At 36.9% G+C, this 72089-nt stretch overlaps 4 protein-coding genes across 7 annotated transcripts; 3 read left to right on the top strand and 1 right to left on the bottom strand.

Annotated features, from left to right (window-relative positions):
• The first annotated feature begins 12540 nt into the window (after positions 1–12540).
• LOC136230632 (pantothenate kinase 2) lies at positions 12541–24465 on the top strand. Of its 3 annotated transcripts, none has more exons than XM_066019763.1 (23): positions 12541–12676; positions 13168–13462; positions 13735–13947; positions 14098–14156; positions 15035–15151; positions 15606–15725; positions 15811–15905; positions 15986–16079; positions 16237–16368; positions 17062–17174; positions 17334–17526; positions 18951–19159; positions 19524–19568; positions 19707–19755; positions 20199–20281; positions 20861–20977; positions 21438–21501; positions 21798–21944; positions 22039–22197; positions 22342–22425; positions 22950–23141; positions 23411–23482; positions 23808–24465. In XM_066019763.1, the coding sequence occupies exons 2-23, from the start codon at positions 13192–13194 to the stop codon at positions 23895–23897; spliced, it is 2718 nt and encodes a 905-aa protein (XP_065875835.1). In that variant the 5' UTR covers positions 12541–12676; positions 13168–13191; the 3' UTR covers positions 23898–24465. The 3 variants fall into 3 exon arrangements, with proteins under 3 accessions (XP_065875835.1, XP_065875843.1, XP_065875851.1); XM_066019771.1 differs by having other exon boundaries at positions 12659–12676; positions 13172–13462; XM_066019779.1 differs by lacking the exon at positions 12541–12676 and having other exon boundaries at positions 12685–13462; positions 22950–23099.
• A 62-nt stretch (positions 24466–24527) lies between these two features.
• Positions 24528–26167, top strand: LOC136230650 (putative pentatricopeptide repeat-containing protein At1g03510). Its single transcript, XM_066019790.1, has one exon. It carries the CDS (start codon positions 24560–24562, stop codon positions 25832–25834), a length of 1275 nt encoding a protein of 424 aa, XP_065875862.1. The 5' UTR covers positions 24528–24559; the 3' UTR covers positions 25835–26167.
• A 30880-nt stretch (positions 26168–57047) lies between these two features.
• Positions 57048–63235, top strand: LOC136230686 (uncharacterized). 2 transcript variants are annotated; one of them, XM_066019853.1, is made up of 4 exons: positions 57048–57183; positions 57282–57327; positions 57509–59998; positions 60981–63235. In XM_066019853.1, exons 3-4 carry the CDS (start codon positions 57563–57565, stop codon positions 63015–63017), a joined length of 4473 nt encoding a protein of 1490 aa, XP_065875925.1. In that variant the 5' UTR covers positions 57048–57183; positions 57282–57327; positions 57509–57562; the 3' UTR covers positions 63018–63235. The 2 variants fall into 2 exon arrangements, with proteins under 2 accessions (XP_065875925.1, XP_065875919.1); XM_066019847.1 differs by having other exon boundaries at positions 57512–59998.
• A 4573-nt stretch (positions 63236–67808) lies between these two features.
• LOC136234958 (dof zinc finger protein DOF5.6) lies at positions 67809–69459 on the bottom strand. Its single transcript, XM_066024485.1, has 2 exons — positions 69235–69459; positions 67809–69123 (listed from the first exon to the last, which is right to left on the bottom strand). The coding sequence occupies exons 1-2, from the start codon at positions 69289–69291 to the stop codon at positions 68158–68160; spliced, it is 1023 nt and encodes a 340-aa protein (XP_065880557.1). The 5' UTR covers positions 69292–69459; the 3' UTR covers positions 67809–68157.
• Between the last annotated feature and the right edge of the window lie 2630 nt (positions 69460–72089).

Here is a 72089-nt window from a genome sequence, read left to right on the forward strand (position 1 = left end):
CACCCTTCTTGAAAATATGCTGTAGCTACGGTAGCTTCCTTATTTGATGTTTTGACAAATTTATGTATGTAGAAAATGTTGAACTGTTACTTTGTTCTCCAGATATATTAGAAGCGAAAAGTGAAAAGAGTTGTTAGTAAATTCATAAAAGATTTTCTCTTATAAGAAGGGAAGGGAAGGGAGAAGTACAAAGTGGTTTGACTGATTTAGTTGGATCGGATCTATATATGTGGATTTGGACCAACCCATCGAGCTGGTTGCTTGAAGGCTTATATGTTTGGGCTTAGTGACCTTGGCCATATTCTTTATCATATGATTAAGTCTTTAAACTTTTAAAATTTTAAAAATCATGATCTTTAATTTTTACATATTGAGTCATTACCTAGCGATTTAATAACAAAACCATTAGTAAAGAGTTCACTCTGTATAAAAATTAAAGTTCAAGAACCTAATTTAGAAAAATATATAAGTATGTGCAATCTTTAAAACTATAAAATTTTAATGGCTTAATTATGTATTTAGACTTGTTATTATTTTAAGGAATTGGGTATTTATTCTAGAGAAATTTAGAGAGATTTACAAGAGGTTGAAGTCATTTTACTTTTTAAATGTTGTCCATTGAATAGAAACTTTGTTCTTATGTCAACTTTTCAAGCAATTTTGTATCAAAATTAGTAGGATTCAATCTTAGATTCAACCTCGTAGACTTGGCACTTGAAATAAAAAAGCAAAGTGAGAAACTCTGAAATAAAGAAAAAAGTGATTATCTCACAAAGAATATCCATGTTACTTTGGTCTTAAACTTATAGAGTCCACTCTTAACATGTTGTTGCATCTCTAGTAGTTGGTACTACTAATTGTTTGAAACTGAACCATATTCCATGTGGGCTACTGGAATGCTCATCTGTATTTTTGAAACCACCGTTGTCATATGGAAAGAAGCATTTATGGTCCGTTTGTTTTACCTGCTGTTTGTTGTTTCCTGTTACGGTTTGCTGTTTGCTGTTTGAAAAGGCTGTTGTTCCAAAAAGCTACTTTTCGGCTGTAAAAGGCAAACATGAGGTGTCTAACCAAACACCTTAAACTCTCATTTTCAAAGTGAAAAGGCAAACAGGAGGTCGAAAAGCAGCTACTAAACACCCCCTTAGTATAAGGGGCAAAGTGATAAAATAGGAGAATAAATCTTTTAAGGGAACATGGAACTTCTTATCTTAGTTAAAGTATTATTGTAGAGTATTATTTAAAGGGGAAATTTCAAATAAAACTCCTATGGTTTCACTAATTTGACAGATAAAAGACTGTAGTTTACTTTTTGTCAAAACGAGGATTGAGGTTTCGCACTTGGATTAATGTTATTAAAACCATCTTTAACGTCATGAAAATGAAAATTTTCAAAAATTAAAGTTGTTCAATGTCATATTTTTTATGGAACTACATTTTCGATTTTCGAAAATCATATTTTTTGGAACTTTCTCTCTCTAAACATTAACTTTCTCTCTCTTTACCAAACATCATCTAAATAATCTTAAAATAAAAAAGTTGAAGAATTAAAATTGCTTAGAATATTAGTAGTTCTTAAAATATGTCATTTTTGAAGTCGTCAGTGGTGATTTTAATAGTATCAATCGAAAAAGTCCTTATTTTGCTAAAGTTGAAAACTTCTATCCTCGTTTTGACAAAAAGTAAACCACAATCCTTTATCTGAAAATTAGTGAAACCACATGGGTTTTATTTGAAATTTATCCTTATGTAAAGGGTATTGCTATATACCGCACCCAAATTCCCTATCACCGTCCCCATTGGACAATTTTGCCCTTGCCATAAAAATTTTGTCAAAATTGAGAAAAAAAAAATTTTGAGAGAATATTTAAAATTTAGCCTAAACGGATGCGGCATACCGTCCGACCCATGGTCGGAACGGAACGGATGCGGCATCCGTTCCGCCATGGGCGGGTGGTAGGCCACATCCGTTCCCGCCATGGGTCGGGTGGTATGACGCATCCGTTTAGGCCAAATTTTGAAATACACAAAATCGTAAAAATTTTAGTGACGAAAAATACTAAATCATTCAATTTTTTGTGACGAAAAATTAAAAATTCTCCTATTTTTTGTGACGAAAAATGCAAAATCGTCATGAAAAATATGTATTATTTTCATGAGTTCTTTGATAAAAAAATATAAATCTTAATGTTTCCGACTCGTAATCATCCATTTTCGAGGTTCGGATTGTCACATATCAATTATTTTCATAATTTTAATTATTGTTGTTCGGGTTTATGATTTTGGAGAGAAAATGCAAAGAAAGTAGAGAGGATTTGAGAAAATTCCACTTTCTTGTTTCAAAAAGTGAGGAGGGCAGATATGTCACAAATGGGCGGTGGACCGGAATTTGGGTGCGGTATATAACAGCTCACTATTTAAATGGTACTCTATTTTAGGATTGGTTTATTCAGCTAACCGTAATATTTTAAAAATAAATTTTGTTAGAATTTGACAAATCGAGCACTAAATGATCTTTTTCTGGACTTTATTCATATCATGTTTTACATTCAAGCCAAATTAATATATATAGCTTAATTATGTTGAAAATAAATAAATAATATTTTAGATACCTTAACAAATACATATTATTTGGTTAAAAAAAAAAACAAATACATATTATTTAATTGGTCACATGTAGGGTGTAGGTATATACTGAAAAGTCTCTTAACAATTTATTATATTAATACTTGAAATCCCGTTCCTTAATTTACTAATATATATATATATATATATATTTTAGGAGAAAATTTATGGACTAATTCTTGTAAAACCCTTAATATAGATATAATAATAAAATAATCTTTTTTAAATAAATATATAATAATATAATTAACACTAAGACATAAAAAAATCAGGACGATGTTGGAGATCTCTGGGTCTCTCTCTCTTTACCTGGAATGATAAGGATTCGCCGACTCTTTGGCTTCTTTCTAGGGATTCTTCTTCTCTTTCTCTTCATTCTTCTCATGTCCAACATGTTACTGTTCAACACCAGTTGGATGGTAAGTCTTTTCTGCTTTCTTTTGTCTATGGTAGTAACCTGGCTTCGGAAAGAAGGGAGTTGTGGTCTTCTCTTTATGGTTGTGTCTTTCCACATAATAATTGGTTGGTGTTTGGGGATTTTAATGCTACTACGGGCTCTCATGAGAAACTTGGTTCTCCTCCCGCTGCTAGATCCTGCAGGGAATTCAGGAATTTTATTGATGATTGTGATCTTATTGATATTGATACTTTGGGTCAGAGGTTTACTTGGTCCAATGGTCGGCATGGGCGGCTCATGTTGAATATCGTCTGGATAGAGCTTTGGTGTCCGATGGCTTTTTAGATTCTTGGGACTCTATCTCTTGCACGGCTTTGGCAAGGTATAGTTCTGATCATTGCCCGATGCTCCTTCAATGCAGATTTGGGGAACCAAGGATTGCGAGGTTCAGATTCCATGCCATGTGGACCACTAATAATTCTTTAAAAGGGGTAATTGCTAATCACTGGACAACATCCCACATCTCTCTCCCTCATGCACAACTATTATATCATAAACTTCGCACTCTTAGGCCTATTCTCAGGGATTGGAATAAAAATGTGTTTGGCCGAATTGATTATAATATCCATCTGGCAGAAGTTCATCTTACCGATATTCAAAAGCAAATTTCAGAGCAAGGAGATTCTCCAGAGTTGAGTAGTGCTGCTTCTGCCGCCTGCTCCAACCTTGATTTACAACTTCTTTGGCAGGAGATGATGTACAGAGAGCAAAGCCGTGTTAAGTGGCTTAAAGAGGGGGATATGAACACTAGTTTTTTTCCAAAGGTCTGCTAAAGTTAGAAAGACTTGGGCCGACATTCATCATTTAAGAATCGGCGATGGGGGTCCCACTTTTGACACGGTAAGTTTAGCTGATCATGTTATTGAGTATTTCTCTAATCTATTTCGTAGTTCTAGGGAGCATATTGATCTTTCTCCAATTAATGAGGTAATTCCTAACTTAGTAACTTCCTTGGAGAATGAGGAATTAATTTCTAAACCTTCCATTGAAGCTATTAAAGATACGGTCTTTTCCATGGATCCTGACAGTGCCCTTGGTCCTGATGGTTTTGGGGGAACTTTTTACCGTTTCTTTTGGGATATTGTAGGGGAGGATGTTTGCAATATGGTTCAGGCTTTCTTTGATCATGGTTGCATCCTGCCTGGCTTAAACTCTAGTATTATGGCTCTAATTCCTAAAGTTGCTGAAGCTGACAGAATAGAGAATTTTCGTCCAATTGTAATGAGTAACTTTGGTTTCAAAATTATCTCAAAAATTCTTGCAGATCGACTTGCAGTGATTACATCAAGGATTGTCTCTCTCAACCAGTATGGTTTCCTTAAAGGTAGAAGCATTCACCAGTGCATTGCCTTAGCTTCTGAGGGAGTTAATATTCTTGACAGAAAACGTTTTGGTGGTCATATGGCCTTAAAAATTGATATTCGTAAGGCTTTTGATACTTTAGATTGGAACTTCCTCTTGGCTGTATTGGACTCTTTTGGATTTTCTCTCACTTTCAGAGATTGGATCCTAAACATTTTGGCATCTGCTCGTATTTTTGTGATGATTAACGGTTCTCCAAAGGGTTACTTTTCTTGTTCTAGAGGGGTTAGACAAGGGGACCCCCTCTCTTCTCTTCTGTTTGACATTGCTGAGGACTTTTTCTCTCGTTGGCTTGCTAAGATGGTGAGGGAGGGTACTTATTCTCCTATGTATTATTCTGGTGGAAATTATTTTCCCTCTCACCTTCTTTTTGCCGATGACATGCTCATTTTTGGAGTGGCATCCTTGAGCAATTTGCATGCTCTCAAGAATTTCTTCCTGATATATGGACAGATCTCCGGTCAGCAGGTTAGTTGGGACAAATCTGCTGTCTTTTTTGGTTCTCAGGTGAGTCCCTCGAGGAGGGTTCGTCTTGCTCACTATCTTGGCATCCGTCTGGAGTCTCTCCCCTTCAATTACTTAGGAGTCCCTCTATTTAAAGGAGCTCCAAGAGCTCGTTATCTCAGTAGCCTTGCAGACAAATTTCTCTCTCAATTTAGCAAGTGGAAAGGTAGCTCTCTCTTCTTTGCAGGGCGTTTAACTCTAATTAAATCTGCTATTACTGGTTCTCTGGTTCACTCATTCTTGATCTATAAGGGGTCAGTGGGTTTGTTGAATAAGCTCAATAGAAGTGTTAGGAATTTTCTTTGGACAGGTTGTGTTGACCAGAGGAAGTCAATCACGGTTCCCTGGCAAACTTGTTGCAAAAGTTTGGAGGATGGAGGTTTGGACATTAAGGACTTTAGGATCTTTAACCAGACTCTCTTGGGTAAGATGTGTTGGGAATTAATTCAAGGCACCAGTCTTGCTATTTCTCTGATGAAGTCTAGATTTCTGGCTGTCTCTGGTTTACCTAAAGCTTCTATTGCTCCGTCCTCGATTTGGTCTTCTTATAAGTTTGTTTATTCATCCATTTGGGTCCAGACCTTTTGGTGGATTGGCCAGTCTTCAAAGCTCAATTTCTGGACAGATAGGTGGATCATTCCATCGGTGGCGGACAAATTGGGTCTTGATCATCAGGATAAGCGTTCACGCTTTAATTCTGTTGATGATTTTTTGGTTAATTCGGAGTGGCTTGACTTAGGCACTCTTCCTTTGGTTGTTCAAGACAGTATTCGATTTATTCACAAGGGTAGAGATGATCTTGATTTCTGCGTTTGGCAGCCCTCTACGAAGGGTATTTTCTCTGCCAAAGAGTATTATTCGATTATCAGTCATAGTTCCTCTTCGGTGGACTGGTATAAATTTGTTTGGAATGCTCACACTCCCCCTTCTCGTTCCTTCACTTTCTGGAGAGTTTTGCATGGCCGGGTTCCGACTGACGACCTCCTGCAGCATCTTGGATTCTCATTTGCCTCTCGTTGTGTTCTATGTGGTAGGGATGCTGAGTCCATTAACCACCTATTCATTAGCTGTTCTTTTGCAGATTCTCTTTGGAGGGCCCTTGAGTTCCACTTTGACTGCTCTTTGCCTCGTTATTCACAATTCATCCACTTCTTCAGTTCTCTTCGTAGCATTCATTTTGGCTCACATGTGTCAATGATCTGGCGTGTTGCCGCTGTCACTTGCATTTGGTTAATCTGGCATTGCAGGAATGAAGCAATCTTTAAGGAAGTTTCTCCTTCTATTCAGCACTCAAAGATCACCCTCGAGAGTCCTTTGCCACTTCTAAAGGTTTTTGCTCTTCACGGAGAGATGATGTTATCTTATCCCGTCTTCTGGCTTCTCCTAGGCCGCCTCCGGCTCCCAACATTATTCCGGTCCATTGGCTTAAACCTCCTCCGGGATAGGTTAAAGTCAATGTGGACGGCTCTGCTTTTGGCACTCCAGGCGAGGCAGGAGCGGGAGGTATTTTTCGCAACTATCGTGGATTTTCCAAAGGCTGTTTTGCTTTTTCTACCCCTCATTCTTTTGCTTATATGGCTGAATTGAGAGCCGCTATTTTTGCAATTGAACTTGCTTGGGAGAAAAATTGGCATCAGCTTTGGGTTGAGTCAGACTCAATGTGCGTTGTTAATCTGCTTAGACATCGTTCCATGGATGTTCCTTGGAGTATTCGTCAATAATGGTTGCATTGTCTCAGCATTTACTCTAGGATGAACATTCTTTTTTCACACATCTTTAGGGAAGGAAATAGAGTTGTTGATGGACTGGCAAAGTTTGGAGTCTCTTCCTCAATGATCAATTGGTGGCCTTCAGCTCCTGCTTTTTGCCACAAGTTTATCAATGATGACATTTGTAGTATTTCTCACTTGCGTTTTTCTTGACTTTCCTAAACTTTTCTCCCCCCCCCCTTCTTTTTATTTGTTCTCCTTCCTCTTCTCTTGTTCAAACACTCATTTTTCGTTTATTAATATATTGCGGGTTTGTCAGTTCTTGAGCCACAGGTGCTCACCCCACCTAAGTTTTGTCTCGTCCCAATTTCTATAAAAAAAAATAATTAACACTAATATATCTTATATTATATTTTTAATCGGTAAAAAATGAGAGTGAGATCTCAACTCCATCGTTACTGTTTTATATTAGGGATAAGATGCAAAAATACCTCTAACGTTTACAGTCGGGAGCAATTTTATTCCTAACGTCTAAAATGATGTAATTTTATGTCACACCCGACCCTAGACGACCTCAATCGGCATCAGACGTGAAATAGAAAGATCATAATCAATACCTAGGAGTCTCCAATTTATCCAAATATCATAATATCATATTTATTTATTTATTTTGGCCTTTCTCTTCAATATATATTCTAAAATAATTCATATTCCTACTACATTAGTCATTCGAGGACCTCAATATATATTTGCCAACTCCATTATATTACAACTGAAATACCAAAGTTCTAACCATAATTCTAACAATAAGCAGCCAACTTCCAAACCTCGCCTAATCGGTGGGTAACCTTCTCTATATCATGTACTTTCTCACCTAAAAACATTAAAACATTTAAAAACGTGAGACAAAAATCTCAGTAAGAAACTATCAACTATAAAAACCAACTTTACTTAACATAGCTATATATATACATTTATAATGGGATTTAATCAAAACCTTATATCAAAATCAATCATAACCGAAAACATAATCCAAATGAACTTAAAACATTGTATCCATCCTCGAGTTTCTCCCCTTAAGTATCAATCCATAACCACATATATAGTCGAGACGTCTCTTAGCATTGCATATCCCATATTGTCTTACCCAACACTTCGCTGCCATACCCAATAGGTCTTCAGACTGTGTACACAGGTCATGTCCCTCACTGAACATGGTCTTCAAATATAAAACCACTGATCCGGATAACTCTTGATGGATATAAAATCATAAAATCATAACGTACTCAAATTTCCTTTCACAATCAAATTCCAAACTTTTTTCATAACCATAAATCATTTGGCTTCACTTAGCTCTTTTGTAAAAATAACCACAGTTATTTAAAATATCAATCCTTAATCAATAAAAATTCTAAAGTTAATCAATCAAATTAAGTCTTAAATCAACATAATCAAGTAAAATGTGAAATTCACATAAAAGCATAGTCAATAGCTTCATTTGAACCATAATTTCACAATAAAAAAACAAAATCGTGGAAAACCTCAATTTTACAAAATACCCGTATAAACCCTGAAATATCAATTTCTGAAAATTCTTTGATTATATATATATCTATATACATAAAACTCAAAAATATAGTTGATAGTTACTTACATTAGTCACTAATTGAAGAAAATACACTCGTTCAATTCTCGTCTAAATTCTGTCTAAGACGTTTCCTCTCCAAACACTTCCGAAATTCAAAAACTCTTCGGTTATGACTTAGAACTATACATAAGAATGCTATGGTTTAAATATCAAGTGATTTGGACGGTCGAATCTCCGTAAATCAAAGAAACGGTAAAAAAACGGTTCAGAGAAAACTGATAAATTTAAAAGGAAATAGAAAAAGAAAAAAGAAATAGGAAAGGAAAACAGATATGATTTGAGATATATATCTCAAATTTGGCAAATATCACACTTGATCCTTCATCTTTATATAAGGGTATTGCTAAATACCGCTCTTAATTTCCGTTTCACCGCACTGTTTTGACCATTTTACCCTTGCCACTTTTTTTTCCCCTAAAACCTTAAAAACTCTCTCTAGTTTTCTCTCCCGAGCACAAATCCCGGATTTGAAAAAAATGGATCAAAACATTCCCGAAGACAATGAGTTCGAACACGAGGTAATATTACGAGAATTAAAAACGTTATTAATCATTTTTTTATTTTTTTATTCGAATTTTGCCTGGGCGGGTGGCGATTACCACCCGTTCCTTAGGCCGATCGGATGAACTACCCGATCGGCCTAAGGAACGGGTGGTAATCGCCACCCGCTACACCCATGGAACGGGTGGTAATCGCCACCCGCTCCACCCATGGAACGGGTGGTACGCGCCACCCGTTCCACCTTTGGAACGGGCAGTACGCTCTGCCCGTTTCCACCTATGGTGGAACGGGTAGCCTGCCCGTTCAGGCAAAAGTGGGCAGAAATTGCCCCGAACTAATTTCGAACGGGAGAAATAGGCCCGAAGTATTTTTTTTTTAATTTTAATGTAAATTTTTCGTATATTCAGGTACCGATAGAAGATTGGAACCCCGATAACATTGATTATAGTTCGCGTTTTATAACGGATACCGTTTTCCCCTCCAGTCAGGATGCTATTGATTGGGCAAAAAAGATAGCTATTCAGAATGGGTTTGAGCTTGTAATATCTTCGCACAAAAATGGGGGTAAACAGAAGTTATTGCGCTGTTCACGGGGTGAACGATATAGAGGTGTTGTGAAAAATGATGAAGATCCTGCAATTAGAAAAAGTAAAACTAAAGCGTGCCGATGTAAATTTCAGATTAAAGCCTATCAACATGCAGACCTTTCGGGATGGGGGATAAAGGCTAAGGCTGGGTTAACTGGAATGCATAACCATACAATGCGTATGTATCCAGAGGGAAGTCGGCAAATGAGCGGACTCAGTATCGCATCTAAACAAATTGTGCGTGATATGTCTTCAGCTCAAGCAAAGCCTTGTGCTATTTTAGCAGCAGTTAAAGAAAAACACCCAGAGGACAACTCAGTAATTAAACACATATATAATTACAGGGATAAAATGAGGAGGGACGCGTTTGAAGGTAGAGACCTGGCTAGTCAATTCTACCATATTGCTGTGGAGAACAAATATGTCAATTACACACAGGCTGATTCAGGTGTGATAACGCATGTGTTCATGGCACATCCAGAGTCAGTTGATATGTTCAGGACTTACCACTGGTACATCGGCATTGATTCAACGTACAAAACAAACAAGTACAAAATGCCGATTAACACAAATACAAATAAACACATTTTTTAATTTCTCTTACCAGAAGAAGATGCTGCGGTAGAAGAAAATCGTCCGTCTCGACCCCTCGTCACAACGCCACGATCTATGGGGATAGTATCAGCACTAGGACGATGCATAGAAGCATCCCCGTCCATGTCTATACCAGCCGCCTCATCCCGTCCCTCAGCACGCTCCGCCTGTGCAGCATGTGCCATCCGGGCGTCCGCCATAAACCGCTACTGCTCCTCCCGGTCCCGCCGAGCAGATGCAGTAACAGGACGTGAAGACGTGCGTCTAGGGTCAGCTCCCTCCTTATCCTGTAATATTATTTATTTATAAGGTATATTCAATTTAACATAATTTTTTTTTCTATACGTTCGGGTTTGCCTACTCCCGGTCCGTGGAATTTTTTTTAAAAAAAATTCAAAATTTGCCCCTTTTTGGCCTGGGCGGGTGGTTTACACCACCTGCCCTAAGGGCCAAACGGGTGCGGCGCACCAGTCGGCCTTAGGGCCGACCAGTGCGCCGTAAATGTTTGGCCCTTAGGCCAAACGGGTGGCGCATGCGCCCCACCATAAGGTGGAGCGCATGCGTTGTACGCGTTCCACCTTAAGTGGAACGCGTACGTCGACCCTAAGGTGGATCGCATGCGCCGCGCGCTCCGCCTTACGGTGGAGCGCGTGCGCCGTGCGATCCACCTTAGGGTGGATCGCTCGACACGCTGCATCTCCACCTACGGTGGAACGCATAGTTCATGCGTTCCACCGTAGGTGGAGATGGATTCCGGCGCCCGCCTAGGCGAAATTCTGGGATTTTAATCCCGAATTTCGGCCCGATTACTCACGATTTTGATAATTTTTTTTATGGAAATACTTACCGTAATACCCATGTATCCTTTGCCGATGCCTCCTCTTCGTGCCATCTCGTTTTTGGTCGGTTTTTTTTAGAATGGAAAAGATGTTGAGAGGATTTGGAATTTCAAAACTTATGTTTGAAATAATGAGAAGGGCAAAAAGGTCAATACAGGGCGGTGAACCGGAATTTTAGTGCGGTATATAGTCGCCCACTTATATAATCTTCTAAAATTACTTTAAACTTTTAATTTATACATAAAACTATCGAATTAACTCCAAATTTTTCCTATAGCACCGAATTCATATCACACACCTAATAATTATAATATATATTAATACCAAAATATAAATTCTAGAAATTTAGACACGGACGTGACATTTTATCTCTAACTTTGGCAACTAAGAGCAAATTTACTCATAACATTGACAAATTGGATTAATTCGAGAAATAATTCATCAAAATATTTTCTCCGTCATTAATTTTGTCATCTATTACTTAACATGTGCGTCATTTTATTACTCATTACTAACAGATAACATACATATGGTTAGACGTGAAAAAAAAATTAAAAAAATATTTGTCTTTTTGAATGAGTTATATAAAAAAAAATTATATATTTCGTCGAATTTATAAATATCAATTTCCAATTCTATTATTAGATGATAAAAAAATATGAATTTTTTTTAGAAATGTAATTGATGCATAATAAGAAATAAAATATCTGTGTTTTATAATAATTTCTTGACTAAACTTGTCAATTTTAAGAATAAAATTGCACATTGTTGACAACATTAAAGTAAAATTGCACCATTTTAGACGTTATAGGTAAAATTACCTATGATTATAAACGTTAGAGGTATTTTTATACATTATCACTTTATATTACATGCAGATAGATTGAAATTAATTAACTTTTTAATCCTTACGGGATAAGGAACTTTAATTTATATAGAGGATAAATAAACATAAGACAACATATTATCACTCTTTCTGTTCCGCCGAACTCCCTCTCTCTATTGGTAAGACTTGTTCTTACGGGGTGTTTGTTAGAAGGGATATAGGAGGTGGGATAGGGATAAAAAACACGAGATAAGTTATCCCGTGTTTGTTTGGGAGATAGAAGAGTGAGACGGGTGAGGGATAAGCTTCTTATCCATCAAATCCTATACCCAGGAGGGGGTGGTATAAGGAGGTGGGATAAGCTCCTGTGATTTTAATAGGATGAAAAAGTCCGTCTTATCTCTTAAATTAATGTTATGTAGTTTAAATAAGGTTAAAATAGTAAAATGTATTATTTTATCCTCATACCTATCACACATACCAAACATTGAATAATAATTCTCGACTATCATATTTTTATCCTTATCCCAACCATTTATCCTTATCCTTATCCCAACATTTATCCATATCCATATCCCAATAGAATGCCAAACGATCCGTAGAGGTATTTTTACACCTTATCTTTTATATTATATATATATAGATTGAAATTAATTAACTTTCGAATCCTTACTGGATAAGAAACTTAATTTATATAGAAGATAAATTAAACATAAGACAATATATTATCACTCTCTCTGTTCCGCCGAACTCCATCTCTCTTGGCAAGACTTGTGCTTAGTTCGTCACTTATTTGTTATTCATTATTGTCTTCCTTCCAGCAAAAATAAAGAATTTACATTTTATTTTTTCTCCCACTGTTAATGGCAGAGCGAAAGAAGCTTTCGGTCTCGTGTGGTGCGGTTCTCACGTGCACTTACTGCTGAGATATCTTAATTTAAAATATAATATTTTAAGAGTGAAGAAAGACCAAAATCAGAATTGGACAAATCTAGGCAACAAAAGTCACTGCCCACTCTCACAGGTATCTGCTTTTCTTCCATCTCCCAAACTCATTCTTTTCCATTCCATCATCCCACATTCGTCTTCTTCTTTCTCTAAACACAATTACCTACTTTGGTTCTGCATATTTCGTCTTCCCACTCCGCCGAACCCAATTTCTTTTGTCCCTTTTTCTTAAATATCAATTAACACCACGCCTCCTTTTCAATTTCACTTTTGTGCACTGTTTAACTGGATTTTGACTTCCACCTTGAAATTTGAGGTTTGATTTGTTTGGTGTGATTATTGGATACGAGCAGTCTTTTTGGTTGGAATTAGATTTAGATGCAATCAAATTTCTCTACTTGTTCAGTGGGCCTAATTTGAATTTTTAATGATATTTTAATCGCAGTTTGTTGTTTCTTCTTCCCCACCCTTTGTGCCTAAATTATTGTAAATACATAAAAGTTCATGTCTTTTTTTCGAGCGTAGGACAAGTTACCTAACCAACCTTTGACCCTCTACTGTTGTTAGCCAGTTGGTGGTGATTTGTTATTGATGGCTGGTTTAAAAGAGGTCCCAATTCTTGGAAGTGACGATACAATAGAAACGCAGGAAGAGGCTCAGATTATAGATAAGGTGAGAGACGCGGGGGGTCAAAGTGATATTGATATGGCTCCTGCTGGTAGTTCCATTCACAGGTCCGGTTCCAGACCCCAGTTAGACCTTAGCAAGGCTGCAATTCAAGGCAATTTTGAGGACCGGGATCCCACAATTCTTCTGCCTAATCAATCTGATGATATATCGCATTTGGCTCTCGATATTGGAGGTATAACATACAATTCATGTTTTTTTTATCACTTATTTTGCTTAGTTATATCTTTTCTTGATGTGTAGATTCTGTATGGGACCCTTTTTTCTCCAATTGGTCAATAAAATTCGGATTGTGCTGTGCTTTGCTTTCCAATTCCATTCACGCTGTCTTCTAAATTGCTATCTCCTTCCATTCTGTTACTAAAAACACCAATGATAGAGTATAAGTTGTTGATGTCTTACTTGTTTTTATTTTGAAGTTGAGGTTTTCTTATGGCTCATTTGCAGGATCTCTAATCAAGTTAATATATTTTTCAAGACATGAAGACCGATCAATAGATGACAAGAGAAACAAGATAGTGAAGGAGAGATTTGGGATCTCTAATGGTAGTAGGATAAGTTATCCAGTTCTTGGTGGAAGGCTCCATTTTGTGAAATTTGAGACAAGCAAGATCAATGAATGTTTGGACTTTATTTCTTCCAAGCAGCTTCATCGTGGAGGTGAGTACTTGCATTCTGATTTCATCATCACTTAAATTCGTTGAGTCTTTGCATTGATTTTGTATGAGTTTGGCATCTTCTAGCTGCCTGCTATGTTTTATTATCTTATTCTCTTTGCGGAGCCTGATTGTTTTTATTTTCTTTGAATAGGAATTGATTCTCATGTTTGGCTCTCTAAGAATCCAGCCAACAGCAGTGCTGTAATTAAGGTAAACTTATTCATTATTAATAAATATAGGATCTTATTAGGAGTACTTGTTTGGTCCCACCTTCATGTTTGCTACAAATATCGCAATAGAAAGGAAAGTTATAGCTTTTGTACTTGGAAGTCCTGCCTCCTTTGAGTTTTGGACTTGGCCACCTTCATCTTTATAATACATATCACTACAGGAAAATTAAGCAAACTTTTCCTTGTGAACTTTGCAATTCTTGTATTGACACAATATGTATCAGAATTTGTTTCCAATTGATATGACGGTATCATGTCTTCTTCTTGTTATGTATTTAAATTCTGTATGATTGAAGGCTATGTAGACCTCAATTATTGGATCTTTATGAGAACCTTAGGAAATTTGGAAAACAAAATGAAGTTACAGTAGAAATAAAATAGAGGAACAAATTGCGTAAGAAGAAATTTCGTAACTGGCTGAGATACACAAACTGCTGGGAAAATAGTCAGTTGTCGCTTTTCCTCTGTGATTGGATGATAGGTAATTTGAAATCCTTTCTATTATCACAATTTCAATCACTCACACTCAATGTGGTTATCTTCATGTTTACTTTCCTTGAATTGGGATTTTCTAAAAGGCGCTTTTGGACTGAACTTTATAATGTTAGTCGTTCTTCATTTTTATTTTCCAAAAGCATTCATTGATGTAGCTATGTCAAAGTTGCTTTGCTTCAGGTTCCTCTTAGAATTATGTAATAATGAGTTATTCACTTCTTAGTTACACTTCTAGCAAATGCATTGGTTAGAAAATTGTGAATTTTATAAGTAAGCCTGAAATCTTCTTGCCATGCGATTCTTTTCCTCTTATATAACTAATAATTAGTTATAGTTCTATTAACAAGTTGATTTTCTGAAAAGGCCACAGGGGGTGGGGCGTACAAGTTTGCTGACCTCTTCAAAGAAAGGCTTGGGGTTTGTCTTGACAAAGAGGATGAGATGGACTGCCTCGTAGCAGGAGCAAATTTTTTGCTTAAGGTGAAAAAATTTCCCCATTTTTTCAATACTTATGAACCGAGTAATGATTCCATTTTGAACTTGGCTATTACTGCTAGCTATCATTTGGTATAATTATAATATATTCTTGTTGGGGATGGTTAAAGTTAAGTATGGCTCTCACTCTTATAGCCGTCCGCTTTGTTCATGGTAACTACGAAAATAGCATTGTGATTCTACTTTGCTTTTAACTGTCATAGTCTGGTAGCTTGATTGAACATATCAATCTTCAGAATTACTGCAACTGCAAACACTCATTATCTGTAATGGAATAATGCCACTGTTTTTGTTTTAAATTTGTTACCACAATCATATGTTTCTGTCTCTCTTCTTTGGCAAGCCGTGCAAACATGTGTTGGACATGCATACTTGATTGCGGATCTGTTCTTCTTAAACTTTGTGATACTAATTTCTCTCTTAACCAAATTCTGAGTAGGCTATTCGCCATGAAGCTTTTACACATATTGAAGGTCATAAAGAGTTTACACAGATTGACCTCAATGATCTGTTCCCTTATCTTCTTGTTAACATTGGATCTGGTGTTAGTGTGATCAAGGTAAATGAGTCTCAGCATTTGTTAGAATCTTGTTGAGAGCTCAGCATGGTAAAACTTCTGATGATTATGCTTTCATTTGTAATAGGTTGATGGGGATGGGAAGTTTGAGCGGGTTAGTGGGACAAATGTTGGTGGTGGTACTTACTGGGGCTTGGGAAGGCTGCTTACTAAGTGTAAGAGGTTATTATCAAATCTAAGCCATTCCTCTCTGTTCCCTATTCAGAAGTTTTTCTAAGGTATACTCATTCTTGTCCTTTAAGCTTCGATGAGTTGCTAGAGCTGAGCCAGAGGGGAGATAATAGGACCATTGACATGCTCGTTGGTGACATTTATGGTGGAACTGATTATAATAAGGTATGTAGTATGGTTTTAATATTCATCCTTGTTATTGGAGCAACATTCACTGGCAGTATAACTGCAAGTTTTATGGGTATTATGAATTAGCATACACACTATTAGCATTTTTTTCCTCTCAAAATCTGTGTTACAACTTAATTAAATCATATTGTAGATTGGCCTTTCGGCATCAACCATTGCATCTAGTTTTGGCAAGACCATCGCTGAAAAGAAGGAACTTGAAGATTACAGACCAGAAGATATTTCCCTCTCTCTCTTGCGAATGATATCTTATAATATTGGACAGGTGAGTTGTGTGAAAAATTCTGTTTTGTGTTGATTTTTTGTATATTGTAATTTCTTTTCGAAGAAAAGTATGGCTTGCTTCTGTGGATATGGCGTGATATAATTAGTTCTTTAGTATTTTGGTCTTCTATATTATTGTTTTATTTTCTTGGAACATGTTATTGATGATACAAATCTGTTAACATTTTTATATGGCGACAAACTTGACATTTGACAAATGGAGCAGTTTGGGATTGGTCATGCGGGGCAGGTTTAGTTGTTATATAACCTCCAATCTCTTAAAGCACAAAGCACTAGTTTGCTTAAGGTGGAAGTTTTCCCCCTTTTTTATAAGGGACTAAACTGTTGTATAAAACAAAAGTTAAAGGACTAAACAGTGTGTTAAGTAAAAATGTAGGCACTAATAAATTATTTACCCTGTATTAGCATGTCACAAGTAGTGATTTTATTTGCAACTCTCATGTGTGGAACATGGAAATGAAATGGAAAATAATATAATTGTCCGCATTGGACATGATCTGTCATTTATTTATTTTATAATTTATACTAAATTTTCAGATGCAAGGGATATTGTGGTATTATGGTTAATTGTTGACTGTTATTTTAATTTGTTTCCTTGGCATAGTTGCTTTCCATTATCATGTCAGGTGAACAGTGGTTATTGGTATGATATTGGTCGTCTTCCTCTCTGCAGATTGCATATTTGAATGCACTTAGGTTTGGGCTTAAGCGAATATTCTTTGGAGGTTTCTTTATAAGAGGCCATGCTTATACCATGGACACAATATCCTTTGCTGTTAATTTCTGGTGAGTATCAACTTATTTTGTAGTGTTAATCTTTTCCATGATTAAACATAACAATATTATGCTGTTCAGTGAAAGCTTTTTGGTTCCTAATTTTATTGTGTGAAGCATGATAAACCTTTATGCATCACTGTGATCATCTAAAAAGATATTTTTGCCTAGGTCAAAAGGGGAGATGCAAGCAATGTTTCTGCGGCATGAAGGCTTTTTGGGCGCTTTAGGTGCTTTTATGAGTTATGAAAAGCATGGTCTTGATGATCTGATGGTTCATCAATTAGTTGAAAGGTTTCCAATGGGTGCACCCTATACTGGTGGAAAGATTCATGGACCTCCACTTGGAGATTTGAATGAGAAGGCAAGTGCAGTTGATTTGGATAAATATGACCTGGTTTTGAACTCGCTTGAAATGATGGGCCTAGGGTATGGGTGCGCTTGAAAAAAAAATCCGCATTAAACCAAAAAGAAATGCAATGAAGCTAGGCTAATCAATTAGGTAGCTTACAGCTTTTCATTTCATAAAGCTGATAGTTAACAAGTTGAGCTGAAGTAGATATGATTATAGAAGCTGTATTTTACAATTATTAAACATTATATATGGCAATTCTTTGACACTTATTTTCCAACAATAAATACTTGTGAAGTTGAACTTTTGTCTAATGGGTAGAAATAGTCTAGAAATTAATAATTATAATTACTAATAAGACATGGAAAGGTAAGTTATGGTAAAAAATTCATTTCTTCAAGTCTTATTGTTGTAAAGTCTGAGACAATTTACAAGAAATGATGCTAGTTTTGACTTAAACCAATTCCCGGATAAAAAAAAAAAAGCATGTCTAAGAACTCTGAGTGGATTTCAAATAATACTAAAGTACAATGAACTAGGAGCAGATAAATTGATAAAGTGTTTTCTGAATGGACATAAGTGCTAGTACTAGTATATATTAATAGATATCTTAATGCCCATCAGACTGCACATCTCCTTTGTATTAGGAGGTTGAGAGTTTGAACCTTTTTAAGAATAAATACTTGAATTGGTCTTGGTGGGTGTGTATATGAAATTTGCAGGTTTTCTTAGTTAGCTCCTGAGAATTCTATAGAAATAAGTATGCCCCACTATCTATTGGTTATATTTTGTTGCTTCAGCATATATGAAGTTGTCTAAAGTAGATCCACTATGGTGATTCTCTGGAATATTGTGCTTTATTCTAGGTGTTTTACATCTTCAAGGAATATATGCTCTAATCAGACTAAAGCATGTAACTCATCAATTGTTAAGGAAAAAGATGAAAACATTTCCAAAGAAGAGATGTAGGTTATCCCATCATGAGTCATACAGAATAAAGGCTCTTTTATCCTCTCTTTATATATATATATATATATATACATATATATACATATTTGAATACTAGTAGGAGCTGAGTTAACACTCTTTCACCCTGAACCTGAGTTAGAACTTGATGCTCTTAGTTGGTGAGTGTTGCTCATTTTGTTTCTTTTATCTTTCTTCTTCCTTTTATGTTTTTCTTTTCCCTTCAATTTTCACTATTTAGAAAGTAAAAGTTATTGATCTGAGATGAAGGATTAAGTTTCTATTGCTTATTAGAATAATCATTAAGCAAAAAATGTAATGTTCCTTTCGCAACTTCATCATGGATGTGAGTTAATATTTGACCTCATTTTCGATTCAAATGCAATCAGATGTTAATGTTCTTTCAGGAATTTTTTTCGAGATTCCGAGTTCATAGTCTTCTGTTGTTTACTATTGACTTTTAAATGCAGATTTCATGGATGGAAAAGTTTGTGCTGAAGGGAACTGAGATTACAGCTCCTGTTCCTATGGCACCTCCTGGAACAACAGGGCTTGGTGGCTTTGAAGTTCCTTCATCCAAAGGGAGTACTCTGCGTTCAGATGCAAGTGCATTGAACATTGGTGTTCTCCATCTGGTTCCCACCTTGGAGGTGTTTCCTCTTTTGGCAGACCCAAAAATGTATGTAACTTCTTATGTGATTTTGTTTACTGATACATTTTCTTTTAACTGTATGAATCCCATTTACCATACTCCCAAATGTCTGATTCGATTTTCATCAGTACCATATGATTATTTCAAATCTGAATAGTGACACATTCATTTGTATCGCATTTACATTTAGCTGACTGCCTCTGTGGTAGCTTAAGAATTGGCAGAAAGTTGTCAATTGTATGCGCCACTTTTTTGGGATTGTTCATTCAATAACGTTGCTTTGATCTACAAAAGTTTGTTGAAAATCAATTTTTAGCGGATATTTATTTATCATACATCCTTCATGTCTCTAATTTTGCTAAAAGATTATGCTTGACTTGAATTTTAATAGGTATGAGCCAAACACCATTGACCTCTCAGATCACAATGAGCTGGAGTAAGTACATACTGGAAAATTCTTGTTTGTTTTGATAATCAACTGAACAGCAGTAGTTATTGTACTGGTTGGTTTGGTATTATTTTTTCCATATCTATAAATTGTAAGGTTTCTTTGCTCATTTGTATACTAATACAGGTATTGGTTCACTGTGCTGTCTGAGCATTTGCCAGATCTTGTTGATAAGGTATGGCATCAATGTTGTCATAAAAAAATTCATCTCTCAGTTTCTCTTTAGCATCCACATAGGTACAGTTCCACAGAGGCAAAAAAAGTTCAGAAATGCATAATATGTGTCTGCTACACAACAAATTATCTGAACCCATTTAAATTGATTATTTCTGTGAGAACCTAAAATTATCTCAACCATCTAATTGACTATTTTTATGATAACTTGAACAATTTGGACCAACTCCTAATCGGCTAGAATAATGTAGATCTTGGGAATATAATTCTGTGGATAACGCCACTGTTGGTATTTACCAAAGCTGTTAACTTGAATCTGGAAAACCCTAGTCGAGAGTTTACCCTTAGTTCTTTTTTTCTTGAGTGATAATAAAAAGTTATGCAGAGTTGGATTGCTGTTGGTCTCTTTTTACGATTTTAAGAACATAATGTGAAATGTGGTAGGCAGTGGCAAGTGAAGGTGGAACAGATGATGCCAAAAGAAGGGGCGATGCTTTTGCACGGGCATTTTCTGCTCACTTGGCAAGGTAGTCAAACCATCTGATATGTTTTTTTGAACACATTTATCATATTGTTTGTGCCTTTTAAGAATAAATAAGAATGACCTTTTGACATTTAAATCAGTGATGGAGTATTATACACCTGTTTTTGATATCAAAAGAAGTCTTATGACATGTAAGATAGACAATTTCAATTCTAATTAAGGGTAATATTTACCTCATCTAATGTTGCACATCTTATTCTTTCTTGATTCTTGGAATGTAATATAAATCATCAGTACAAGAAGTTTGGAAGTATCTTCTTTTTTTCCTTTTTCTTTTTTCTTTTATTTTATTTCACTGGTGTTTAGGTTTAGTATCTATATGTATACATGTTTGCTGTTACCTTGTTTAATCAAGCATGTTGCTATTTCTTATCCTGAATATCCTTCTACTTTTTTTTTTTTTTCGCTGGTGTTTAGGTTTTGTATCTAGATGTTATACATGTTTGATGTTACCTTGTTTAATCAAGAATGTTGCTATTTCTTACCCTGAATATCCCCTTGGACACAGTGAATTGTTTGTGCATTTCGGTTTTCTTTTTACAATTATTATACGTTTTAATAGGTTGATGGAGGAACCTGCTGCATATGGCAAGTTAGGTCTGGCCAATCTTTTGGAACTAAGGGAAGAGTGCCTGAGAGAGTTCAATTTTGTTGATGCCTATAGAAGCATAAAACAAAGGTGATAAACAGTTTTCCCTAACATCCTCTTGCATTAATATGATATCGTTTTTGTTTGGTTTCTTTCATGATTTAAGTTATACCAATTGCGCATTTTTTCTCACAGTGCTCTGTGTATTGCAAGTCTCTGAGCGCAAAATTTATTTCTTGGAAATAATTGTAAATTCGAGATGCATATAGGATGCTTATTTGAGTTTTAATTGCTAGATAAATTCCTTAGAATACAATTTAAGCCATGACAAGTCAAAGTAGACATATGATAGAAAAGTTACAGCTTCCTTATTGAGGTGGGTTTATTATTATTATTATTAAGAAAAAAAATACTTGAGGCTATTTAGATGTGCATATTGTAGTCAGCATATGATCACAAGCTTCATGGAATTTCTTAACTTATTTTTTGGTCCGTTGCTTATTTTGTTTTCTCGCTTAGATGCTTATTCTTGGTATTTGAATATTAAAAGGGAAAATGAGGCATCACTTGCTGTATTACCTGACTTGCTGGTGGAGCTTGATAGCATGACAGAGGTAATGCATAATCATGTTCTTACGTTTTGTCTTTCCTCTTTCTTCTATTTACTGGGTGTACAATTTCAGTAGCATGAATAATGTCTTGTACTCTCCTTTCAATTTTTTTTGTCTTGTATTCTTCAACTGCCTATTTCGATGAATATTGCATTTAAAAATGAATAAATAAAAGGAAGAAGTAATTTACTAATGAACTTTAGTACAACTTTGAAACAGCTTTTCTACCAAAAAAATTCTGTTTTACCTGGAAAACCCTTTTAATGACCTGAAATATCTTTTTTGCTTTTGCTTTACAGGAGACAAGATTACTCACCTTAATTGAGGGTGTTCTAGCTGCAAACATATTTGACTGGGGCTCTCGTGCTTGTGTGGATCTCTATCACAAAGGAACAATTATTGAAATATATAGAATGAGTCGCAATAAGATGCAACGGCCTTGGCGAGTATGTGGAGTGTGGAGAAAAACAAGACACATTTTATTTTGGAGTCGTAGCTTGAACTAGACTGATATAATTATTTATCCAACTTGTGATTCAGGTGGATGATTTTGACGTTTTTAAAGAGAGAATGCTGGGTTCTGGAGATAAAAGGCCTCGCCCACATAAGAGAGCTTTACTCTTTGTGGACAACTCAGGGGCTGATGTTGTTCTAGGGATGCTTCCCCTTGCGCGAGAACTCCTGCGACGTGGAACTGAGGTTGGTTTTGCCTCCCTATAATGCTAATGAAATGCTTTTACTTGACATTTAGTTTTGCTAGTTTGTCTATTCATTTACTTCAGTCATAAATTTGCTTAGTGAACCAATATTTCCTTTTGAATTAGTACATTGCAATTTTTGCAGGTTGTTTTGGTAGCTAACTCCCTTCCAGCACTAAATGATGTTACGGCTATGGAGTTACCTGCTATCATTGCTGAGGCTGCAAAGGTTTGTGGTTTCAATCATGAATTGACCATCTTAATCTTTAATATATGCTTGGTTTATCTTCTGTTTGGTTGGTTAATAAAACTCAATAGTATGGAATATATTGGGAGAACATAGAAGACAAAAATTATTATATTCATCCACATTAGTAACAGGTTTCAAAAACTTAATGGCTTTAGTCCTAGGGCGGCCCGGTGCACTACGCGTCCCCGCTTAAGCCAGGGTATGGGGAGGGGTCCCACCACAAGGGTGTACTAGGGGCAAGCCTTCCCCTTCCATTTTTTTTTGCAAGAGGCCGCTCCTAAGACTAGAAGCCGTGACCTCTCAGTCACACGACAACAACGTTTACCGTTGCGCCAAGGCTCGCCCTAGTTTAAAATAAATTGTTCCTGATGACCATATTAAATTTAATTTAATAATATTATATAATTTTTTAATGTAATGTAAAGTAATATTGAATACTAAATATTAATATATAAAATAAATATAAAGTCAAAAATAAAGAAATTGATTCTTCTGGTCCACAGCATTGTGACATTCTTCGTAGAGCTGCTGAAGTAGGAGGTCTAATTGTGGATGCGATGATCAACACCTTGGATAATTCAAAAGAGAATTCCTCTGTTCCCTTGATGGTTGTTGAAAACGGGTGTGGCAGCCCTTGCATAGATTTGAGACAGGTCAGCTCTGAGCTTGCTGCTGCTGCAAAAGATGCTGATTTGGTACTATGCTGATACTATTTGCTTCTAATTCCTTATTAATGCATTGGTACACGTACATTTTTATGTATGATTTATTATTATTATTTTAATATCGACTTTCCATGTAGTCTGGTTTTCTACTCTGTTTGAGATTGAACTGTTAAATTGTTTATTATTATTTTAATATCGACTTTCCATGCAGTCTGGTTTTCTACTCTGTTCGAGATTGAACTGTTAAATTGTGAGCGTATGTCCATATGAGAGAGACTAATCACATTATGTCTTTCCAGATTATCTTGGAAGGAATGGGCAGATCTCTCCATACTAACTACAACGCACGATTCAAGTGTGATGCTTTGAAGGTAGTGTGCTTTTTAGTATCTTTCATTTGTTTTACCTTCTTAACCGTTCCCCAGTTGAAAGGTCTCTCTCGGGATATGAAAGAAGAATTGTAGTATCTGATATTTTTCCTAGACAGTTTGTTGTTTCATTCATTAAGACTCATTATTGTAAGGTTTGTTCTGATGGCATTCTAGATCTGAAAAGTAAATTGTTGCCACGCATCTTGGTTCAGTTTTACCCTCAAAATAATGGATATCTGGGCTCGCACTTTTTATATTTCAAGTATTCAAATGGTTATTACGAGTCTATGGACATTGAATATAACAAATGTGCTTAATTTTGCAGCTGGCAATGGTGAAGAATCAGAGGTTGGCAGAAAAGTTAATTAAAGGAAAGATATATGACTGTGTTTGCAGATATGAACCTGCTAGCTAAGAGTTTCTTTCAAGTCATGGGATGATCATCATTCATCGTTCTCATTTGTCCTAAAAGGAATCCGACATGACTCTTAAGATTGATCAACCAAGTCATAAAAGGAATGAAGAACAAATACATGGAATAAAGAACATTTGGTTCAGTAGTCTTGGGTTTCAAAGTGTTCTTCACTTCCTTGGCTGTGGATGATGTTTTCTGTAGTAGCTTCTTTCTTCTGATGAGGATGAGTCTCTCGTTAGAATTTCGGTCAGTTTCCTTGCTAAAGATTGAACCTCTGCAGAATCTTCCTCCATGAATTGATAGTGAAGTGTTGTAAAATGGCCAACTCCGTCGCAAAACACCAGAATGACATAAAGCTGTATACTATTTGCTATTGTAAAATAAAATAAAATGCTTATTTAGTGTCTTATGGTGAAATGCATATGCATTTCCTACCACAAGCTTGCTGCACTACTATTTAGAGTTTGTAAAAAGGAAGAACTAGACCAAATTTTAAAATTTGTATCTTATTGTGAATTTCACTCTAATTATCCAAACAAGATATTTAATAGATCTGTTCGGTTGTTTATATCTACTGTTTGTTTGTTGTTGCTGGTAACGGAGAAATTGTATCGAAATAGCTATAAATAGATGTTTCTGAGTCATCTTATGGAGTAGTAGGTATGAGCTATTCATCAAACAATCAACGGTTGTTTGCTTTGACCAAGAAACTAACGTCTCATGTAAACCAAGGCCTTCACCATGAAGCTCTTTCTCTCTTCCATCGTATGCATACAATTCTCTCTCTTTCTCTCGACGCCCATGTCTTCTCTCTCGTCCTCAAGTCATGTTCCTCCGTCCATTGCCCTCAACTCGGCACCGCCCTACATTCCCACGTCTTCAAATTAGGTTTCCTTTCCAACCCATTTGTGGCTTGCTCTCTCGTTGATATGTATGGTAAATGTGTTGACATTTTTTCTGCACGCAAGCTGTTCGACGAAATTCCTAGCAGAAATGTGGTTGTTTGGAATGCAATGATTTCTCTTTATACGCATTCCAGTCGTGTAGATGATGCTTTAGACCTGTTTAATTCAATGAATTCCTTGCCTAATTCGTCCACTTTTAATGCAATAATAGCAGGTTTTTCAGGAACAAAGTATGGCTCGTCAAAGGCCATTGCTTTTTATTGGAGAATGAGGGAGTTCAATTTGAAACCAAATTTGATCACACTTCTTGCTTTATTGCCTGCTTGTGTAGATATATCTGCTTTGAATTTGATTAAAGAAATTCATGGATACTCAATTAGGAATGACATTGATCCACATCCCCAATTGAGGAGTGGCCTAACAGAGGCTTATGGTCAATGTGGATGCCTAGATAATGCAAGTACTGTGTTTTATGCAACCAAGGAAAAGGATGTGGTGGCATGGAGCAGTTTGATATCAGCTTATGCCCTTAATGGGGAAGCAAGAGCTGCTCTCGGGATATTTCGGCAGATGGAAATGGCTAAAGTATGGCCTAATGACATTACTTTTCTGGCTGTCTTAAAAGCTTGTAGCCACGCGGGATTGTCTGATGAGGCGTTTGATTACTTCACGAAAATGAGAGAAATGTATGATCTGAAACCAAGCAGTAACCATTATTCTTGTTTGGTTGATGTTTTGAGCAGAGCCGGAAGGTTGCAGGAGGCGTATAAGGTTATACAGCAGATGCCTGTGAAGGTGAATGCAGGAGCGTGGGGTGCTCTTCTCGGGGGTTGTAGAACTTATGGAGAAGTTGAATTGGCAGAGGTTGCAGGGAGGGCTTTAGTAGAGATTGAACCTGATAATCCTGCTAATTATGTGTTATTGGCTAGAACATATGCAGGTGTAGGGAGACATGAAGAAGCTCATAGAATTAGAAGAGAAATGAAAGAGAGGGGAGTAATGGTAGCTCCTCGTAGTAGTTGGATAGCATAAACTATAAGGACTGATTGCAAGTATCCGTTTCTGTTTTCATGTCCGTGCAACATAGATTACAACGGATACTTCGCATTAGCAGCGTACTACTGGAAACAGGTGGACAATCAATCAGAGATTAGCAGGTATTTTCAAGTGAAAATTTATGCACCTGTCTGTTGATATGAGCTATGAACAATGCAGAATTGTGGGCTTCCCAAGTTAATTGAATATTATGTTTTTTCACAGAGCAGCATGAGTTGAAGGTTACGCACAAAATTGGCATAGTATAGTAACCTTTGTTTTGGATAAGATTCGAATTTGTCTATATCGTTTTTTTATGAATATTGGAAATTTAACCTTTAAGTATGGTAAAAATTAACTCCTAACGTTTTCAAGCAAGATCAATTTTAACGAGTTGGTTATTTGATTGCCACATTAGTCTTTTCAAACATACAATTATAAACAATGTGTCAAAATGTTAACAACTAAGTCTGGTACATAGACCTGACAATTATCGTGTTCGAGTCGTGTCATTTTCAGGTTCGTGTTAAAAAGAGTAAATCCAAATTCAACCCAAAAACTTTCATGTCACAGTCTCATGTTAGGGGGGTCATATAATGGCCCTGTTTGGAAATTAGTTGTTAGCTATTAGCTGATTACATTAGCTGTTAGCTGATTACATTAGTTGATTTGACTAGCTGTTTGTGTAGACATGTTTGCTAAAAATTAGCTGATTGATAATAGCAGTTTATGCAAAAAGACGAATAAGGGTATTAATTTTGGCGCAGGAGAAGAGAGAGTCTATCTATTAGGATTAAAGAAGTCCATTAATTTTAATATTGCAAAACGCTAATTGAAAAAGCTCCTTTTATGAGCTTTTTCTAAATTAGCGTTTTCATCCCAAAACTCTCTCTCAAAACTCTCTCCACCAAACACTCCAATCAGCGGTTTCGGTGGTCAAACCTCTAAAGTTGGTCAAAACCGCTCTTTACCAAACAAGATCAATGTCTTTATAGCAATCTAGGAGGTTCAAATCATATTTGCAATTAATAATTATAATTTTATTGTCTTTATTAATAAAGTGACATATAAAAACACGAGATAATATAACAATAATTTTGAATATTTGTATCATTTCGTGTCGTTTTCGGGTTAGCATATTAATCTAATCCAATTCAAAAATTTATGTGTCAATTTCATGTCAACTCAAAAATGACACATTACCTACTAAGTTAAACCTGAACACTAAAATTATGTGTCAATATTGTGTCGTGTACTTTTGACACCTCTATCGGTACATACAAGTCCATCACAAAAAAAAAATAATAATAATAATAAAAAACTGCAAAAGTGTCTTAAATATTTAGTGTTACCAACACATTTATAAACAACCTCTCAAAATATATGAAATTGTTTCAGTTTATTGATAAATTATTATATGATAGTCAAATAATTGTTGAACTAACCGTTCAATTTTTTATTAGATAGAACTAACCGTTCAATTTTCACATCCTAACAAATGTTAGGAGTAAATTTCGACCTTAACCCTTTGTTTTTTTTTTTTTTTTGTTGTTTTTATTATATTTTTTCTTGTGTCGTGTATTTCATTCAGTTTTTTAATATGTTGTTTTTATTTTTTCATCAAAAATAATAGAATATTAAATAACTAATTTATTTTAATAATTTTCTCATAAAAATTTGGGTTAAGGTGCAAAAATACCCCTAACGTTTTGGGTCAGGAGCGATTTTACCCCTAACGTCTAAAATGGTGCAATTTTACCCCTAACGTTTGTACCCAAGAGCAATTTTACCCCTAACATTGATAAATTGGGTCAATTTGATAAATAATTCATCAAACTGTCGTCTCATCCTTGAATATTATCATCTACACTTCATACGCGTGTCATTTTATCAGTAACAAATCACAAACATATGTTGGGATGTGAAAAAAATATAAAAAATATAAAAAAATATAATGTCTTTTGTACGAATTAGACAAAAAAAATTCAAAAAAATCACCGAATTTATAAATATTAATCTTCAATTCTATTATTAAATTACAAAAAACATGAAATCCTTTTTTTAGAATGAATTGATATGCAATTTGTGCAAAATAAAGAACAAAAATGTATGTGTTCTATAATAATGTCTGAAATTGACCCAAATTATTAACGTTAGGGATAAAATTGCTCTTGGTTACAAACGTTAGGGGTAAAATTGCTCCTGACCCAAAACGTTAGGGGTATTTTTGCACCTTAACCCTAAAAATTTTCTATGTTAAATATTTAATTAGGATTATATACATTAATATAAACTTCTTTCTTACTGTGTATAAGGGTCAAATTTGCAGAAAAATCGGTCAAAAGTGTATCGATAATATAAGTGAGCTGCTATATACCGCAATTTTTTTTTCATCCACCGCACTCTTTTGACATTTATGCCCTTCTCATTTTATTTTTTTTAAAAACTCAAAATTTTTTTTCTCTCTTTCTCTCCCAAGCCTAAAAACCCGAATTTGACGAAAATGGATCCGAGTATTCCCGAAGACCATGATTTCGAACACGAAGTAATCTTACGATATAAATTTAAATTAAAAATTCGTTTTTTAAATTTTAATTTTTTTTTTTAAGGAATAAGCCTAAACGGATGCGCCACCCAGTTCCACCATACGGTGGAACGAGCGCGGAACCCAGTTCCACCTTACGGTGGAACGGGTGCGCCATACTTTCCACGTTGCCACCACGGGCGGAACGAACAGTTCGTCCGTTCCGCCCGTGGTGGCAACGGCGTCGGAGTTCCGTTTAGGCAAAAAAAAACGGGTTCCGCCTCCGATTTCGGAGGCGGAACCCGTGATTTCGGACATATTTTAAAAAAAAAAACTTATCGGAAGATTCATTAAGCCTTTTCCCCTTCCTTCCTTTAGCGGTATGTCGTTTTAGGTCGGGTTTTATGAAAAGCTTCAAAAGTTAGAGAGGATTTGAGAGTTTTTGGTTATTGGTTTGAAATTATGAGGAGGGCATAAATGTCAAAAGAGTGCGGTGGAAAGTATAACTTTTGCGGTATATAGCAATACCCTAATATAAAATACCATATACAAAACACACCGATGACTCAAACGACATATATTCCAAATCAACTGAAGTAATAAATAGATGACAAAAAAGCATCATAAGTATGCCTCGCCATCTTAATTTTGGTGGATTTTTTTTTGAACCCAAAAAACGAAAATCTCTTATATGGATTCGCATCCTCAATAATAGTGTTTAACAACCATTCCGGCACTTCGGAAGATACAAAATCGCTAGCATTGGAATAGGCCTGCCTAGCTACCAAATGAGCAGTCCTATTCGCTAAACGAGGAATAAATGACAATTTAAAATCGGGATTGGATCCTAGAATAAATTGACAATCATGAATTAGAGATCCAAACTCCGAGATATCTCTTTTGCTTGACAGAATTGCATCCACAACTACTTTCGCATCAGACTCAAATTCAACATGTGTGTAATGCAAAGCCATCAACCAAATCATACTAGTTCTTAATGTTAGTGCCTCGACTACTCGAGGCTCCCTGGAACCAGTGACACAGCTGCTGCTACAAAATAAAAATGCTCCCATTGCATCCCTGATCACTGCTCCCATCCCACAACACCCCTCCTCCATGAACAACGCCTCGTCAACGTTACATTTAATTGAACCTAACGCTGGGGGCTTCCATTTTGGTGGATTTAGTCTTTAATTTTCTATCCCACATCATATCTCTCATTTTATTTTTCACATTAAGTTTTTTTTTTTTACTAAATTAGTGAGATATTGAATATCAAATAAATATAATTTTGCCACTGGTGCCATATAAGCCCGAACTAACTCTGAGAAATAGAGAGTATATGAGATCTTCTTAACAAAATAAAGCAATATGACTGTGCATCGGGAGCTTGATTCAGAAATTTCATTACACTTAGTCAAGGATCCAGTCATTACCATAATTATGTCTGATCCTAAGAATCACGAGCCTAGTAGGCTTAAGGGATATCAGCCACTGATATCTAGGTATACTTCCTTCTATCAACAAGAGACACGTGGCCCACCCCGATCCATGATCTATAACCATCTTCTATAGCTCAATATTAGTATAAATAGAGTAAGCGCAACTCAAGGTAAACAGATTCAATCATTCTATTAAGCTTAAATTACATCTTTTATTTACTGAGTGTGATCGTCCTCCAGTCATTTCATAAACTAACTTAGACATCGGAGCAGATTCGTCGTACAATGGTCCCCCCTTTGACCTTGCTTCTGTATAGTTGCAAGTTGACACTTGCACTCTCAGAATTCAACCACATCAAATTGGTGCGGTGAGCGTGGACTGGTACACTGATGACTCGTTTAAATAGTTCTGTAGAAATTCTTTCCACCAGTGAACTCCCCACAACGAATATCCAGAAAACAATCGAAAAAGAGGTGCGTCGAATCTGTCGGGTCAATGACGACCCAATTCTGGAAATGGTGGAAAAAGGTGAAGCCTTGGAGCTCCAACAACAAAGGCTTTTGGGCACTATCTCACAACGTCTGGTGAAAAACCTTGGTACTATCTAGGAAATCATCAGTATCATGAGGCAAGAACACACGCCATTCAAATGGCTGAAGTAAATAAAATATTGTGATAGCAGATGAGATATTCAAATATGTGAACAAACCTGAGAATACCAATTGTTCGATTGGACACCACACTGTCTGAAGTTGTTATAGTCGACAGGATGGATCTTTAAAAAGCTAAATCAAAGATTTGAACACCCAATCGATGGGGAAAGGAGTCTCCCCGATGTGACGCTAGTGGTCTCAAACTCATCCTTTGCTCAATATAAGGGATGTTGATCAATCCCCCATAAGATCAGTCCATGCGAGAGAAGGGAGAGGACCCTTCCTGAATAGGAGGACATCCGACTCCAATCATTGAAGGATATGTCATCAATTGGTTGGATCTTGATTAGTCAACAAAGAGAGAGTGGCCAAGCCCCGAATTCGAGAGCAATAAACATAGAAAAAAAGGGACCTCCTGATCAAGGATGAGGCCACTGAGGCTAAACTCGAGGTATTACAGAAAGAGCTCGACAAGCTAAGAAGCACCATTGCCGAGGTAGGGATTGATGTTGAGCATCTCGATGTCATAGAGGTAGAAATATCCATGTGCAAAAAGATCATGAGTGAGCTAATGCCCCGAGTGTTGGAGTTTAGTGTCCTAAAGACAATTGTTTTAGGATATAAATATTAATGAATAAATTGTTTATTTAGTCATTTGTTTAATCAGATATATAGCATTAAAATGTAACTATATATAAAGGCACAAATCTTTCATAAAGAAAGTAATCCTAAGTTTATTTAAGTAGTTATAAAGTGTTCATACAAGCATGAAGTGAGACTATACTTTATAATAGACCAATGGACTTAAAGTTAACCCAAGTCAAGTAATATGTTATAGGGGTTGGCATATTACTGTTGAGACTTGCATGTAACAGTGTTTTCTGTCGAGACAGAAAGCTGATCTCACAAGCTTTAGATATTCAGATATCTAGACAGTTACATGGACCCGATGAAGGAGTTCATTAAGATTGGGACCCGACTTGAGATAACAGAATGGATTGATTTATCTAATGTGTCAACTGTTCATCTCATTGGTATTAGTAGGTATAACTAATCCTCAGACTCAAACATTCGTTAATTAGTGATTCTGGATTATGGAGTCTGATACTTTGATTCTGTGCGAGCACGATCCAATAGATGAGAGACTGGGGTATGTGAGAGCAGGGTTGTGTATCAAACAAAGTAATTGCAGAATAGTTAATGTCAGATTGAGCATTCGTCACTCCCGATAAGTGGGAGATATATCCAAATGGCCGCTTGTGGTGAATTGACTGAAATCCTTGCAAGGTGATAGAGTTAAGAGTAGAAATGAACATTTCACTTAACTTATCTTTCAGAGTGAATTCAACCTGTACAAGTAAAACCGGACTCTTCATTATATGTAACCTTGACACGTTCCATGGTTATAAGGAATTGACTGACATGATATAGTTGATGAAGGATCGTATTATACTGTACCTAATACAGAAAGGTTAACGTCAGTTATCAACCTGACTTCTTAATTGCTCTGGGGGAATATCATAGGTTCTGCTAGTAACAGCTCGCGACGGTATTCCGTTATATATATGTTGTAATTAATCGTGATGAATAATTTCAAAGGATTTATACGGCTAGTGGCAATAAAGAACCTAATGGGTCGCATATGGGACTTGGAATCGGAGGATGAAAATGTAATTAGTGAGACACTATATATATGGGCCGAAATTTGTAGATTAATTAGGGATAAATTAATTTGATTAATAATTATAATTTGATTGTGGTTATGAATTAAATTAAAGGATTATCTGATAATATTAATTAGAAGTTTTATGTGATTGAAACTCTAATTAATTATCCCTAACATTAATTAATTAATAATTTGATTAATAATAATTATCTAGATATAATTAGTTATTATTTAGATAATAGTAAAGTGTTTATTTAATTATCTAATTAGGAATCCTATTCCGAATAAGATTACAATTATTTAATTACATAACACAACTGAGATTAGGGTTTTGAGAAGTCTATAAATAGACTCCCTAACCCCATAATTCGGCCAACACTAAATAGAAGGGCTAGAGGAATCATTCCGCAACCGTCTCGGCTAATTACAATCTTTCTTACTCTCTATTTGATCTCGTGTCGATTTCTGTTAGAGGCAATCATTGCGATTGCTATTATTAAGGTTGATTACTGATTAGTTATCTTTTTCTGTGTTGTTTCTTTTGTTGTTCGTGATACACAGATTAAGAGTTGTGGGACTTCGTTTGCAACCGTAGATAGTTCTTCACCGAAGGTATTACTTTCTATACCTCTTTATATGAAATAACAATTAACAGATCTTGGAAAATGAAATAGATAAAATTTTATAATTCCGATGCGCCTAGACTTGTCTATTTTCCTACACCAAGGGTTTAAGTACCTGTTGCTGAAGGAATACAACGAGACAATAGAACCTACTACTCATGTCAAGAATTTCTAGCAAGCTATGGATACTACCAGGACAACTGACATCGTAATGTGCCGCTTATTCCCTACCACCTTGAAGGATGAAACCTCTTATTGGTATGAGTCCCTAGGCACCGAGACAATTACTAACTTTAAGCAGATGTCTGAACTCTTTACCTACCAGTTCCTAACATCCATCCTTGAAAGCAATACCATGCATGATCTCAATTACCTAATCCAACACGAGAAGGAAACTCTCAAGGACTATGTTGAAAGATTCTAGGAAGAAGCCATTCAGGTCAAGGTACTAAATATGGAGGGAATGGTCGACATCATGAAAGCCAACTTCCTTAGAAAGGAATTATCACAGGAGCTCACTGATATGGGTGAATACCCCCTATCTTTTAGCATGGTTTGGGGTATTTTTATGCTAATTCTAATAGACTAATGTCAATTTTCCATGCTTTATTTCACTTTTATCAATTGTTTAGTTTTTAGTTCGCTTTTATCACTTTTATGTAGTTTTTATGTCATTTTGAAGAAAATAATGTCAAGTTACGCACTCACCTAAATTTTCCTTTAATCTTGTGGGCCAATTGATTCACCAAATATCACTATAAATCAATTCGGTACTTAAAGACTTAGTTTGGTGAATCAATTTAGCCTTAGGAGTAATGATTTTGGAGTTTTAATATGATGTTTATAGGTCAATATGGAAGGGGCAAGACCGTCCAAGACATTTGAAGAAGAAAATTCGCGTTTAAGGACCTCCTGTAGGCCAGCTCTGCAAGCTGACCCTTTTTTTTGGCTGGAAAAGCCACTCTGGCCTCTAGCTCGACAAGTTGGACATCAGGGCTGGCTTTTGCCAGCCCCACAGGTCCAGCTTGGCAAGCTAGACCCGTGAATCAGTCATAAGTGACTGATTCAATCCCCTTTTAGTGGAATTCAATCTGTTGCTCCTCTTTTGATTTCTTATAACGTAAACTTAGGTATTTTTAGGGTTTTCTTTGCCTATTTAAAGACTTTGGGTGTTCATTCCCAAGACACTATGTAAATTATCCATCAATAGTTCATAGTTTTTATCCATTGTCAATTGCAAAAAGCTTTGTAACCCTTGAGGATTCATTATACAATCCTCCATCTACTATTAAAGCTCCAGGAAGCTTCTTCCATCTCCGCTCAAGGATTCGGAAGTTCCATCATCCAATCTCAGAAAGACGACTGCTTGAGTCGACATGTTCCAAAAAGGGTTTTCCCCTCTTAGTATCTATTAGCTTTGAGATTCTTCATATGAATTATGAGTTGGTTGTATCTGTGACATCTTGATTTTCATCTTTAATATAATTTAATATTGATTTCAATTGTGTTTTTACCTATCTGTTTATGTTTCTGCTTAAATTGAATTAAATCATTTAAAAGTCCAAATACACATTTGGTTCATATTGCGAGTCTAAATTCGGTTGTCTAGAACGCAACATGTGGATATTGACAACATCTATAGTGAAAGGACCCAAATTCTTGAACCTTAGAGCTAGCTACGGCCTGTAACAAAGGAATCGCGTGTTATAAGGACCTTAGAAGGATAAATCGATTTAATTGCTTTAAGTTTGTGAAAATTCAGATTAAGGTTCTAATTAGATTGTTCATCATATTGAATTTGTGTTATCGTATATATCATCCTATAGCATTCTAGGGGTATATACTTTGCTTTGGATCAACTTAGGAGTAGAATAACTTAGAACAAAACCCAAAATCAACTTTCCCACCGCATAGATAACATCTGAAGCCTAGTAGTTTGGTAATTGCGGTATATATCCTATGGATTCGATACATAGACTTTCCAGATTTATTACTTAATAACGACGGGGTACACTTATCCCTTAGTGAGCCTTTGAGCGTCAACTCGGGGCGCATCACTCACCAACAATAGGCCCCGAACCTTCAAAGATTTGATGACTCGAGAAAGAGATTTTGTAGGTGGGAGATCCACATGCTAAAGCCTTTGTTTAGTGAGAAGGTTGTCTTTGCTAGTAGACAAACTAGGAATGATAGGGTTCGGGATCTCTCGGAATGCTCCTAGAGATGAAGTCCTTTACTGGGTGGAGAAAAATATGGTCCCCATCACTTACAATGTGGCCATGAAAATCAAGATTGGGGACTCATAAACTACTTGGCAGATAAAAGTAAAGTTCATAGTCATAAACACTAGCCTACCATACAACATGGTAGTTGGACGACCCTTGCTGTCAGATCCAGGAAGTGCCTTGTCCATTCGACACCTGGCATGGAAAATTCCCACACCCAAAGGAATAGCCATCCCATGGAGACTAATCAACATTCTAACAAACATATATAGATTCACTCAAAATGAAGTCAATTGAGACCGAGCTGGTCGAAGCAGAGAAAAGGAGGCAAAGCTAACTGGAGCACGAGAGCACAAAGCAACATGGACTTCAGTAGGGATCCTTCCCATCATGAAGGGGAAGTAACACATGTATGGCGAACCAAAGGACTCATACCCGCTCCCCCACATCGATATGCTCATGAATCTATGATCAAACACACCATCTATTCATTAATAGACGCCACGGTAGTATATTACCAGAACCCGACCAACATGGGACTAAGGTGCATTATTTCTTCCAAACTCCCAACGCCAAATAAATAAAAGAAACTATTGTAAGGAATAAAGGCCATAAGCATCATCAAGCCCAATCGGGCTATCTAGGACTACCGAAATAGTCGTTTGGCCAAAGAACAAAAGTCAAACTTCGAAGCTGCCTCACCCAAAAATGAGACCAAAATAGTCATCCCAATCAAGTTTGGATCAGCCAACAACCCTAACTCCTCAGACCAACTCGAGATAAAGCCCTCATGCGCTCAGTGACATTCAGGCAAAGCAATATGGCAGTAATCCCTCTAAACCAACCATGCAATGCGCAATACCAAAGCATCACAACGACAAAGGTAAGCTAGGAGCCCGGGGAACGTCAACACATGGGGATCCTTCTCAACCGCTCTATGTTCCTCAAATAAAGACGTATGATTGTAATTATTATTTCCATAGTGTGTTTGTTAAAGTTCACTTAGATTATATTAAAGGTCAATCCTATACATGCTACAAGGATTTCGATCACAATCTCCGGTAGAAAAAACTTTAACAAAATCCTCCTAAAAACATAAACGACTTCGAACTCTCCGAGGCTCGTATCTACATCTATTCCATTAAAAAAAATCATAACACAAAGATCGAAGAAAAAAACTCGGACACCATTCAGTCAAAATTTGACAAGAGAAACAACCGAACCAAAAATACTTTCATTAAAAACATAATATTTCTTTACAAAAAGAAAGACGGCAAAAAGAAAGCTACTCCGCGAGAGGATCATCATCACTTGGCTTATCATCGTGCAAAGGCTCACAATCTAGAGAAGAGGGTTCACCTGGATTATGGAACTCGTTAGCAAGCTCATCATCCATAGGAGGGTAAATATTCACTGAGAACTTAAAATTCGCATCAAGATACCTCTCTCAAAGAGCTCGCAGAAAGTCTGAAAACAGTTTAAGTGACGATAGCCTTGTTTTTCAGCAACCCGCGCTATAAGAGCAGTTAGAAGGGTTGGATCCTCTACCAACTTTCACCTAGACTCTTCAACATTGAGCATCCTCTGTTTAAGGTCACGGAACGCTGAATAGACTGCGAATTCATAACTCTTAATCCAATGCCTGCTGCGTAGCTGCATGCGAGCGGTCCTCCTTCATCCTTTGGACTTTCTTCTCCATCGAAGAAGAAGCATCCTTCCACCATAGGCAATTATTGTGCTTTTCCTCCACCTTCTCACATCAACTGGTCAATTTAGCACGGCCACCAACTACCTCCTCCATTAGCCACTTAATCTCAACACGACCACCAGTGGCCTCCTCCCTCATACAACTAATATCAGCATAATTTTGCCTCAAGGTAACGGACAATAAGGGCACAGACTTCTCTGCTCCATGTAGCTTTTTCTCCACATTCGCAACTCGACCAACACGGCCTAGAGCCTCTTGCTCCCATTTTTCAACTTCCCCTTGAGCTCTCTAGGCTCGAGCTGCTGATGCGGACACCTCCTTTGCACGGACCTTGGACTCAGTGGCCCTAGCTTCGGCCTCAACTATACGAGCCTGAGCCCTCTCTAGCTCTTCGGCAAGGTTAACACTTGCCCATGCTCTACCCAGCTCCATTAAGCTTACATTACAACTTTTATTTACTGATCTTGACCATTCTCAAGTCCTTCCATAAACTCATTTATGGGGTGTTTGGTTACTCATGTTTGTCTTTTATAGCTAAAAAATAGTTTTTTTTTTTATAAAAGTAGAGATGCTTTTTGGAAGATCAATTTTTTCAAATAGTAAATAACAAACTGTAACATCAAACAACAAACAACAGGTAAACCAGATGGGCCCTTAGACATCAGAGTAGGTTCACCGTGCAATATGCTGTTACGCCTGCTGTGGCTATAACAGCGACCGAAGGTCGTCGACCAATTCGGGAAAAGCGGGTCCCAGTGTGGCACAAGGATTTTGTGCTTAATTAGGATTCTATTAATTGTTAGTCTTTTATTGCAAGGCAAACAACTAGGAAGTATTGTTCAAGTAGGATTCTGTTTTCTTTCGTAATTAGGATTCTGCTATTCCTTTCTTAATTAGGGATTAGCATAGTATAAATAGTTTGATTATTGTTCTGTTTGGGGTATGCAAATCAATAATAATTCTCAATTTCCTTCTCAAATTCTCTAGAGCTAGCACTCGCTCGAATGGTGTGGGTTTGATCACCCGTTTGATCGTATCAACTGGTGCTCTCGTTGAGAGCGGTCTTTCTATTCATGGCGATGTCAGAAACTGCTGAACTACGGTTACTCATGAAACAGCAGCTTGATGCTCTAACACAAAAACTTGACAGTCTGGCTTCAGAAGTTCAGGCTAGCAAAATTCAGAACAATAACGGACCTGAGGGAGGAAAATCGAGTGGGTCTGGAAACCAGGGAGGAATCATCCCTCGATCCATGCGGTTGGAAGCACCGCGCTTCAATGGGACAGAACCAGATATATGGATCTTCGCCATGGAGGAATATTTTGGGTTACACGGAACACCGGCAGATCAACGTCTTTCAATTATTGGGTTCAATTTAGATGGGGACGCGGCTGAATGGTTCCGCTGGATGCGACGCAACAATTTAATCACGACATGGGCTAATTTTTTAGAAAGTGTTCGGAACAAGTTCGGACCGTCCAAATTTGAAGATCCTCAAGGAGCACTCTCTAAATTGCTCCAAAGGGGTACAATGGCCGAATATCAAACTGAGTTTGAGAGGATGATGAATCGTGTGGCGGGACTGTCTAAGTCACTATTGATCTCATTCTACACCTCGGGGCTTAAACCATCGCTACAACGTGAATTGCTCCTCGCTAAACCGGAGACACTAGGAGAGGCATTTAGTTTGGCACGAATCTATGAAGCTCGTATCGAGGATAATTGGTCTGGGGGACGAGCTAATAATAAAGGCAGGATGGTGATTAATTCACCTTCAGGATTTCAAGCCCCGACAATTAGGACGGTGGCTGCACCCGTAGGAGGTTCTAGCTCGACGTCGGTTGTTCCAACGGGCCCTAAACCACCCTTGTTTCCTACACCGCAAGGAATAACTAAACAACCACCAGTTCTTCCCATTAAATGGATTTCCCCAGCTGAGAGGCAAGAGCGCATGAGCAAGGGCTTATGCTTCAACTGTGATCAGAAATTTGTAAGGGGTCACAAGTGTACCGGGAGATTTTTGCTAATGATGAAACCGGAGGACGAATCCGATGATAACATGGGAGACGATGAGGTACTAGATGATGAGGAGTTAGTTGAAAGTGGTGACGTATCCATACTCAACTCATTAGTGAGTCACGGAAGTCCTCGATCACTGCAATTATAGGGGCGAATCGGTAATAATGAAGTCCGAATTTTGATTGATAGCGGTAGCACCTATAATTTCGTACAACCAGGTGTGGTGGAAAAACTACAACTCCTGACGCATTCGACATGGGCTTTCAAGGTCTTTATTGGTAACGGTGATACGTTGCTTTGTGAACACCATTGTCCGCACGTTGAGATAACCATGCAAGGTCTCACATTTGACATGGATCTTTATGTTTTGCCAATGAAAGGAGCTGAGGTCGTATTGGGTGTGCAATGGTTACAAAAATTGGGCAAGGTTACACATGATTATTCTCAACAATCAATGGAATTTGAGGTACAAGGGCAGAAGCAGATTTTGGTGGGAGATAGTGCTGCGAAATCGAAGAAAATTAGTTTCAATCAATTGCAAGCACTCATGAGCACTGACGACATATACGGAGTCTATGAAGTATATTCTGCCAGGATGGATGATCTAGTGGAAGGGAAGGTGCAAGAAGCCACAACATTGAATTTACAGCCTGCCATTACCGAATTGCTTCAAGAATATCAACGCTTGTTTCAGCAATCTACCACTTTACCCCCACACCGTGTTATAGACCACCGAATTCACCTCTTGCCAAACACTAATCCTGTCAACGTACGACCTTACCGATATCCCCATTATCAGAAGAATGAGATGGAAAAATTGGTAGCGGAAATGTTGGACCATGGAATTATACGGTTCAGTCATAGTCCATTTTCATCGCCGGTTCTATTGGTGAAGAAGAAGGATGGTACCTACCGTTTTTGTGTGGATTACAGGGCATTAAACGCAGTGACAGTCAAGGATAAATTCCCGATCCCAACAGCCGATGAGATGTTCGACGAATTGGGAGGTGCTACAGTGTTTAGTAAATTGGACTTGTTAGCAGGGTATCACCAGATTCGCGCTCATGAACGAGACATTTATAAGACAGCCTTCCGCACTCACCAGGGTCACTACGAGTTTTTGGTTATGCCGTTTGGACTCACTAATGCTCCTTCGATGTTTCAGGCGACCATGAATCGTCTCTTTGCGCCTTATTTACGCAAGTTTGTGATTGTCTTCTTTGACGACATATTAATTTATAGTGCTTCATTCTAGGATCATGTGAGGCATTTACGGATGGTTTTTCAGTGTTTACAAGATAATCATTTTTCCGTTAAGCTGTACAAGTGTGCATTTGGTACTGATTCGTTGGAGTATCTAGGGCACCTTATCTCGGGTCAGGGAGTTGCAGTCGATCCGAAGAAAATCGAGGTTGTAGTAGCTTGGCCGAATCCCACAACTCAGAAGCAAGTCCGCGGATTTTTGGGCCTAGCTGGTTACTACCGACGGTTCATTAAGGGTTACGCTACCATAGCTGCACCTTTAACCGATTTGTTGCAAAAGGATGGTTTCAAGTGGGGGCAAGGAGAGGAAGGCGCTTTCGTGGAACTAAAACACCTCTTGTCCAGTGCCCCGCTACTGCGATTGCCGAATTTTAATGACACCTTTATAGTGGAGACAGATGCCTCACTAGTGGGGATTGGGGCAGTGTTGCTTCAAGGAGGGCACCCGTTATCTTATTTTAGCAAGAAGTTGGGACCCCGGATGCGAGCAGCGTCAACATACCAACGAGAATTGCTTGCAATAGTTGAGGCGGTTTACAAGTGGCGACAGTACCTTCTGGGCAGAAAATTCATCATTCAGACAGATCATAAGAGCATTAAGGAACTGATGTTACAAGTAATCCAAACCCCGGTTCAACAGCTTTATGTCCGTAAGCTCTTGGGTTTTGATTTCGATATTGAATACAAGCCAGGTAACACTAATAAGGCGGCTGATGCATTATCACGCGTCCATGAGGAGGAGGGAGCAATACATGCAGCTTTCCTAGCCTTAAGCAGACCGGTCCTCGGCATTTTGGAGGAGTTGAGAGGCGAGAATGAGTCCCTGGAAGAGTTGTGCAAGTTGAACGATAGGTTATCTCGAGGTGAAGTGATTGAAGGGTTTCGACAGTAGAACGGTCTTGTGTTGTTTAACAATCGATATGTCCTTGGAGAGCAGTCGAAACTTAAGGAGCGGCTACTGCATGAATTCCATGCCACACCGTATTCAGGGCACTGCGGAATTAAAAAAATGATGATAGGTCTCTCGGCGGTTTTTTATTGGAAGGGAATGCGGAGGATGGTGGAAGACTACATTCGACGGTGCTTGGTCTGTCAGCAGACGAAGTATTCAACGCAGGCTCCTGGGGGACTTTTACAGCCATTGCCTCAGCCTGAAGCCGTGTGGGAAGATATCACTATGGATTTTATTACCGGACTACCTTCATCTAAAGGAAATTCGGTTATACTGGTGGTTGTGGATCGATTAACCAAATATGCTCACTTTGGTATTCTTCCTTCATCGTTTAATGCGCGGAAAGTTGCCGAATTGTTTATGGATATTGTCATTAAGCATCATGGGTTCCCTAAGTCGATTGTGTCAGATAGGGATGCCATTTTTTTGAGCAAATTTTGGAAGCAGTTGTTCGAGCTTAGCGGAACAAAATTAAAGCACAGCACTTCCTATCATCCACAGTCGGACGGACAAACGGAAGTGGTTAATCGAGGGCTAGAGCAATATCTACGATCGATGGTGTTTGAGCGTCCACATCTATGGTGTTCATTCATTGGATGGGCTGAATATTGTTACAATTCTAGTTACCACAGTAGTATTAAAATGTCTCCCTTTCAGGCTTTGTATGGGAGGCGTCCGCCGGCACTGATACCTTACGAGCACGGAGCTTCTCGTATTGATGCCGTGGAAGATTTGCTGCTGCAGCGCGATGTTCTTATGCGACGATTAAAAGCAAATTTGTTAGAGGCCCAACACCGAATGGAAATGCTGGCTAATCGCAAGCGGAGGGAAATTGAGTTCTCAGTGGGCGATCAGGTTTTGGTAAAATTACAACCTTATCGGCAGCTGTCAGTGGCGAATCGCCTTTCCAACAAGCTGTCTAAAAGGTACTATGGGCCATTTGTCGTGAAGGAGCGAATTGGGGCTGTGGCTTATAGATTGGATTTGCCATCAACTAGTCCCATTCATCCAGTTTTTCACGTATCTCTTCTTAAGCCGTATCAGGGACCGATTGTTTCTGCTGTTGGTGAGCTACCGGCGGATTTGGAGAGGGGACGGCCTGAGGAGCAGCCTTTAGCTATCTGTGATGCACGACAAGTTCTTCGTAATGGGAAGTTAGCCGATCAGATTTTGGTTACTTGGTCTAAGAGTTCACCCGACAATGCAACATGGGAATGGTTGCAGGACTTTCGTGCAGCGTATCCTCAGTGTCACCTTGAGGACAAGGTGAATTTGGAAGGGGAGGAGAGTGTTACGCCTGCTGTGGCTATAACAGCGACCGAAGGTCGTCGACCGATTCGGGAAAAGCGGGTCCCAGTGTGGCACAAGGATTTTGTGCTTAATTAGGATTCTATTAATTGTTAGTCTTTTATTGCAAGGCAAACAACTAGGAAGTATTGTTCAAGTAGGATTCTGTTTTCTTTCGTAATTAGGATTCTGCTATTCCTTTCTTAATTAGGGATTAGCATAGTATAAATAGTTTGATTATTGTTCTGTTTGGGGTATGCAAATCAATAATAATTCTCAATTTCCTTCTCAAATTCTCTGGAGCTAGCACTCGCTCGAAGGGTGTGGGTTTGATCACCCGATCAACGTATCATATGCCCCCTTTAACATTGCTTCTGTGCAGTTGCAAGTTGACACGTGGATTCTCAGAATTCAACTATATCAACTATAAACATTTAATTTAATTAAAAGAGTGTTACTCATAACATCTGTGTTATAAATTATATTTTTTTTTATAGTTAACAATAAAATAAATCTTTATAGATAAATTAAACATAGGTTTTAAAAATAAATATATTAATCAAGTTCTATAATTTTTTAAGAGAAGTTTTTTAGATTGTTGATTTTTGTTTTTTTTGGTAATGAGAAGTTAGTTTGATGAAAACAAAATGTGAGTGTATAATATATTTCCACCAAAATCAGAATTAGGAGAGAGTCTCGTGATTTTATTTTGTACTGTTGCAGGGTTACGCTTCCATTATGAAAAAGAGCCATCTTTGTAAATGACAATAATAAAGATTCCATCATTTTCACGCCAATGGCATTGGCATTATTTGGTCTCTCTTTTATTTTTATGTTTCAAAAAAAAAAAAAATCTAGTGTCCCTCTCTATAATCTAGTCTATTTAAATTGGCTGCCCTCTTAATTTTTTTGTTTTCCATTTTGTCCCCTCAATTTAGAAGATAACTTTTAGTTGCCTTAACTCAATAAATGTAACATTTATGTCTCTGCATATCATTACGTACACCTTCCAATACATATTATATCCTCATTCCAATACACCTTATGCATTCTGATGTGAACCATTCTTTGATTACTTCGAAATAGATGTATAAATTTAAGGGGTATGAAGTAGGGGCGGAGCTAGACCAGAGCTTGGGGGCTCCGGTTCCCCGGTCGCCGGCTCCACTCTTGAGTAAAATGTGTCTGGTAGTTCATAGTCCCTCTAATTTTAGTATATTAATGCGTGTTTGTAGTAATATAACAAAATGTTGATAGGTTGAGTTGGTTAAGAAGCTTGTTTTGTTGTAAAAAGTCATACGTTCAAACCCATTGAGTTTCATTTTTTCGCTTTTATTTTATCCTAATTGATTTTTCCCTACAACTCTTTTAAATTTTTTTTTTCCCAAATGTAATTTTGAAGAAATTAATGTTGGATTTATAAAACATTAAATATTTCTACTTCTTTTAGGCTTGGAATTTTTAATTTTTTTACACACAAACACGCAAAAACTATGAAAATTTAGGTGTTTTGGTTTAGGGAATCAACATTGAACATATAGAAAATTAAATATATTTACGCTTTTCATTTTGGGCAAAATGAAGCAACTTTATCATGCTGGATGCTATAAAAAAATTTCCAATCCTGACGGGCTGGAGTTTAAAAAATTACCACAAACTATGTAATTAAAATTAGCCCCCAAGTCTCAAATCCTGACTCCGTCACTAGTATGAAGTGTTACATTTTTGTGAATTGATAAAGTTAATAGAATGCACAGTGTGAGTTGATGTCGCTAATCAATTCCATGTAAATACATAAAGGGCAATAAGTGTTACATTTGTTAAATTGATGAGGCTAATAAATTGTCCTCTAAGTTGGGGACAAAATAAAAAAAAATGATAAATTGAGAGGACTGACAAAGTATTAAGCCATTTAAATTTATAGTAATAATATACTGGATTGGTTGTACAGTCAGAATTATAATTTAATAAGTGGAAGGCCCACTGTACTTTACTTTAAAATGGCCCATTCAATTTCACATCCAAAAGATTCTCAGACCTTGCTTCCTTCTCACATTTTTTCAAATTTTCTTCATCTTATGCCAAAATGACATGAAGAGAAATTATCCAATGACCGAAGGACCTAATTGAAATCACTTTTATGAATAAAACACACCATATATATGTCTTATTTATATTACACTTTTCATAACAACAAATACTAATTAGGTGTTTCATTATTTGAAGTGATGCAATGCAATTGTTTATTAAAAATCTTCTCTTGAATTACACTATTTCTTGTCTTTCTATTATTATTATTTTGTAGTATTAAATTCTCAACGATAATAAACATAATAAATTGGCTAAAACATATATCAACTTATAAATTATTTAGAAATTATATATAATCATCCTCTATATTGTTTGCACCGTAGTATCGCATTAGCCATCGCTTTCTGTCTCACCTCTCTCTACGTGTCTACAAACCCACCTGATAATGGAGGCCCTGTTTCATCAGCGACAAGAGCATCCCCTCCATCTTACTGCGACATTGTTACGGAGAATAATTCGATCCTGAAAGAAATAATTCATATTGATCTTCTTGAGGGCATAATTGAAAAGCCAAATTAGCAATGGAAGGATGCCCTTGTTAAATAACCAACTAAAGGGAAATAATTAAAATGCAAAAACTTAAGATGTTAAATTTATTGAAAATTAAAAACATAAAATTAAACGTTATTCCGATTTAGATTGCTTTTTAAGAAACACTACTTTTAGCCAATGAGCTCGACATACAATTTTCTTTTACGTGTATGCTTTCATTTGCGTTAGGAATTCAAATTCTTAAATAACCAATCCGTACCTACAAAATGGATTATTAGTTGAATAAGAGTTTGGTTTGCTCTCTTTTAAATTCTCTTGATAGTTCAAAGAGAATGAAAATTTTTGTGCTTCGAGAAAACCTGAACTCCTCTACTTTTAGATTATTCATCGATGGCATGACGTCAGCTGACTCCAAAAACTTGATAGGGGTCGGGAAATGCACTATAAAATGTATGTATGCATTAAGTGTCTTCTTCCTTGGGTTTACTGGGACCCTGTGATCCTCTCGGACATTGCTCGTTGTCTTGGTGGTCTTATTAAAATTGATCGAGCTACTTTAGAAGGAGATTATGGACATTTTGCTAGGATATTGCTGGATGTTGATATGGCAAGTAAATTACAGACACAGGTTGGGATTGAAAGAGATGGAAAAAAAACTGTGGACTCAGGTTGTATACGAAGATTTGCCAAAATTTTGTAAACAATGTTCGACTATATGACATGTTGCGTATCAATGCAAACAAATCTCTGATAATAACGTTTCAAATCAGAATGATACAGCCGTAGTCTCTATTACGTCAAAATTTAAACGCTTAATTGCGTCCCGTAAACGTTCCACGGCTCAATCTTAATCGGATTCAGATATTTTTGATGGACAAAAATCTAATACTCCTAGGAATAATTCAGGAGAACCGGACAACATTAAAATTTGAAAAAAAGTTCGTGATCAAAGTAATGATGACATTCCTATCTCTGGTATTCTTAAAAATATTACTGATGCCCTTAAACAGTCGGTACCTCAAGGAGTCCGTGACCATGTTTTAGGAGAATACGTTATTGTTGAAGAAATTAATAGCTCTTCATCATCTGATTTGGAGGATGAAGCTGGGATGGGAAGTGGTATTAAAACGATAACCAACTGGATACCACCAATTAGTAAACGTTATAATATTAATGTCCCTCGTCCGGTGAGTATTGTTTTTCCGGACTCGCCACAGAAAGCTGACATTTTATCTCCTAACAGATTTGATCTTTTATCCAACATGGATGGGAGCACAAACAATGAAATTATTATTTCAGAGTTATCACCTTCAAACTCAGAATTTCAGAATTCAAAGCGTGTTTCATACGCAGATGAAGATGAGGTTGTTTCTTCGGATTTAAATCATCAGTTAATTGAGATTAATGCCTCTAAATCAATGCGCCCTAAAAGAGAGCGCAAGAAACCGGGAAGATATTATCCATGATTGTCCTTTATTGGAATTTTCGGGGTTTGAATAACCCTAGTACACAACGAGCTCTTACTCTTTATTGTTCACAAAATAAACCTGATTTTGTTTGTATTGCTGAGCCAATGGTTCAGTTCGATAGTATTCCGACTAGACTTTGGAGTAGTCTGGGGTTGAATTTGATTGCCATGAATGTTGGAAACTTTCCCTCTTTGTGGCTATTTGCAAGAATCTCTCATCAGGTCACCATTATTCGTGAGCATGAGCAGCATATCACAGTGGATTATAGTATATTGGGTTCTGTGCAGCGTCTGACCTTCGTCTATGCCAGCAATTTAATTTCTCGTCGTTTATCTCTTTGGTCAGATGTTATTGGCCTATGTGATTCATCTCCAAATAGTTGGTTAATTATAGGAGATTTTAATGCAATCGTCGGAGCACATGAGAAGACAGGTGCCTTATCGGTTAGTTCATCTTGTGTTGATTTTCGGTCATTCATTGACATGTGCGGGTTTTTTAATGTCGATACAGTTGGTGCAAAGTACACTTGGTGTAATGGTAGATTAGGTTCTGCAAGGGTTGAGTGCCGTTTGGATCGATCAATGGTCTCAACAGGTTTTATGGATTTTTGGGATTCAATTTCTTGTGTTGCGCTTCCACGACATTTATCAGATCACAATCCTCTTCTATTTTCCTGTTCTCATGGTGATCCTCATGTTTCTCGCTTCCGATTCCTTTCTATGTGGGTTACTCATCCTCTTCTACATGGGGTAATTGCTCAGCATTGGGCTGATGCACAAACCTCGTTACCTCCTACGCAACTTCTATGCCATAAATTGCGTACTTTACGTCCCATTCTTAGAATTTGGAATCGTAATGTTTTCGGGCTGCTTGATGAAAATATTCGTGTTGCAAGTGAGAAATTAGCTGCGGTTCAACATCAGCTTGAAGATGTGGGATTCCAGACAGATCTCTATGAGCAAGAGCTTTTAGCTCACGCTAGCCTTGAATTGGAGCTTCAGAGGAAAGAATCTTTCTATAAAGAGCGGAGCAGGGTTAAATGGTTAAAAGATGGGGATCGGAACACGTCTTTCTTCCACCGCGTTGCTGCTATTAAAAAATTGCGGGTTGGAATTGATGTTATGGAAATTAATGGAGAAATTACGAACTCAATGGAAGCTATTTCTTCACATATGGTGAATTATTTCTCCCAACTTTTTAGTAGTCGTAGCACTTCAGTGGATTTAGGAGTAGTTGCGGATGTTATGCCTCATTCTGTCACAACAGAAGACAATATTGCTTTAGCAAGATGTCCTTCAAATGAGGAAATTCGAATTTCAGTTTTTAGTATGGATAAAGACAGTGCACCTGGGCCTGATGGTTTCACAGGGTTTTTTTTCCAAACTTTTGGGGACATTGTTGGTTTTGATGTTTGTAATATGGTTAAAAGTTTTTTTAACAACGGTCATATTCTTCCTGGTATGAATTCTAATCTCATGGTTTTAATTCCTAAAGTCGAGGGTGCCAGCCGAGTAGATCAGTATCGACCAATTGTTATGAGTAATTTTAGTTTTGAAATTATTTCTAAAATTCTCGCAGACAGACTTGCAATTATTGCTTCTCGCATTGTTTCTGAAAACCAGTTCGGGTTCATAAAAAATCGAAGTATCCACCACTGTATTTCTGAAGCTTCAGAAGGGATTAATTCTTTGGACAAACGTTGTTTTGGCGGTAATATGGCTTTGAAAATTGACATTCAAAAGGCGTTTGATACACTGGATTGGAGTTTTTTGCTTGTAGTCTTAGATGCTTTTGGTTTTTCATTGCAGTTTAGAGACTGGATCCTTAATATCCTTTCTTCTTCTCGAGTCTTGATTCTTGTTGGGGGCCGTTCTCGGGGCTATTTTAATTGTTCATGTGGGGTTCATCAAGGAGATCCTCTATCTCCTATTTTATTTGGTCTTGCTGAGGATTTCTTTAGTCGTTGGATCACTAAATTAGAAGCAAGTGGTGAGTTTGATAACATGTTGTTTGCCTGTGGGGTTTGTTTTCCTTCACATCTGTTATATGTTGATGATATATTGCTTTTTGGCAAAGCTACCGTCTGGAATATGCGCATTATTAAAAAACTTTTTGAGTTTTACGGTCTTCTTTCAGGGCAGATTGTTAATTGGGGAAAGTCGGTTGTGTATTTTGGGGAGCATACTTCAGCCCAACGTGCTGCTTTTTTGGCGAATTTAATTGGCATTCGGCTGCAGGGGTTGCCTTTCTCTTATCTTGGCGTCCTACTTTTTATCAGAGCTCCTAGGCATTGCCATTTACAGCCTCTTGCGGATAGGTTCCTGGCTAATTTTAGTAAATGCAAAGGAACTTCTCTTTCATTTGCGTGTCGGTTAACTTTGATCAAGTCAGTGTTGACAGGGGCTTTTGTTCATTCCTTCATTATTTACAAGTGGCCAATGGCGCTTTTGAAAAGGATGAATAATTGTATTAGGAATTTTCTATGGACTGGCTGTATTGACATAAGAAAACTTGTTACTGTTTCATGGAAAGTCTGTTGTAGTCCAATTGAGAATGGCGGTATAGGCATAAAAGATTTGCTTCGATTTAATAAGGCTCTTCTTGGCAAGATGGCGTGGGAATTACTTACTGGGAGCTCTTTAGTTTCAATTCTTTTAAAACGACATTTTCTTACGCGTCTTGGGCTCCCGAAAGCTGTAATTTCTAATTCTTCGATTTGGCCATCAATCCGAGAGGTCTACTATATTCTTAGGGATCAATCTCATTGGTGGATTGGTAATAATTCAAAGCTGAATTTCTGGAGTGAATTATGGATTAAGCCCTCGGTGGGTGAACAATTAAATATGCCCCATAATATCCAACATACTCGATTAATAGCGTTGAGGAATTTTTTGATGGAGATTCATGGATAAATCTGCAGCAACTTCCACAGGTTTTACAACAACATATTATGGAGATTAGGCATCGCGGTGATGATGAGGATTTCTGCGTCTGGACATATTCTTCTTCAGGTATTTTTACTGTCAAGGATTTCTATTTTTCATTAGGTAATAATGCAAAAGGTTCAATGGTGCAAGTTTATCTGGTCTGAAGTCATTCCTCCTTCTCGTTCGATCGTTTACTGGAGGGCTTTATTGGGTTACATGCCCACGCATGACCAATTGCAGAAGTGTGGCATACCTATTGTTTCCCGTTGTATGTTATGCAAAGCGGCATCGGAATCAATTGAACATATTCTGGTTCATTGTCCTTTTTCTCAGATTGCTTGGAGAGCGTTGGGCTCTCTTTTTGGTAAACATATCATATTGACGGATTCTCTAGTTACTCTTATCTTGAATTATTTAAATCATAGCTTTAGTTCTCAAGTGGGTTTGTTATGGTCAGTTGGAGTTGTTAGTTTGATTTGGATTTTGTGGTACACTAGAAATAAAGTGATATTTGAGAATGAATCACCATCAATTCATCTTGTGCTTCGTAGGCTTTGGATTATGATTCGTGAAGACGGTATTGGTAATAAAGGTCATATGAAAAACAATGTTGATGAGCTTCGTGTTCTTAGGCAGTTACACATTCCCCTTAGACCCCCTCGAGCTCCTAATATAGTGAGTGTTACTTGGGTTCGTCCTCCACTGGGATGGCTCAAAGTTAACACAGATGGTTCTGCAAATATTAATACAGGAATGGGGGGAGCAGGGGGGTGTTTCGCACTACTCAAGGATTTGCTCGGGGTTGTTTTGCGTTTTGAGTGGATACCCCTTCTGCGCATATTTCCGAATTGAAAGCCGTTATTTTTGCTATTCAGATTGGTTGGGAAAAAGGATGGCACAAATTATGGGTGGAATGCGATTCTGTTTATGTGGTAAATTTGCTTAGGAAGCACTCTTTAGTTGTTCCATGGGCGTTGCGACAGGATTGGATTACTTGTCTCCGCTATTGTTCTTCTATGGATCTAAATGTTACTCATATTTTTCGCGAAGGAAATAGAACGGCTGATGCATTGGCTAAATTTGGTATCACAACAGATCATATTGTTTGGTGGAATTCTGCACCAGCTTTTTGCAATAGATTTATTTCTGATGATATGTATTGTTTAGAACAATTTCGTTTCTCTTAATTTTTCTCCTGTATTTTTTCCTCATTTTAATAAAATTCGGGTTTGGGTTTTTGTTTGGTTTTGTGAAGATGTCAATCTAGTTGGGATCTTTGCATTCCGATCTTAGCCTGTAACCCAACATTTACTTAAAAAGTGTCTATTCTCGAGCAAGAAATCAAAAGATTCCTAATCTCTCTCTCTCTCTCACACACACACACACATATATATATATATATATATATATATATATCATGTCATATCAAGTAATTAATCTCATGAAGATCGAGTGTCAAATCCACATGAGTTATTGTTAAAAAGGTACTATCCTAATAGACTTCCTTAATATTTAGGCGAACAATAAAATATCTTGATTCTAAATTAATATTAATCCTACTCCTATTCTATATGAGACATAGTTCTAGCATACCTTTTTCTAACTAATATGAAATAAGTTGAAGTGCGATAAGATTGATTCAATACAATGTGTTCTAGTATTCTAACTCAATTTATGTAAGTAATTATACTTTTCTAAGTCTAATCTTGCCAACCCCCTTCTAGCAATAACCAACCATTTTAGCTCCGTTAGGAAATGGTCGAACCTAAGTTAAGAAATTAAGGACCTATAAATACTCGTAGAGTTGTCAAGCCTACAATTTTACAATCTGATTAATTCTCATTTTACTAGGTACGATAAATGCGTTCTGGCACCATCAAAGCAGAAAACTTTAATTCCTAGAAAACTAGCTTGAGAACGAGAGAAGAGACCACTAAATAGGCTCATAGCTGATTTTATAACTGTTAAATTCTTAAATTTTATAAGATTGTCAAGTTTTGAATAAATTTTATACTTATTCATTTATTTGTAGCTCCACATAATTATAAGTATATATAAATATACCAATAGTCAAAATTTATTTTAAGAATTAAAAAGTTTACGAGCGGTTGAAAGAGACAAAAAAAAAGTTATTAAATATTGAATTATTTCAAATGATTTTATCGTTTTTTAAATATGTTTATTTTTTTTTAACAGAAAGATGAAACCTTTTATTTATGAATCCGGCATAATACCGTCCTTAACAATAGCATCTATGAGCCATTGTGGCACACATGAAGAACAAAAATCGCTAGCATTGGAAAGGGTTTGCCTAGCCGTAGCATGAGCTGCACCATTCGCTATACGATGAACAAAAGAAATTTTAAAACCCGGATAACTACGAAGAATTGCAATACAATCTTGAATTAAATCTCCAAACTTAGACAAATCGAACCTTGATGAATTGATGTGGTCAACCACAAGTTTGGCGTCCGATTCAATCTGGACTTGTCTGTATCCCAATCCCGCCATCCATAATATGCTCGTTCTGATCGCGAGGGTCTCGATGATTTTAAGTTCTTTTATTCCTGTTATCATGCTGCTGCAGCATATGAAATTGCCTTGATCATCTCGCACCACCGCTCCCATTCCGCTTGTCTCTTCGTCTTTGAAGATTGCTCCGTCCACGTTACATTTGACGAAAGCGTGTTGTGGGTGTTGCCAGTGAGTGCCTTGTCTGCTGCTGTTTCTGACGCCACAAACAGGGGCAACCGTGTTGCCAGTCCGGAACGCCCGCCAATCATTTATATTTTCCCAAATGAACTCGCAGCACTGTTTAATGTTCTGAACGTTGTCTGTCCATATCAGTTGGTTCCGCCTCTTCCAAATTACCTGCTGACTGATTATAATCCGCACCAAAACATCGACGGTCGAGCACGCCATTTGAGCGAGGAGCCAATCCGCTAAATCCGCATTCCGTAGCTGTGGGATATTACATCCCACCTCTCTCCATGTCTCCTTTGCCACACCACATTGAAGGAATAGGTGCTCCTTGTTGAAACACCTTTCCACATGATTTTGATTTGACAAAATTATTTAAGTTAATCCATGATTAAGAGGCAATTAAATTTAAGTGCTTTGATTTAATTGTACTAATATGTTTGTTCAATGTTGAGTATAAGTATAAATGAAAACAGAAATAAAAAGTAAGACAGGACGAAGTCAGCATGAGAATACAGTACAAGCTGAGTGGAGTGTAACTCAGTATAATAGAAGAAAAGTCATCCTCAGAACAAACGCTTGAAGATGAAGCTGACCAAAGAAGCTGAGTGAAACGCAACTCAGTATCAAAGAAGAGAAGTCTTCCTCTAAAACTAAAGCTTGCAGACGAAGCTGACCACGGAAGCTGAGTAAGAATATGACTTAGAAAGAAAGAACAAAAGCAACGTCAATAAAGTCAAGCTGAGTACTCGTCAGGACAGCGCGAATGATCCGTTTACTAAAAGACAAGATCCGACAACGTCTGTGCCAATACAGAAACCTTGGAATCACGCACAAAGTCAATTTCGAGACGCATGGGTCAACTGGCATTTGGCTAAAGGACGAAACTGGTGCTAGAAGACGAACCTGTAGGAAGAAGACAAGCCTGACGCCTGCTAAATTCAGACGACAGGATTGGCCTGCGAATTCTGAATGCTGACCAAAGGAATGACGCAATAGATCCGTTTGAATCCAACGGATACTTCCGGATTCAAATGATTAGAGCTTCAGAATCAACTATAAAAGGACAAGACCATCTCTTGGATCCTTTGCCGAAATACAAAAAGAAAAAGAGCATATATATATATATATATACAAAGCACATTCAAACAAGAAAGAAGATCTTACACCAAATTTCTATTTCTGTGTAAAAGCTAGATTGAATTTGTATTCATCTAAAGTGTTCTTCATCTAGAAAGAACATATTTGTATCAATTGTAAAAGATTAAGAGAGTGGTGCTGAGTACTCGGTTTTAAGTACTCAGCGGTAGAGAAAAATCTGAGTGTTCGGTTATAGCACTCAGTAGGAGTTGAGTAGACGAATAGAGGAAGGTACTCTTGCATATTCAACTGCCTTGTAAACGATTTGTGCTCTACCTTTAAAGAGCTCAGTATTGGATTGAAAAAGCCCGGAGGGATTCTAGGGACTGGACGTAGGCGGAGAGGCCGAACCAGGATAAATCTGCTGAGTAATTTCTAACTCTCTCTCTCTCTCTCAATATATATATGTATGTGCTGTTTGATTAAATTGCTCAGGATATAAATTATAAAAGCTGACACTGAGTAATCTTGGTGCTGAGTTGGAAGCTGACCTCAAGTGTTAATTCCCAACTCACAAGTAAAACAGTTCTAGTCAGCATCTGACTAAAGCTGTCTTACATCTCTCGGTCGTGCTGACCTAAACTAAGTTAAGTAACTTAAAGAATTGATTAAGTCAGCATAATTAAGCGAAAAAGTTACATTAGTTCCTACCCCCCCTTGGAACTAATCACACGGGACCAACACTCCTCTGTTTCTGGTTCAGACCTGCAAAATGGACAAACATTAGTAATATTGACCCCCCTTTGGCCGAGTCTGTTCCGAGTGGGCAGCATCAGCGACTTAATCGCCATAGGAAAATTTTCATCTTAGGGGGATCGGTAATTGCCATAACCTCCTCCATCCCTCCAAAATCGCTTCCCCATTTCGGCCTTCCATACCCGCTTTGTAACCCGATTTAACGGTATAAATTGCTTCCTTCGACCAACTCCATATCCACTCATCCTCCACCTCCCTGTATGGGAGAATGATTTCCATAATGGCCGCTGCTTCCTCTTCACAAAAACAGCCCTTCACTTCCTCGCTATCCCAGGCACGTGCATCCTCCCTGATCAGTTCCGGCACTTTCATGTCTTCCATGCCTAACATACAATACGAATTAATGCGAAAATTCAGTAAATTGGGGACCCAAGGATCATCCCAGACCCTCACCTTACTGCCTAACCTGATTTTCACGCGCATCCCCAGCTTCAATATATCGATTCCATTCCAGATACTACGCCAAATTGCACTTGGATTTTTTCCTAGCTTAGCCATCAGTAGGGATTCATCAGGGAAATATTTTGCTTTGAATATTTTACCCACCAAAGTATCCGGAGAGCGAATCAGTTTCCATCCCTGCTTTGCTAACAGGACGAGATTAAACATACGAAGATCTCGAAATCCTAGACCTCCCCGTTCCTTACTGTAGCACAACTTCGCCCAATCGAACCAGTGTAAACCGTGTTTATCATCCGGTTTTGAACCCCACCGGAAAGAGTTCATTATTTTTTGCAGGTCTTCACACACTGAAAGCAGAAGAAGAAAAGTACTCATGCAAAAGGTTGGTAATGCTTGAGCAACTGATTTGATCAACACTTCCTTTCATGCACTAGATAAAAATTTGTGTCCCCAGGCTCCAAATTTTCTCCTTAAACGATCAATCAGGAATATGAAAATCCGTCTTTTGGATCTCCCAATCAGTGATGGAAGCCCTAAATAACGTCCTGTGTCGAGCGGGTTACTGACCTTTAGAATATCCTTTATGCTTCGTCTAACTTCTTCCTTCACATTCGAACTGAAAAAAATCCCAGATTTACTTTAGATTCACTGTGTGTCCAGATGTCTGCTCATACTCATTTAACAGTTCCAGAATTTTCCTTGTTTGACAAAATATATTTATTGCTTATAAAATATGTCTTCCTTTTTAAATATGTTTATTGCTAATAAAATATTATTGATATACCAATTACTATTTCATCTCTATAACGAAGTTTATCAAAATTATAATTACTTAAATTATATATATGATCAATCATGTCTTTAAAAAATTTAAATAGATTAGTTTTATTATTTATTGAATGATTGAAAATATTGATTATAAGAATCTAATTAGTATTTTGGTACTCGAAATCTCAAAATCAGTCTTGAATCCGATAATTCATTCAAATTAATAATGGAAGCAAGTTTTTTTTTTCTTTTGTTTCCATATAATTGGAACCGTGGGACTCTATCCATTTATTCACTTGATACAATTTTGAATTCATTTTTTCTTTTTTATGTTCCGCACTAACAATTTAAATAAAGTGTATTTATAGGGAAAAATTTGTAAAGGTTTAATACATTTTTTACTTTTGAACTTGTTTAAGAAATTTGATTGGTCCCTGAATTTTTAAAGTATCTTGATAGCCTCCAATTTACATAAAATGTCTAGTTAACCCTTGAATTTGTATGATCAATTAATCATTCAGTTGCAAAAAAAAATAAGTTAAATGCGGAAAATGTATTGTACGCGTCTTAAAAAAAATAAAGCAATAAAGGTCGGAGTATGCAATTATGATATTAGAGAAGATGAGTTTTATAGTTTCAAAACAAGTAAAAACTTCCTTTTTAACATATTTTGTGAATTATATAATAACATTCTAACGTGTGCAACATATATTCTGTATGCAGCTTACTATTTTTTTTTTGCAATCGGAAAATTAATTAATTATATTTTATAAAAGTTCAGAGGACAATCAAAAACTTTAGACAAATTCAGGGTGCAAATGATGTATTAAGCGTTTGTAAATATAGAAAGTCCATGTAATTATAGTAATGACAGCATGTAATGGGGTAATAAACTCATGGAAATTTTATTAATTTATTTTTGGCTTAAGACCCAAGTTGCACGCAATACTATACTCTAGAGGTCAATTAAATCCTTGTTCTTTCAAAAGCAACAAATTAGTCCTTCTTTTATATTAGAGTCTCCAATTTGCACCTTTTGAGAGAATTATTTACTTGAATACCCTTTATTCCGATTAAAATGGTTGATCTTTCATTACTCTTTCTATGAATCCAACCAATTGTTAATCCATCCTCATTTTTTAGTGGATCCCCATTTTACCCTCACATCTTCTATAGCTTTTTTTTTTAATGTGCTGTGTCAACTAAGTTGCATATTTCTTAATCCTGCTTGTAGAATTAATTTATCTATGCAGATGGATAGGATTTTGGAGAATTAGTCGAAGTTTAGTCGCATTAATTTTTATATTTTTTATTTGTTAATCAACAAATTATTATATAAATTAATTAAAATATGTATTTTACTCTTTAAAAATAATAATATAAAACTATTTAATATTGATTAATATATATATATTTATAACATATATTTTAAAAAATGTGCAAATATCAACATTCACCAATAATATCATTAATACATTTTAAAAGTGAATTATAATAAGACAAAAAAAAATTCATAATAATTTTTTTTTCTAATTGTTGCTTAGGCGCCGCCTAGACGGTTAAAAATCACTTAGGGTAAAAAAACTCAGATAGTAATTGAAAAAAATCGGACGGATTTTCGATTTCAAACGTCTAAACGGTTTAGACGACCGTACTTTTAAGCAAAAAAAACAAAAGAAATAAAAAATGAAAAATAAAGAAAAACCCACACTAAAAAACATAAATAATTATTTTGAAAAATAATTACTAAACCAAATGAAAAAGGACTGGCCTAAAACAAAATGAGAAGAATGGAACCCATTAAAACTCTTCCTGATTCTGATTTTGTTGCATGATTCTTCAATTAAAAAAATTAAAAAAAAAAAATTGGGTGGGCGGATGGACAGGGTAAAGAAAAAGTCAATCAAAATAAGGGTATTCAAGTAAATCATTATGAAAATTGGTAGCTATAATATAAAACAGGACTGATTTGTTGATTTGAAGAATACAGGGATCCAATTGACTTTTTATGTAGAGTATAGGGTGCAAATTGGAGCTTTTTATATCCTTTCTCCGTAAATGTGAGTATATATTGATATTAGAGAGTAGGTGGAATGTGGAAGTAGGGTCGGCCATCTATTTATTTACTGAGTGAGTGAAGTGAGTGTCCAAACACATATTTACTGAAGCCAAGACAATGGAGATCTGTGAGAGTTTTCTGTTCTAAACCCCAAAAGAAAAGACAACCTCAAAATAAGGTACAACCTTACATCACTCTCTCTTTCTTCCCCTAAATGTTGTTTCTCTTTCTGCCGTCCTAGACAATTGATTCCTCTCTTGTTCATCTTTTTCACAGTGACGGATCAAACCTTCTTTTCTCTGATTTTTTTGAACTAATTCAGGTACATACTTCTTTCGTGATTTCTTTTTTTTTTTCTGGAAATTTTCTTTTTTCAATTGTAGGTTTTTCTTTTATGTCAATTATGTTAGGTGAGATTAATGATGTGTTTTTTTTTTTTTTTTTTTTTTTTTGTTTCAATTACTTTCTGTGTTTCATCGTCATGTTGATGGTGCATACTTAAGTAGGGGAAAAGACCAAGACTTTTTGAACATTGATGATCAAACCCTAGAAGTCATATGGAGCGCTGGACTGCTATGGAATCAAATATGGGGGTTCCAAATCTGGTTGCTCCGAAAGTTGAAATTGATGTTGTGAATGATGTTGGAGGCAAGATTGGATTCTTACCAAATGAGGGTCTGGGTAATGTAGTTGGGAGTATTGATGTGAATGATGTTGGAAGCAGGATTGGATTCTTTGCAAATCAGGGTCTGGGTAATGTAGTTGGGAATATTGATGTCAATGATGTTGGAAGCAAGATTGGATTCTTTGCAAATGAGGCTCTGGGTAATGTAGTTGGGAATACTAATCTTTTCGGGGAGATAACCGGACTATATGAGGGTCCTGGGGATTTGGGTGGTGTAAGCAATGGGGAAGTTGGATTTGTAAATTCTGTGAAAGTTGAAGAGTTAGGGAAGGATGAATCAGCAGCGTTTAATGGCATTCTATATGAGGGTCCTGGGAAGTTGGGTGGTGTAAGCAATGAGGAAGTTGGATTTGTGAATTCTGTGAAAGTTGAAGAGTTAGAGAAGGATGAATCAGCGCTTAATGGTATTCTATATGAGGGTCCTGGGGATTTGGGTGATGTAAGCAATGAGGAAGTTGGATTTGTAAATTCTGTGAAAGTTGAAGAGTTAGAGGAGGATGGATCAGCGCGTAATGGCATTCCATCTGGTAGGAAGTTAGAGGTTTGTGAAGACAGTATGTCTTTTTATGTTGATTTTCCGGGTTATCTAAGGGAAAATAGTAGCACAGCTAAGAGGGCTGCTTGTTCTGAAGAAATTGGTGATGAGGAGATGGCAGGGTTAATTGGTAACTTTTGCATTGGAGATATAGTTTGGATCAGAAGAAAAAGTAATTCTTGGTGGCCGGGAAAGATTTATGATCCACTGGATGCACTGAAATATGATGTAAAGAGTGCCCAGAAGAATTGCCTGTTGGTTGGGGGTTTCGGTGGTGAAGGAGTTGCTTGGTGTTTGCCGTCTCAGTTAAAGCGTTTCCATGAGAACTTTGATGAGATGGTTGGAGAAAACAGGGAGATGAGCTTCCTCCTAGCCATATCGGAGGCAGTACATGAGGCTGGCAAGTGCTTTAAATCAGCTGTGACTTGTTCTAGCGAAAATTCAAAACCTACCAATGGAGAATTTCCATGCACAGAGGCTCAAGTTCAGCAACAAAAGAAGGATAAAGACCTGCTTGAAACTTTTGGAGGCGAAAATTCCAAACCTACCAATGGAGAATTGCCATGCACAGAGGCTCAAGTTCAGCAACAAAAGAAGGATAAACACCTGCTTGGGACTTTTGGAGGCGAAAATTCAAAACCTACCAATGGAGAATTTCCATGCACAGAGGCTCAAGTTCAGCAACAAAAGAACGATAAAGACCTGCTTGAGACTTTTGGAGGCGAAAATTCCAAACCTACCGCTGGAGAATTGCCATGCACAGAGGCTCAAGTTCAGCAAGAAAAGAAGGATAAAGACCTGCACCTGCTTGAGACTTTTGGAGGCGAAAATTCAAAACCTACGGGTGGAGAATTGCCATGCATAGGGGCTCAAGTTCAGCAACAAAAGAAGGATAAAGACCTGATTGAGACTTTTGGAGGCGAAAATTCAAAACCTACGGATGGAGAATTGCCATGCACGGAGGCTCAAATTCAGCAACAAAAGAAGGATAAAGACCTGATTGAGACTGTTGGAGGCGACCTGAATACTACTGAAAATAATTGCAGAGGCAAGTTTCATGAAGGAAATGTTGTGCCAAATGATCCTGCATCAAATTTCAGGAAGAGTAAGAAGAAGATAAGTAAAATTGAAGTTGAAAGTCGTGATGTTAGTCTATCTGCTTCTCTATCTCAGAAGGAAACAGACATCTTGCTATCTCCAGCAACGGCAGAGAACTTCGAGTTGAGAGAAAGGAAGAAGAGCAAGTACTTGATGTATCCCTATGTCAACTTGGAGAATAAGGGCTTGCGGAATGAAATTGAAGCTTCAAAGGCTCAAGAGGCAGAAAGTGAAAAAACGGTTCTTGGTTCATCAGTTTCTAAATCTAGTGGCAAAAGAGTTCAGAAGAAATGGTTCAGAAAATTGAAAAGTGATAGTGATGTATCCAGTAATCCAAAGTTGATCAATGCATCTGCAGTTGATTTGCTTTCTGAACTGTGTTTTACAGCTGTCGATTGTCAATATCCAAATGAGCAAAAAGATTTTGATATTATAGAGTGGTTCTTTTCAAAGTTCAGAACATCGGTATATCAGGACAAGTCTATTTCTGAGATGCAGTGTAAGAGTGTGCCTGGGACTGGGAGCAGCAACGAGGCATTGCCGCAGAATGATTCGCAGGAGACGAGCCAGACCTTGCAGGACATCCAAGCTGCGCAGAAGATGCAGAAGAAGAAGAACAAGAAGAAAGAGGCATTGCCGCAAAATGATTCGCAGGAGACATGCCAGACCTTGCAGGTAAGGGTGTTCATGATCAATCCAATGGTTATTGGATATCCAATTAAGAAAGGAACCCATGGATTGGTTATAATTAACCTATCCAATCCATGGATACTCCGTAGAATTGGATTGGATTGGTTATTAACAACCAATCCATGAATTAATTTCATCAAGCCTATTCTTTTAGCTAGATTAAAACCCTAAAAGTTCATGGGCTCAATTATCAGTTTAACCCCAATACTCGGTTGACTTTTAATTAAAATCAAACTGAATTGCAACATTTTCTGAATTGTCTTTCATTAGATACAATTATGTAAACTTTCAATCCTAAAGTGATTCAAACCAATTTGGATTATTATTTATTCATATTAATGTAGTTAGTTTCCTTCAAAAGCTGAGTCTTGCCAAAATAATTTATGGACACAAATGGGTTCTTGATAATTAAGGATAGAAAAAATATTAAATACAAGCTCTTAATACCAAATAATTCGAAATAAATACCTTTATTCATGACAAATGTTTTTTAATTGTAGTTTTTCTACTTCCAAAGTGAAATGATATCACAGATTGTTTTAATAAAACATCAAAGTAAAATGTCTTGCAAACAACATGGATGAATCTTTTCACATTTTTTTATGTTTTCCAATTTTTTTTTATCATTTTCTATTTTTCATGTTTTCGCCGTTTCACATTTTTTCCGTCTTTCACATTTAAACTATTTTTTATGTTTTTGTTTTCTCGTTTTTACTGTATTTCCGTTTTTTCACCAATTATTTATTTGAGTCATTTATCAGCCCATCCAAATCTCGTCCTTTTCTTTTCTAGAGGTTTGGTTTGGATTGGTTAATAACCAGTTAATAATTGGTTAAATTAACCAATCCATACCAAATCATTTATTGGTTTGGTTAAAACCCCAATAGAATAAAGTAGTAAACTAGTTATTTTTGGCTTGGATTGGATTGGATAGATTGGTTAGTTTTTTGAACTCCCCTACTTGCAGGACATCAAAGCTGCAGAGAAGATGCAGAAGAAGAAGAACAAGAAGAAAGATAATTCCGCTAAATCAAAAAGTGAATCTGTTCATGGAATATCCGATGTCAATATAAACATTGCAACAGATGATGGCATACTTGTAAAAGATTCTGAGATAGGTCCTCCTACGCCTAGTGGAAAACCAACGCCAAAGAAGAAAAAGAAGCAGGGGAAAGCATCTAGAGATATGCAAAACAACCAACTGATTGGCATACCGGATTTGAATGGTAATGGTATTACAGGTAATTTTTCAGTGGCGGATTCAGAGTGTATGGGCCGTGTTGGGAATGAGCAAAACGAGATGGAGATGAAAGCAGGCTTAGCAGATGCAATTTTAAGTAATGCCATACCGGGCGTGTCATTGGTAGATCTACAAGTGCCAGAACCAATTAGTTTAGATGCTGTCTCTGAACACAGTAAGCAGGAGGGGGTTTCTGCTCGTTTACCAGCTTCAAATCCTGGTGAAGCCAGCACAATAGCCGAACCTGCAAAGAAGAGAAGAAGGCGAACAAAAGAGAAACCCGTAGGAGGGATGCCTGATATAAAGAACTATGATACTGTCTCTGAACACAGTAAGAAGGAGGGGCTTTCTGCTAGTTTACCAGCTTCAAATCCTGGTGAATCGAGCACAACAGCCCAACCTGAAAAGAAGAGAAGGCGAAGAAAAGAGAAACCGATAGGAGGGATGCCTGATATAAAGAACTGTGATACTGTCTCTGAACACAGTAAGGAGGGGCTTTCTGCTAGTTTACCTACTTCAAATCTTGGTGAAGCCGGCACAACAGCCCAACCTGAAAAGAAGAGAAGGCGGCGAAAAGAGAGACCGATAGGAGGGATGCCTGATATAAAGAACTATGGCACTGTCTTTGAACCCGGTAAGGAGGGGCTTTCTGCTAGTTTACCAGCTTCTGTCTTTGAACACAGTATGGAGAGGCTTTCGGCTAGTTTACCAGTTTCTGTCATTGAACACAGTAAGGAGGGGCCTTCGGCTAGTTTACCAGTTTCTGTCGTTGAACACAGTAAGGAGGGGCTTTCGGCTAGTTTACCAGTTTCTGTCGTTGAACACAGTAAGGAGGGGCCTTCGGCTAGTTTACCAGTTTCTGTCGTTGAACACAGTAAGGAGGGGCTTTCAGCTAGTTTACCAGTTTCTGTCGTTGAACACAGTAAGGAGGGGCTTTCGGCTAGTTTACCAGTTTCTGTCGTTGAACACGGTAAGGAGGGGCTTTCGGCTAGTTTACCTGCTTCAAATCCTGGTGAACCCAGCACAACAGCCCAACCTGAAAAGAAGAGAAGAAGGCGAACAAAAAAAGCTATAGGAGGGATGCCTGATATAAATAACTGTGTTACTGTCTCCGAACACAGTAAGGAAGGACTTTCTGCTGGTTTACCAGCTTCAAATCCTGGTGAACCCAGCACAATGCCCCAGCCTGCAAAGAAGAGAAGACGGTGGTCAAAAAAGAATCTAATGGGAGGGATGCCTGATATGCAGATGAACATTCGGACTAATGGAGAAGCTTCAAGGACTGCTCTGCTGTTGATGTTCGCTCCAGGAGTTTCCGTGCCTTCGAAAGAAGTTCTGTTGAGTACATTTTGCAGGTTTGGGCTCATAAGGGAGGAGGAAGTATTGTTGTCTGAGGATGCTGGTACTGCCCAAGTTGTTTTCGTAAAGGGCAGTGATGCTGCAGAAGCAGCTAAGAGTCTAGAGATTAGCAAACCCTTTGGTGCAACACTTGTGAACCACAGACTTGTTCTTCTTTCAGCTCCTTCTTCAACCAGTCGTTTTGCAGGAGTCGGAAGGCCTGCAAAATCAAACCTGTCACTCCCAATCCCGAACCCTGTGGAGACGCCTCCTGTTGATTTGATGAGACAGAATCTAGAAATGATGACATCAGTGCTGGAGAAGTCAGGAGACCATCTTTCTCCTGACATGAGAGCCCAATTGGAAAGTGAGATTAAAGGCCTTCTGAAAAAGATGAGCTCCCTGCCTCCTCCTTCATCTACTTAAGTATAATTTATTTTGTTTACTAGATCAGATGTGTCTAGTCTAGGTTGTTTTATGGATTCCTGCTTTATTTAGTTTTTTTTTTTGTCATCAGCTTGCTTTTTCTTTTCTTGGAAAAGCTTGTAGTTTTCAATTTACTGAGCCTGAACCACAGTTTTATGACTATGTATGGCATTTTAGATAAGGCAAAACACATCGTTAGACCCGATCTTTCATTTTTAGGTTTATTCTTTGGTTTGAAAGCAATTTTGGATGTGTAATGTGAGTATAGGAAACTTAAGCTATTTGAGGTCTTTAACCACTCGGGCTAATCAATTATTCAATTATGGATTAGGCATGATTACTAAATAACCTACCTTAGTTGTAAAAGAATAAGTAAAATACTTGAACTGATTATTAAATAACATACCTTAGTTTTTTCAAGTTTCATGTTTGTGTTTTTTTTTTTTTTTTTTCTAAGAAGTTTCATGTCTGTTCTCGAAGAAATATCATATCTTTTGTATTTTTATAAAATTTTCCAATTATCCGCATTGGATTTTTTTTTCCTCAATACATGTAAATGAAACAATCACTTAACAAAACTTTCTCAATTCGATAATCAAATTTTCTCTAATTTTCATTAAAGAGAATACATAGTTGCAACTGGTAAAATCATGATTCACAACATATTATTTTGACCTCAATTTCAGTTGCAGTATCGTTAATTCCTAACTTTGGAAAATTGGTCATCAAGTTTTATATCAATAATATAATTGTTTAAGTTGATCGCAAATAGCAATTACTTTAAATATAAAAGGGGAACTGCATTTTGAGGTTCTTGTTATTCTGATTTTGGTGGATTGAGTATTACATCAATCCAAAAATAACATATTACTTGGTTAATGATAGGGGTAGTTTACCTTTATCTTTTGGTACATTTCATATCGTTTGGAGTAGTTTTGTGTTAATTTGATAGTTTTAATCTTTGTTTTGTAGATTTTTATTTTTTATTTATTTTTATGGCATCTACATTATCCATTTAAATTAGGGCTTATTATATACAAAATTTCATGAAATTAGTTTATAAAAAAATATTCATTTTTTACTTAGTATTTAATAGGATTTTTGGTAAATTAAGTAATTGATTTTTGATACAAATTTTAATAGGATTTTTGTGAGATTTTAAGAGATTTTTTAGTGAAGGAGCACGTTTGACCGGAGAAAACGAAGACTGAGCCTTGCTCGAGGCTAGCTCAATGAGCTGGCCACTTGAACAGTTCCTTTTTGACTCGTTCTCCTGCATCCAAATTCACAATCTGATCAAGTTGTTGTAAATATTTGTATTGGGAAGATGTCAACCTTATTGGGATTTCTGGTCTTCTTTCTTTGTCCTCCACTTTCTTTTTTTTTTTTTTTTTTTTTTGATAAAGATGCTTAATCATTTCATTAGATGATAAAATACAAGTACATCATAAAAATAGCAAGGGATAAAACCTTACATAAGTACAGGCTAATGTCTAATACAACATCCATAAAGGAAATAAAAGGACTACAAAAAGCAAAAATAACCATAAAAGGTACAACTACAACAATAAGACGATAAAACTCATACTTCTCCTGAATCCAACTCCACATAAAAGTCACCGCAAACCAATCGTCATCATTTAATTTCTTCCGACTAACTGGACTACTTGGATCTGAGTCATTTTTACTGGTGCAACCACGTAGATCTGTAGATCTACGTATAAAATAACATGTTTCCGCTCTTGCTAAATCTGAAAAAAGCGTAAACGACAGAGATATAGCTAACGGGTGCGAATCAGATGGAGAAAATCCGAAGAAAGGTATGGGTTTTCAACTGAAAACGAAAAGAAACACTAAAAAGCTAGAAAAACGAAAAAACAGCCATAGATGGAAGGAGGAAGACAAGCTTCCTTCTCCCTCCTCCGATTAGATCTGGCTACTTTGTTGTAGCTTAAGGTTGCAAAAAAAAAAAAAAAAAAAAAATTGGAAAAGGAGAAAAGGAATGGAAAGAAGAAGAAGGCAGAGAGCAGGAGAGGAAGAGGTGGTGGGCTGCAAAGAGGGGGGCGGCCACCTTGTCCCCCACTTTCAATCAAAAAAAAATTGTATTGGGAAGAATAATATTTTATTTTCTATTTAAAGACCTTAGGATTTCTATTCCTAGGCATCCAGAACTATCTGTAAATTTATTTTCCCCTTGAAAGCAGACTGAGTTTCCTCCATTCCACCATTTCTATCTGCAAAAGCATATGTCTGCTATTAATACACAAGCACTCAATGTTCCACCTCTAGTTCAGAACAACGACTACTCGAGTCGACAGGTTTCAAAAGGCGACCTTCTTTTTCTGTTCTTCTTATTTAACTAGTAATTTTGAATTGGTTGTAAACTGTGACATTTTCTACCATCTTTAATCTGAGTTTCAGTTATATTTCATTTCTCTATTTATGAGTTATTTAATTATTTTCTGGCAGACCGGCGATAACATTAAACTTGGCATGTGAAAAGCTCACACGTTGCGATCTTGATCCCTTCGTCATCTTAAAGAATTTCCTAAGAACCAGCCTTGTCTCTCAATAACCGGCATATCGGCAAAGACAGTAGAACCCCACCATCATACGACAACCATTGGGTTGTATGTGCCCCTGCCACAGATCAAACTCCTGCATGACTCCAATGAAAAGGGGCAGTAATAATGATAACCGCATCCCTGCCTTGAGTTGCTCTTCATATATGATCATCTCGTTCGGTGGCATACAGTCGTTTATCCTCACCTCTTCTGACAGTGCGGCCAACTCACACGCCCTCCTAAGCCGATACGACACAGTAAATGCATAGAGATCCTTGCGCATAATGATGGACCACGAATCCTCCAAACACTTGCTCTCTAGTTCTTTCTCCCTTGTCCTTAGCTCAAACCTAGCTCCATCCGACCTCGATGTATCAGCCCCACGTGACTATATCTTTTTTTGCATTCGCTCGTACAAGTCACCTAAAGTCAACCCATCACTAATTAAGTAGGCGGGCACCTTCACCACAACCTCAAGAACACCCGGCCAAACACCACCTTCCAATCTAGCAACAGAAGGCAACCGCTTCACTACAGGCGGACCCCGTACACGGGTAATTCTCCTCTCCGGCAGAACTGCCCTCACAGGCTTTTCGCCTCCTATGATGTACGGGATCCGATGCAAAGTCCCTAGGCTCAACACCGGTCAACTTCACCACTCTCCCTTGACTCGACTCATTAGACATACTTAGAAGCAAAAGCACTGTTTACCCCACCCACAACCAACAAGGCCTTCCAAAATATCGAAATAAAGCAAAGCAAGAACCTCGAGTAAATGGTAAAGGGAGCACTGGCCTCTTCACTAAAAAAGGCTTCGATCGGGAAGCGTCAAGAACTTTCTCCGCGAACGAACACCTACACTCTGGCATAGAACAATAATGACAATATCTCCACGAAATGATCAATCCTCGAGGCTAGGACACTAAAAATCATAGAAGGCGTTTGCTGCAAGAACAAGAAGCAACAATTTTGGTAAAAGAATCCATTGTAAATTCAAAAGAGCAACCTTTTATAGAGGCAGGGAGTCAACTCGGGCACGTTTCCTTTTTCAAACAACAAATTCGACAAGTGTCACTAATAGCCGCTATTTCTCCCATGCCTAATCAATGCCTATAAGGACATTATTACGGCCTCTTAAAACCTTTTCAAATTCGAAACAACTATTTTCCACATATCAAACTGGCTACTCCGCGTTCTTCAAACACCTTCACACTGTTCCGCGAACACTTATTAAGATATCCTCACAACGTTCTGTGTACACGTCTTCGGATATCATCATATTGTTCCACAAACGCCTTTTCAGACATCTTCACACCATTTCATGGACGTCCTTCATCACTCCAATAGACATACAACTCTTGGCCAGATTCTATACTCGACCAAGCCATCTCCACTCCGAAAAAACCACGCAAAGAACTTATACAATATGGTTCGACAACACGGGCCGCAGGGGGACTATTTGATGATATGGGCCGAGTTGATGAAGCCAACAAGTAGGCAATCTAAACGGCCAAACCATGGGCTCTCCCAGATTTGGACGTGCGGATCTGACCCATCAACTAGCCCTATATAAAGGCTGGTAAGCCCCACCCCATTGATAAAGTCTGAGCTCTCTCTTTTTCTCCAGTGAATTCATTCTCTATCTAATTTGGGTGTGAGAGTGTTCACATGAACTGTTTCCGCAAGCGAAGGGTAGCGCTGAAGGTCTCACATCTCCATTATCTTCTAAATTATATTTTAATTTATCCATAATAGATTGCATCGAAACCAAATTCCCGAATCCCAAATTGCAATGGATCGAATTTTCGGGATAATCAAATTCTAAAGATTTAGTTTTATAAATTTCTAACTTTCACTTTAATACTGGAGATTTCTAAGCATTCAATAAAAAAAGGTATGATAAATTAAGTATATGTAAAACTTTATTATAGAATTGGTCCAGCTTCCACTGTGAGTGTGAGCCCTAAAAAAAGTAGTAGCTATGTTTCCATTAGAAACGTGATTCACAAAATGAAAGACAACAACAACTAGAATGTTTGTTTGTGAACAGAGATTTTAATATTCTTTAATTTCCAAGTACAACTACCTCCTCCTTATAATATTATTATCCAATTGTCTGATCCAGTCAAAAGTCAAGCACAACAAATAACTTTAAACATGATGAAATAAAGAAACAACTAGCATGATATTCTCAACCTACAACCAAAGTACAAAATGGGGGCCCTCTTCCATATCACACCAAACTCCATCTCAATTGTCATACTACTACCTAAAGAATTAACAACATGAAATTAGCATTTAAATATACTTTATAATAAACTAAAAAAAAGCACTACAATATCTTCCTCGATATAACAACAAAATCCTACATCTTTGAATGTCTTACAACAAAGACACCAAATTAGGCAAAACATGAAATAACAACAACATACATACTTATAATAAAACAAACATTAACCATATTCTACTATTAAGCAGCTGTCCTTTTTAGACTCTTCCTTCTTCTCATTCACACACAGACACACTTCTTCCTTTTTCTTCTACTTAATTGCCAATAAAGCAATTCAATTTCTACATTACACCAATGGATTGGTCGTGGACGTTCCATAACCGTTGATCATGCCACTCCATGAATTGTTTAGATACCCAAATGTACTACTGTCTTTCCCATTCTCAGAGTAACCTTGATCTTGCCATTCCAGTGATAACAGCTTTGTGTTTGGCTTAACATCAATTGAACATTCATCATTATCGTGACCATTTCCTTGATTTTGAATTTGATCATATGGAAGCATTAGCCTTTGACATGTTTCCATGAAATTAGTCCCACTGCTCCCATCAAAGCTAGACATGTTTCCAAATGGATGAGAATTACCTGAATATAGATTATGATAATTTGGTACTAACCCCTGATGATTTTGATGATGATGAATATCTCCAATTCCATTATGATTCCCCATGAAATCATAAGAGGTTGAACCCACAATTGCTTCTAACTTACTCTCCATGAAATCAATAGGCCTATTATTGTTAGGGTTTTGAATTTGATCAAGCATGAAATTAGGGTTTCCATTACTAAAACCCCCTTGATTCAGTATGGTATTGATGTGAGAAAGCTGAACTTCAGCAGGGAAAGAAAGCTGAAGATCAGTAGGATTATGATTATGATTATGATGAGGGTGAAGATGAAGAGAGGGAGAAGAAGAGGAGGAATTAGAAGAAGCATTAGGATTGTTAATGTTATCATTATTAGATTTCTTAGCTACTTTCTTGTTCTTTCTACAGCCACCGCCTACAGGAATGTTCCTTAAAGTACCACCTTTAGTCCAGTACCTTCTACAAGTCTTGCAGAAGTACCTGGGCTGAGAGAGGCTGTAGTTGTTGTAGTAGCAAAATTTAGTGTGTGTTGAGTCACACCTTGGACATTTAAGAGCTTGGTCATGTGGTGGCCTTAGCCTTCTCTCTATTAATGGCCTTGAACATGTTAACATATCACCTGATGGTGATGAACAATCCATTCCAGACTCCTCGTGAATCGTTCCCTGACACAACACAACATGATAATGATATTAGAATAATGTGTCAGGAGCTTTTGTCATTATTACTTGAGTCCTTGTAATTGAATTGAATTATGTAAAATGTGAGTGAATTACCTGGAGCCAATCAGTGGAGATGGAGTCCATGCAAACTTGAAGTGAAGTGAGTCCCATTTTAGTAGAGAAAAGCAGAATTCAGAAGGAGTTGAGAGTTGAGAGTTAGTGTAATCTCATATGTATAGCTAAGCAAAGTGAAATTGAAATGGAGAAGAAGAGAAGAGAAGGGAGAGAAGAAGTAAATAGTGAGAGGGAAGAAGAGAATTAGATTGGAAGGGCCATGTAGGGGTGAGCGCTGTCAATAAGAAGGAAGAAAAAGGCAAGAAGGCGCAGAAAGAGAGAGAACCTACAAACCAGACTGTGACTGAAACAGTGGGGCTTAGTAATGGGATGGGACCCTTCACATTGTTTTAAAAACCTGTTGTTCTCCTCAATTTACAAAACCTGTTTCCTTCGGATGAAATTCAACAGATTAGCCAGACATTTTGTACATTCAAATATCAAAATTAAGTCCATTTTTTTAAAACAACAACTAATATCTATTATGTATGAGCAACAACAAATAACTAACAATTACAGTAAACAGAAAACAGTAACAGCTGAAACAAACGAGCTCTAAGTTTAAGAGTACATAATTTACTATACACATTCAAATCAAGTTATTTATACCTTGAGCCAATAACTTGATGGCATGTGAAATATTAATCAATAAATATTAATGTATGTAATTAATTATTTATACATATTTTTAATAAATTTTAGATCTTAAAATATATATCATAAACTCTAAATTATAACTTAAATTCTAAAATATATAGCACACCATGATATTAGTATGTCGGTTGTGTATTATAAGGATAATGTATCAAAATAGTTTTGAAATTTAAAAAAAAAAAATTCACATACAAAATAATATAATTTGAATTCCAACATTAATTAATTGCATAATAAAATGTTTTAGTACAGAAATTGATACTTTAGATTTAGATTCATGTTAATTAAGTTAACCTCTTTACACTTAAGACTCTACATAATACTTTCCATATGTACCAATATTTAAAAATGTTTCAATTTCTATTAATAAAATCTTTAATCTAACCTTTTGATGAGTCTAAAAATTAAAATTTATACGTGGACTAAATTAATTTTGTGTATTACCTTATCCCTATACTGATTTTGTGGTTTAACAGTGGGGACTAACTTTACTACAGTACTTAGCTATACTTTGGTAGTAGTGAGTAGCTAGCTACGGTCCATTCAATACATACAGAGTCGGTGGGCTTCACATTATGTGGGGCCTATTATGTCTGTCTAATGTTTATGAGAAGAGGGCCCACTTAATAGCTCAGCTTGGACTAAAATGATATATATGTCTAGATCGGACGAACAAGAGGTATGGGTGGGATGATGACAGCCGTTGGATGAGTAAGACGTCAGAGATCGCGGCTTAGTCGTCACTATAATAAAATAAAAAAGGTCCGAGTTTGACGTGACAGAAGCTGAGAGAGGGAATTTAGGGGGTTATCGAGAAAGAAGGCATACCGAAAGAGCACTCCAATTGCGGGGCCTAACCTATTGGACCCCACCCCTCCTCCTCTTACAAGCAAAGGATCGATTCCTTCTCTTCTCTATCATGCGCTTCTCACGTGCTCCTTCCTTTCCATTTTGTTGTGCCACGTCACCTCTTTTCTTATTTACACTTGCCAGGTGGATTCATTAATGGACTTGATTCATATTGAACTAGATAGGTAGCTTCGGATGCAGTGGCGGAACCAGGACTCTAGATGATCTAGGATTCAAATATATCAGTAAAAAAAATTCAAAATGTCAAAAAAAAAAATTAAAATTAACCTTACAGTTGGTGGTAAATTTTTAAAGTCCGGCTCGTTAGGGTTGGATAAAATTTTTTTAGCCTCCAACGCATTAAAACTGTAAAAATGTTATCATTCTTTTTAGAAACTAGCATTAAACTAATAAAAAAATTAAACATACTTACTTTTTTTAATGGTAAAGACATAATAAAAATGAATATTAAATATGTTTACTTTTTTTAATAATAAAAACATATTAAAAATTAAATTCAAAAGTGTTATCAAAATAAAAATAAAGAGTCCATTTAAATTAATTAATAATGGTAACATGTTTTTATAATTATTGAAAAATAAAATTAAAATAAATAAAAACTTTTTAAAAGAAAATGAGGTTGAAGGAGTTGAACATATGATCTCTCAAATGGAAGTAAGTATCCTTAACCATCTCATCTACCTTTAAACATTGAAATAATACTACATAGAGTCAATATAATTCTCTTCAAAATATTACCAGACACCCTTACTAAAAAAAATTCTTTTTTTCAATTCTTCGGATGCCTATCGGGGCTCAAATCCCCCAACCCCTTGGTTCCGTCCCTGCTCGGATGCTAATGCTACCATCAAATGAAATGAACGATACATGATAATCTTGTTTATTTAGTTTTATAAGAGACATAATTTACTAATTAAACTGGGTTTGAATGGTTAAGTCCTCAAATCATTTAAATTTGAATGTATAAAATTTTTTTTTTTTTTTTTGACAATAAAATGTATAAAATTTTAATTAGATAAGATCAGTCAAATGGTGCCTAAAACCAAAAAAAAAAAAAAAATTAGATAAAATAGAAAAAATGTGTTGATAAAATAGGGTGGGGTGGAGATTTTCATTAAGAAAATGTGTAAAGTTTCTATTAATAAAATCTTAACCTAATAGTTGAGAGTATATTTACAATTGGAGAGGTCATGAGTTTGAATCCCATGAGGTAAGGTGGAGATTTTCCTTTCTTATTTAATGTAAACGCATTATATGCAAATTAAAAAAAATGAGAAAATAGATAAACTTAGGGTTGAAGTATTATTTGATCATTATTAACCTATTTTTTT

The sequence above is a fragment of the Euphorbia lathyris genome, chromosome 1 (genome assembly GCF_963576675.1).
Source record: "Euphorbia lathyris chromosome 1, ddEupLath1.1, whole genome shotgun sequence".
Classification (NCBI taxonomy): Eukaryota; Viridiplantae; Streptophyta; class Magnoliopsida; order Malpighiales; family Euphorbiaceae; genus Euphorbia; species Euphorbia lathyris.

What these genes read in the sequence shown, in the direction of transcription:
- LOC136234958 (XM_066024485.1), bottom strand. Translation starts at nt 69,291, where the DNA reads ATGGGACTCACTTCACTTCAAGTTTGCATGGACTCCATCTCCACTGAT. An exon ending in TCTCCACTGATTGGCTCCAG is followed by an intron (nt 69,124 to 69,234) that starts GTAATTCACTCA and finishes GTGTTGTGTCAG; the next exon opens with GGAACGATTCACGAGGAGTC.
- LOC136230650 (XM_066019790.1), top strand. Translation starts at nt 24,560, where the DNA reads ATGAGCTATTCATCAAACAATCAACGGTTGTTTGCTTTGACCAAGAAA.
- LOC136230686 (XM_066019853.1), top strand. Translation starts at nt 57,563, where the DNA reads ATGGAGCGCTGGACTGCTATGGAATCAAATATGGGGGTTCCAAATCTG. An exon ending in AGACATGCCAGACCTTGCAG is followed by an intron (nt 59,999 to 60,980) that starts GTAAGGGTGTTC and finishes CCCTACTTGCAG; the next exon opens with GACATCAAAGCTGCAGAGAA.
- LOC136230632 (XM_066019763.1), top strand. Translation starts at nt 13,192, where the DNA reads ATGGCTGGTTTAAAAGAGGTCCCAATTCTTGGAAGTGACGATACAATA. An exon ending in GTGGAACTGATTATAATAAG is followed by an intron (nt 16,080 to 16,236) that starts GTATGTAGTATG and finishes ATCATATTGTAG; the next exon opens with ATTGGCCTTTCGGCATCAAC. An exon ending in TGCCAGATCTTGTTGATAAG is followed by an intron (nt 19,756 to 20,198) that starts GTATGGCATCAA and finishes GAAATGTGGTAG; the next exon opens with GCAGTGGCAAGTGAAGGTGG.